Here is a 64,138-nt window from a genome sequence, read left to right on the forward strand (position 1 = left end):
CTATGAAGGTTGTCTTCTTACTTTTGATGCAATCTTTGTCATCTCTAATTCTGTTACCAAGGAAGATTTTTATTATTTTTGAACAACAATGGAAAAATGCCTTGCTTAAATTCTGGAACTGTCATACTTGTTAGGCACCTGATTAACATAAGTAGTTATAGAAACTCTTTGTATATATATAAACCATGCTAAAGTATTGTCCACAAAATGTCCATCCACTCTAAGTCAAATACTATTGGTCACAGAAAGTCTAGTATGAATTGCACGTGAATATACATATGAGCAGTACATGATTCACTGAGTAAATATGGCACTTTTACATATTTTCCTGGATGTTATAGACAATTAGGAAACAATCTTCCCTCAGCTGACTCATTCCTAAGTTACTGTAATATGGGTTTGGAAAATACACCCCAGAACAGACAGTAAGAGGTTTAGAAAAGTCAACAGTGCAGCTACCTGAGTTTGTTTCATTACGAAATTAACAGTAATGTGATATTTTATCATCCACTGTGAGCCTGAGGGCTGTCTACTCACAAAAGCCAAGCTGCCTCACCCTGCTATACATAAAACAGCACAGTTCTCCAAGCACATGACTTGGCAAGATGATGAACTGACCCAGCATCTCCAAAGGGACTTGCCCTGACTACTTCTTGTACAGACCCCAGCTGAGAGTCCTGTCCCCTTGTTACTCCCATCCTAGTGCCCATCCAATCCTTTAGAGAGCTGATCCAGCAGAAAATGAGTCCCTTTTTTAGACTGGCATGGTTTTCTGCTGGCTTAAAAAGCTCATTTATCCTGTGGAGGGATCATACCAGCACCAGACCTGTAAAGGTACATGAGAAGCAGCTGGAAGGTGTTGGCAGGAACAGGGAGCATGGGAGGAGGAGGAAGCTGCCCCTTTTTGGTGACAGTGAGCTGTCAGACTGAGGATGTTGTCTCAGCTGACCAAACCCTTGGAGAAGATACAGTTAGTAGTGTCAAAGTGCTTAGACTGGTATAGTTTATTCCTTGCACAGTGAATAAAGATATGCCAGCACAAGGCACTTTATATTCTGTAACTGTGTCCACATGAGGGGTTGCACTGGTATAAATATAATCAGTTACAAAGAAAACCCCACATCCCCTAAGTGACGTATTTACAAAAATGGCATAGAACATGTCTCCAACCTTCAGTTATGAGATGTGCATAACTTCCATTCAGAAACAAGACCACAAACTACACATGAAACAATATTACACACAAAATAAATTAGGGGTTTAAAATGCTACATCAAGGAGTATAAAGTCTTTAAAAAAAACTTTAAATGTAATCCCGTATTTAAAATCTAACTAAGAGAACTATACAGCTCCACCAATTACCTGGACATTTCAAACAGTTTACATTCATCAGGGACAACAGCACTTTGGTTTACATAATTAGGTTAATATGACCAATGAAATTTTTCTCTTCCTCAAATAACATCATAGTGAAATATATCTAGAATATATATACTGCCAAACTGTTCCAGTAAGTGCATTCCACACACAAGTAAGGATAGCTCTTACAATAGCTACATCAATTACAAGTCTTAAATAGAACTAAATCAAACCCCTTTTAAAAAGCTTGATTTGATTCCTTCATGCCTGACCCATTTTTGATTAATCTGGATCTTCTCCAGAACACAGCCAAGCGCAAAAAATAAGTCTGACCTGGTACTGTGGCAAGCTCACACACCAAACTGCATAGCACACCCTGGATTAATGAGGAAGGTCTCATTGTAGTTTGTCTCCCCACCTTTTTAAGTTATACTCTTATACCAACTGTATGCTTTTGTACCAAGCTCAAGAACTCAGACTAACTGTAGCTCAAGACACACAATGGCAGTTAGAAAACATTTAAGAGCAACCAATCTGACAACTGTCAAATATTTTACATAAATTTGAACAAACTGCAATTTAACCTCTGCAATTTATGAACAGTATTATCTCTTAGTGAAATAAGGACTTCTTCCCAGATATTCTTGCAAAACATTTATTGAATGCCTGCATCTGATTCAAATATGTGTTGTTGGATACGATGCAGAGATCTCCTCCCAGCAAAATATCTTACTACTTTTGATTAGCTTAAATTAGCTTGTGAGCAGCACATCTCTTTAAAACCTGACTAAAAGAAACCAAATGGCTGGATTAAGTAAACAGTTGAACATGGCTTCAGAGGATCAAGTTCCCAACATGATGCACATCAGAGATTACATTATTTTACAAAGCAAACTTCCAACTGTACGATTTCCAATTTAGTTACTCTTAGGGAGATGAAAACATAGCCTTCATCACTGTCCTTGGATATGCTGGGTAGGCTGAGACTTGTGAGAAATTAATGTATTAATTTAATCTCATTTTTGCAAATCTGCAAATGTTCCTGTGCTGAGCTTGGTTTTATGCTACCCAGGCTAAATCAAGGAGCATATTAGAGGCTATTTCCCTGTCAGAAGCTTTACAAACGAAGCATGATTGCACTTTTTCTGGATCCCATTCCTACAAGGTGCCAAGCAATTTGGGGGAAGCGGGCTGAGGGGGCAGAGGGCACTTTCTCTCTTGCAGCACTGGTGTTTAAGGGAGGATGGGGTTTTTCAAGACAGCATTTCTTCTTGCTGAGTTGACACTTCCAAGATAGTGAGTTCATTGCACCCCTTCCACTCAAGTTAGTAGGAAATGGGCAGCCACATCCCTTTGCACTGTTAGGAAAACCATTACATGAGTCACTTTGGTCCCGATTCCACTGTGAACTGTGACCTTACTCTTCCTGCACCAAAGAGGAAATCACAGTGAGTGCCTCCTGCTCAGTGCACTGTGTGAATGGCCAACAGGCCCTGAAGGAGTTCTGCATGCTCCCTCTCACCTGTTAAAGTACATAAAGAACCTTTTCCACTTGCTTTGACCATCTGAGAAAACCCTGTGGTAAGTAAAAAGGGATTGTCAGCCTAGGTTTGATCTTGTTAGATGTTGAACACCTTCTACTGCCACTGAAGAAAAGACGAAACAAAGGCATTCAACACCTGCAGCACCACCTGTTGAAGACCATGTCCTAAGGGATTAACAATAACTAGGAAGACAATATAATAATCTCTTACAAACTATGCAACCCAAAGCATACATCTTAAACACAGTTTCCCTGGTGGGATTAGGAAATGGAAAGAAAAACAGACAAAATCATTTACTTTTACCAGTAAAAATTAAGTTACAGATGCCCTTGTTCTCAGGGCAAACAAACTAAAAATATCTTAAAACAGTGAAAAAATATGAGAAAATTTTATTTAAAAATATACGTACTCCTTACTCCAAATTTGTTTGTACAGAAAGGATTTGAAAAAGAAAAAAATAACGACAAATTAAATGCATAATCAGAGTATGCATTCTTTAGAGCGTTTTTGGTAGAAGTGTTATTTCTGTAAAACTGAGCAAGAAGTTATTCAGCTTTCATTTGCTCCCTGACATCAGAAGGCAAAGTTTCAAACAAGTTGTCCTCTACAGTGAAACCAGTCCTCTTCAGAGCTCTACACTCACCGAGCTCAGGCGGGAGGATTTCAAAGTGATTGCCTTTAATATCCAAGTAGGAGAGCAATGTCAAATTACCAATTTTAGGTGAAAGGACCGACAAGTTATTTTTCCCAATTTTCAGAGTCTTAAGTTTTTTGCAAAAGTACAGTTCGTCTGGCACACTCTCCACTTTGTTGCAAGTAATGGAAAAGTACTGTAAACTCTGAAGAACTCCTATTTCAGGTGGGATAAAGCGAATGTCATTGTAAGACAAATCCAAGTATCTGATTTTGTTGCATAGGAACAGGTGGGACGGAAGAACCTCTATTTTGTTATGGCTGAAGGAAAGCCGCTCTAGACTGGTGAGTTTCTTTATATGCTCTGGGATGTAGGTTATACTGTTGTACCACAGCTTTAGAATGGTCAGCTTTCGCAGATGTTGAAAACTTACTATTTCTTCAATGGATTTGAGGTTGTTTTCCTTTAGATCCAATTCCTGAAGACTGAGAAGGCTGAAGACTGCATGAGGTATGCGCTCTAAATCACAATGAACCAATTCCAGCTGTGTCAGGTTGACCATTTTCTTCAGGTTGTTGAGCATCACTAACTTAGTGCCATCATTATGGATACACAATTTCTGCAGGTGACTTGAAACATCAACTGCAGATTGTGGGATTTTGGACAAATTACTTTTTATGTGTAGAACTTTTAGGCTTTTAAGTTCCCGAAAAGACTCCAGTGTAATGTTTTTAGAAATATCATGACTTAGGGAGCCAATTAAATAGAGTTCTTCCAAATTTCTGAGGCCATACATCCAATGTGGAAGTTCTCTGATGTCATCAAACTTGACGCTCAAGATCTTGAGATTCTCCTTCAGAAAAGCCAAGGCAGCACTGTGGATCTTCACAGAGCACTGGTGCAATGAGAGCTCCTGGAGATTGTCCAACTGCGCAATGGTTGCTGGTATCATTACATTATTAATTATTTCAAGTTTTAAAGACTGCAGTTCAGTAATTTCAAACACTGTGTCTGGTAGTCCAGAAAGCATGAAAAGCTGTAGCTCCAAATGGCTGTGGGAGTTCGTCTGCAGCCTCTGTCGCAGTTTATCTGCAGTCCACTCATTGTTTAGGTTCAGCTGCTTCAGCTTATTTTCACTGACTTCAGACAGGAAGACAGCAAAGCGCTTGGAGTAGAGAGGATCGTACTGATCGATCATATGAAGCATGAAGGCAAAGTCGTTCTTGACATCTGGGATGTCATCGATTCCCGTCTCCTGCCGGACGTACTCAAAAGAATATTCCTTCAGGGAACGGTAGAACAACCAGTACAGCGTATAAAGGCATGTCAGGCCATAGATGCTTACAAAGCACAGGTAGCAGTAAGAAAGTTTAGAGAACAGATGTGCCATCGTGTGATTACAGCAAAAGTTCTTGTATCCTGTCATGTCTTCAATATCAACATTACAGACAACTGTAAAATTAACTTCTGAGACAAGTGCTGTGTTGTAAGCAATAATAATAAGGAATTTAATCACCTTAAGTACAGTCTGGCGAACGTACATGACATAGAGTATATCACCCTCCTCAACATGCAGTCGAAATTTCTTCACCTTTTCAAACAGTGCTTTGGCCTGTTCACCTTCTTTTTTATCTAATGCCCCAGGTGTTCCCTTATCCACAACTAACTTCTCAGGGATTGATTTTAAAGACTGTGTCTTGACCAAAGTGCCTTCAGTGCTTGGCTGAGTAGTATTAGACTTGTTAATGTTGTTTTTCCTGTTGTCCTTCTCTTCAGAGTCTTCCCCTGACACTTCAGATAAAGCTCTCGTTGTCCAGGGGGAATCAAAACATTTCCCAAGTATTGAAATGAAGTGTTCAATTTTGGAGCTTGATCCAGGGAATTTGAACCAAAAGTTACTACACAGCATGAAGACCAGTGTGTGTATAAGGACAAGGTAAGGGAAGTACTTGGCATACCAGTGCAGAGCCCGTTCATAGCACACCTGATTTATAAAGCTGTATTGCTGAAGGTCCAAGTCAGTCTTGAGTCCTTTCATTTCAACTGTAGCTGGAGGGGTGGATGGCCTCGGTGGGGGAAGGGGGGTGGTGTCTGGCATTGTGCTAAGCACATTTGAACTGTTAGATTGGTTCTGGCAAGGCTGGACGCGCTTTGGAAGGCATATTATCTTGTCTTGCATGACCTGGAACACACAAAAAGATATCTTTTGAACTGACGTACAAACAATGGTGGCAGCACCAATGGGTAGCTGTCCTTGGAGTACCTCCAGCTGCCAGGCATTCCTCCACACAGCCTGCTACTTGTCCCCACAGGCTGCACTATTATTATTCTCAACAAGACTCTTGTTCTGTATGCCAAGAACTAGGCCACCCCTTTCCATCTACAGCTAGCTTTCCATAATTTGAATAAGAGGGCATTGACACAATCCAGAAAAAGGAGAAATGTGGGGAATGCTTCCAGAAAAGACCAGGGATCTCCTGCTCTGCTCTCCCCAGAGACAGACTGTTACTGCCAGGTGTATTCATCCTGGCTACATGATGTTCAGAGATAGCTTAGGCTTGACAGCAGCACAACTGCATTCATGTGGCTTCACTCTCACACTGTTATGTCTTACCACACCAAAAACTGCTGACAAAGGGCTAATGTGACTTTATCTATGCAGGGACATTATGAATCTTCAGTCTTAATAAAGACAGATAAGGACAGTTCTTTGATGGCATTTGTGTGTACAAGGACATAAATTTTATTTAGTTTCTCACACATACACATAGAGTCCTCACAGAATCATAAAATGATCTGGGTTGGAAGGGACCTTAAAGATCATCTACTATTCCAGGGATAGGGCATCCACAATTTCTCTGGGAACTTCAACCTGTTTCACTGCCTCAGCATCCTCACAGTGAAGAATTTCTTCCCAATAGCTAATCTAAACCTACTGTCTTTCAGCTAAAAGCCCTTACTCCCCGTCCTATCACTACATGCCCTTGTCCAAAGATCCTGTCTATGAGGGCCCTCTGTAGGATGGACTACACACCTGGGGGAAATGATCTAGCTCTGTTCTTGAGTCTGTCTATAAAAAAAACCAAACAAGAAGTTTTCTTAATCTGGGACGGTCATCCATGCTGACAAACTGAGGTCAAAGTGCCTCTAGGGACCAATCACCTTTGGTTTAATTTGGGATAACAGTTCTAAGTTCAATGCAAGGCTCCCTACAGGTCTGAACTAAAATGCCAATCCACGTGATAAACCAAGGAGCTCTCTTACTTGCCCTGAATGACTACCTGTGATTAGCCCAAACTAAGAACATATGTGCAGTGCAGATGTACTCTTTGACATCATGGCTGTTGAAAGCGCTAAACATAAGGTATCCAACGAGAGCTACCAAAATCAGATGATCCTTGATGATCCACCCTGGTGTAGGGAGATGCTGAGGTAAGACCACACATGTTTTGAACAGTATCAGTGCCACAACAAAAACTTCCAACACATCAAAAACTTCTGTAGTTCATCTATGTCTGTAAAGTGTCTGCTGCTGTGATATACACCCGCAGTTACACCCTGGATTTATGTATCTCACAATAAGTTGGAATAAAAAACCATTTGTCTATTATTTCAGTCTTTCCAAACACTATTTTCCAGTGTGCCTTCTCCAATCAAGCAGGTAAACTTAAAACAGGTAACTGATATAACAGATTATTTACTTTGTGTGGTTAAGCAAACATCTACTAATGCAAAATTTAGCTATATAAAGAGATTTTTAAACATGAATGTTGTATCAACTAAAAATAGTTGAGAATGGAGGATACAGGCAAAACTACAGTGGATTTCATGTGAAATTTGGGACATGGTATATCTAAATCCTAGGCCATGTAAGTGAGCAAATTCCTCTGAAATAAGAGCTCTGTCAATGTGTCCCTTTAGCTCCATTTCAAAGTCATGCCAAGAAATGTGAGATCCATGCTTGAACCAGTACTGTAACTTTATATTTTTGTAGAGTCATCCCAAACAGTATTTTTCATTTCTTTTCTGCTTTTGGCTCCTCAGAAAAATGTAACTAATAGTGACTGACAGTAATGTCAATTGTTTATGTGTAAGCAGCCTCAGAGACATTTTGGAATGGAAGAGACATAATATTAGCCGTGGGTGTCGTTAATAAAATCAGCACATTAATTTCAAATCTCTTAAAAGCATAATGACAGAAACAATGGTTAACATCTGCCAAATAAAGAGAAACAGGAATTACAGAATTCTATTTTTTAAACTTTCAAACAGCAAAAATGGTAACAAAAAGGAACTGAAGTTGATAATCTGTTTTGTTATGCCAAACTGAGGTGAAAACAGTGATGCAGACACCAGCCAAAAGAACAGCTCTTATCTTAGTTGGCACAGTTCCATTGACTCTATGCAAGTCTGCTGATTCACAGCTGCTAAAAGTCTGGTCTGTGTTATTTGATGTTGCTACTTAAACAGCTTTAATCCTGGGACCAGCACATTTTTGCTTTGTTCACTGTGAGCCCAAGAGATAAAACAAGATGGGACAGCATCCTTCCAAGGCCCTTCCTCGTTTGTGCTGTTCTTTCAGCAGCCCAGGAGCAGGCAGGAGTCTGTGCCTGTGCTCACCTGCAAGGTGCAGCCGAAGACGCCGATCATCAGCATGGCCACCGAGAGGTAGTCGGTGAACACATCCCACCAGGGCTTCAGCACGCGGAACGCCGGCTGCTGCTCCGAGAACTGCCGGAACTCGGTCACGGGAATCATCCTCCTGCAAAACAGCACGGCCAGCTCAGCCTCTGCACATCACAGCCCTCACCCTGTGAGAGCAAGTGAAAGAGCCTCCTCTGAAAATGGAACCCCCAGACTGGCACAGAAGCTCCCAGCTACTGACACCCCACCTCAGAAGAGGGATGCTCGTGCTGCCACTACACAGCTCCTGGAAGGGAGAGCCTGCAATGCCATCCATGCAGGTAGGCAAATCCCTCTCCCTGTTGACTCCAGCCATCTCTGATGGGTCAGTGAGCCCTTCTGCATCCTTGAAAATCAGCCCATTCGGCAGATAGAGATGTTGAGCATCACACACATTAGCTGTGATCTCAAAGGTCTGGCTGAAATGCTTGTCCTGCTTTCAAACTTCACACACCTTTTTAGCTGTCAAGTTTCACTCACTTCCATAGTGGTTTCAGGAATGCTTTGAAATATTTTTGTGCATACTCACTGCAATTTTAAATCTACTATGTTTTGAATGCAAGTTCCTAAAGTGGTTTAGGTAACCAAAACTACAGCCAGATCAAGGGCTTTATCTTCACCTCAGATGTGTAGGCTTACATCATCATGTCCTCTGAAAAATCAGCTAACACATGAGCATGTACAGGCAAAGCAACTGATACTAAAGCCTACAGCATACTGTGTAACTGAATCCCTGAGATCAAACCAGTACTGAAACTCCTTAGTAAGTTACAGTGGAAAGATAAATTCAGATGGGAATGTAACAAAAATACTCCCAAGGGCAATTAACAAAATTTGTCCATTAACTAACATCATAAATGCTCATCACAATCAGTTCATATCACAGTAACACTGGAAGTCTATAATCCTGATTCAGCTGCACACTGGGACCCATTAATGTGGGTTTGGTGACGTCCATTTCTGCGCAGGCTTAGTGATAAGCACACACTTGCTGAGAGGCTGCTCAAGAACTTATTGGATTCAGTTCATTCAGAGCCAGGGAACAGGAAGGGAATGCTTCAAGCCCTAATGGCTGCAATTCATTGCAAGTGTACAGCCATCCTAAGGATTTAGAACTGACCCCCACTAACTGGCCATACACATGTGGAAGGATGTTCCCTTTGGCACCTTCTCAGGGACTGCTCTGTCTCTGCCTGCCCATCTGGTCCTCAGGAGGTACTGCAGTCCCCAAAGGCCTAAAGTGAAGTCTGTAAAGGAACTTGTGGTCGTAGCTAGGCTGGGGCTTTGCAGCTGAGTAGCATAAAACATTTTGTTTCTTGCACCCCTCTCCTCTTGCAACCCTTCCATGTTGCTTTAAGCACTACTTGGCCAGACAGGAGAATCCCCTCTCAGCTCCCCGTCCTTCTAAAGTCTGTCCCCAGGACGCAGGCTGCAATGCCAGATGACACCCACACACACCTCTTGCACAACTGGCAATCCCCAAGATGAAGGCAGGCTGTCCTCCATACCACTTTCAAATTAACAGACCATCAGTGAAAATGATGGCCATGCAAGCCTGACACCACAGAGCCAGGTCAGAGGCTTGGCAGCGCCCTTGCCAACAGGCCTGAATTGCCGCAGTGCTGGAAGAGGAATGCAGCATTTGTTATCAAATGGCAGACAGCCAGGGACCACAACTCTGCTTTTTGTGTGCTTGTCTTGCAAATGTTAGCAGGCATTTAAGGGAAGATATACTTCTCCAGCAGAGAAAAGCTGGCACGGCTGCTGGGACCTTTGTTCCCTTTCACTCTTGTTTATAAATACTGGTGGCAAAAGTGGATCTCATTAATTAGAAATGCCCCATGTAGCTTTAAGTACATGCCCAGCACTCCTTCAGCTGCTGGCAGCTCCCAGTGGCACCTGAGCTGAAGAACATCATACACAATCTGTCTTCCATTCCATATGCATTTCACTGCCATTGGTAAGGAATTACCCCTCTCTTTTTCATTTCCACATAAAATGCAGGTGACTGAGTAGCTGCTGGTAAGCTTGCCTTTTTTTTTTTTTTTTCAATCAAGCACTGAAAAACTTCGAAAATTCTCAAAGGAATCCACTAATACAAATGTTAGCTAAGCAGTTGCCATGCAACAGCCCTGCTCAAAGTTTTGTAACACATATACTACTGTTGGCTCAGTTTTGAGGCCAGCTGGCTGACTGAGTGGAATGCCATCAATACACCCAAGAATACCTATCAACAGATTGCTTTAAAACCACCACATTTTCTTCCCAGCCCTGCAATAATGGCTCAGGAGTGCTTTTTCATATTCTGATGGCACAGCCCCTAGAAATCCTATCTGTAAGGTGTTTTTTTCAAAAGGATAAACAATTTGAATGTCAGGTAAAGACAGAATTATGTTTCCTGCAGTGGAGATTCTTGACAAAACACAAGTGCTCACATGCACAGAAATGTGGGGAGACCCAGGAGTCACTAGTTAGACACCCAAGCAACTGTGGGTCTGAGCCATGGTGTTATGAAAGGTGAACTGAATCAGCACTGAATCAGGGCAGTGCCTGACAGCAGATGGGACTGGAAACTGTCTTGCAAATTACTGTGCAGGGACAGCTTTCAGACCAAAAAATCCTTTGGCTGTTGTTTTTTATAGGTTTCACTGTGTCTCTTTAGGGCTCCTTGTTGTAGCATATATTTGCTTCATTTCTCCTAAGTGATGTGTGGGGAATTTAGATGAAGGCAGACAGGTTCTGATAGCACAAGCACACGCTGCCCTGATCCCCTGTTCCCTTCAGAGACTGTTGTTTGCATAGCATGACTCCTCATTAGCAGAGTGCACATCCTGTTGCCCCCATTAATGGGCCAAGCAGAGGAAGAGCTGCACACACAAAGGCCCTCTAGAAAACCATCTCTGAGGATGGAAGGTGATGTCCAGCACCAGCATCAAACTCTGTCTGCCACTAATGTTTTCCTTTACTGCTAAAAAAAGAAAACAAACATCACTGAATGAATGATAGTAGTACTGCACATAAAATAGCAGTAAAAAAACCAACAACATCTACTGACAGATGATTTTTTAGCTTTGGGGAAAAAAGATATTTGCAGAAACTTTAAATGGCACTTGAACACGACGAAGTAGGAAAACCATTTTCCAACACTCACTGGAGGAACCCTATTGCTTCTCCCCTTGCTGTATTAAGAACCAAGGAAAATGCTGGAAAGAATTGCAGAGCAGCCTAGGCTAACCAGCACTGCTGACATCTGCACGCAGAACAAAATGACACCAAGTCACTTTTCATTTGTCTCCCACTTCCCTCTAGCTTTTTTTTTTCATTCTGGCTTCTCCAGGGATGGAAAGGACAACTATCAGCAACAACTCAGACCTCAGAAAAGACACAGCAGGTCCCCCTGGCCCAGAGCAATCCTGAAAATCCCTCCTGGCCATGTCCAAAGCCCCGCTCTTTCCCACTGCTACACCCAAAGGTGCACCACTGCCAGATTCCTTTATAATCACATACAAACCAGGTCTGCACAAAATAAAAGGATTTAGTCAACCATCAATTTGAACAAATCAAGGGATGCTAACATGTCACACTGCAGCCCAAGTCACAGCACACCATTTACTCTGGGACAGCCCACCATGCACTGAAGTTTCTTATCTCTCCTTGTAACAAGGAGATAAAAGACAAGGAGTTCAACATTTCAGCTGGTTGAACATTTCAGACTAAGACTGCATTACTAATTTGTGTCCACTCACATTCAACATATTATTTAATTGCACCGTACATTGTAGCTGAAATGTGGCATCTGACTTATGAAAAAGTATTATTCTAACCTACTTTAGTAAATACTAGAGCTCTAAATATTGGAAATTCTTTTCAATTAAAACCAGAATATGTTATTTTTTTTCTCTTGCATTTTAAATAATCCTCAGACCCTAGAGAAAATAAAATGGTACATGAGATAAATCATCTGCTATTCAGCTACCAGAAGGAAATAAAAAAGGAACTTGGATTAAAAAACAGTTAAGCAGTGCTGTAGAGCAGAGCTGTGGGTTCGCCAGATTAAATAAAAATAATAATAATAAAAACCAAACAGGAAGAAAAAAGTAACAAAAATCCCCAAACAAACAAAAGAAAAAAACCCAGAAGAACACTGGGAGATAAATCAGTAGTGACTCTTATTTTAAAATTTTTAAGAAATGTAGAAAACTTGGTGAGTGAAAATGAATATGTCATAAAAAGATTAAATACCTGAATCCAGGTACAAGTGCAATACCTACTCCATCAGAAAACCCACCTACAGGAATCAGCTAATGCATAGGAGATTGGGGGCGAGACACAACAAACTGATGTGACCTAAAAGAGCCAAGGAGAATAAATAGATCCAAGTCACAGACAAAAGTATTGGAACCAAATTAGACTTAATAAATCAACAGACTGAATCAAAGGCTGATTGTGAAGCGCTGCAGCGCGGAGCAAACCAGCCTCTCAGCAGTTGGTTTATATCAGAGGGAATACAGGAAAGCAGTGAGGACAGTTTGGGAGTAAGGATGGCTCTTGCCAAAGAGAAAACTGGGGCACCGGGCAACCCACGTGGTGTCCACTGCAGAGTGAAAGGAAATCAATGCACGAACCTCCTGCCCACAGGGGCTCTGGGGGCCCGACTGCCACCAACCAGTCCCACTGCCACCAACCAGCCCCGCTGCCACCAACCAGCCCCGCTGCCACCAACCAGCCCCACTGCCACCAACCAGTCCCACTGCCACCAACCAGTCCCACTACCACCAACCAGCCCTACTGCCACCAACCAGCCCCGCTGCCACCAGCCCGACTGCCACCAACCAGCCCCACTGCCACCAACCAGCCCCACTGCCACCAACCAGTCCCACTGCCACCAGCCTGACTGCCACCAGCCCCGCTGCCACCAACCAGCCCCGCTGCCACCAGCCTGACTGCCACCAGCCCCGCTGCCACCAACCAGCCCCGCTGCCACCAGCCCCAGCAGCGCAAGGGACCGCAGTGCCCCGGCTGGCACAGCTCACTGTCACAGCACAGGGGACAAGCCCCGGGGACAAGCCCTGGCCCTGCCGTAGTGCTGCAGGTCGGCACTGTGAGCTGTGAGCTGCCCAGCACGGCTCAGCACGGTTCGTGCCCACCGAGTGCTGTGCCCTGCCCTGCCCTGGCACGCAAGGGACCTGGTCAGAGGCAGGACACACCGTGCTGGATGGACAAACACAGGGGACACGGAAATGACACGCCCCCTCATTAGGCTGCATTCAGCTTGTGTCTTGAGAGACTCTTCCAAAGCAAAAACATTAATGCACAGGAAACAGCCCCTCTGGGACAAGCCTGAACAAAGCTGCCTTTGGCTTGCAGCACCTTCCAGGCCCCAGGCCCCAGCTCTAGCTAGGTGACTGGGGCTATTTTTAAGCAGATTCTCACAGAGTCGCTTCATTCACTTCAGGGAGCGGTTTGGAGCAGCCCTCAGGAGAATTCAAGGGTCACGCTGCTGGGAGAGCTGCGCCACCAGGGACACCAGTGACACCAGTCTGCGCCACTCCCACTGCCCCACCCAGGCTCTCAAGGCACAGCCTGTAGAGACACGGCAATTGGGAGCAGCACAGTGAGCAAAACAAAGCGAGTAACTGGGAGGCTGTGCCTTAGTCCCAGCCAGGCAGGTCTGACAGCAGAGTTCCTCACTGAGGCACAGCCCCAGCAGCTCCCCACCATGACGATGCTTGGCCTGTCTGCACCGTGCTGCCAGAGCTGCTCCTCAGCCCTCCCTAGGCACTGCTCCGTGTCACCCCATGGGTGACAGACAGCAGCCGGCCCATGCCCTGGCCATGGCCTCCCTGCCCAGCAAAGCCCAAGAGCCTGTCTGTGTGCCCTGCTGACCCTCATGTGACAGACAAGTGCAGTCACTGCTGCTTCGTGTGCTCAGGCAGGAGACCAGGATTGCCAGGGCTGTGTTTGCCATGCTACAGGCGTTACTCACCACAAGTCAAGCCCTTGGCCATTCTGTCCTTCCACCAGTGGTTACTCAATCACATCACATGCGTTGAAGTAATCAGTGTCATCCATTGCTTGTTTTGGGGGAACAGCCAAAGCTGTGCACCAGAACTGGGGCCCCTGGATGTCAGACAGGCAACTATCATCCAGAAAGTGCTGGTATGGCAAGGGCAGGGTATGAATTATACACCAGAGGGAAAAAGGAAAAGGAACATAGCTGGAGGAGAAAGAAATAGTGATATTGGCAGCTGGGAAGCACAAAAAGTTGGTGGGAATTCTTAAGCTGACTAGAAAAGATGTTTAAATGATTAGCCTGCTGACATTTAACCTCATTTCCCTGACATCCCACCAATCCTCCTCAGATGCAGGATCAGCATCATCACCTCCCTCGAGTGGCACAGAGTTCAATCAAGCCCCAGGTAGCAGGGGAACAGCCCTGATCCCCACTAGGGAAGGAGCTTTCTTCTTGGCATGAGGAGCCTTGGGCTGGAGGCTGCAGCCCAGCTGAGTATAACAGAAGGGCCAAAGCTCAGATGTCCTCAAGAGCCACTTCAGACTGGCACTGCTTGGTCTTTCACATCAGAGATCTACTGAAAGGAGAAAATGCTAGGCCAGTGCTGCTCTCCTGGTTGTTTTAAACATACTTCATGTTAGGGTGAATTATGAAATGCCTTTTGGGAATAGTGCTGCAAGGTCTCTGAGTTGGTTCCCATACATGATTTAGTGCACATCCATCTTCATTAAAGGAACAGAGCACAGCTCATATTTAACACAAAACAAACTTGTGACCTGGCAGCAGGGACTCAGCAGAGCCCAAGGGCTGTGGGCCATGTGTGCAGGGGCCAGAGGGTTTTTACACAGGACAAGGCATTGCACACTCCAAACCCCTCATCCTTCATTGTAAACATTTGTTACTCTGCACAAATACCATAAAGTCACTTTTCTAGTGTTTTGTGCTGTTTGGCCTCAGCTGCCATGGGCCAGGAGGTGAAGTTAAGCTGGAGCGCTTCTCAGCACAGGGCCTGAGGCTGCACTGAGAAGCAGAATTTTGCATTCCTATTTTACCTGCTTTGGAACTGCACACCGAGATAGTTAAACAAGCATGAGTAAGGGAGTTTTGCAGTCAGGTTGATGGTGATGTATTCCCAAAGAGGATATTTAAACAAAATCACTGGTCTGTGCAGAGCCCCAGGGCTTAGGGCAACAATCTCCTCTAGACAGCTGATAGACAGCCTGGCATGAAAATGGCTTGGTGCTATCATCAGTCATATATTCTGCTGAATATAACTTTGCTAAATTTGTATTTTTCTGTGGGACTGGGTGCCCAAAACAACCATAAGGAAAAACATGTGTAATTTAACACAAAATTTGAACAAAGATCTAGCCAGCAATTGTTCAAACCATTCTAGAAACAAGTTTAGGAAAACAAATTGGATGTGAACCCTACAAAAATTGTGGTCTTTATATTTAAAACTTTTCAGATCATCCATGCCCCAAAATTTGGCCAATTGTGTACTGGGAACACAGTGTGAACAGCTGCCTACAGCTGGCTAGTTTATATACCTTTGGAAACTGTGGGTTTGTGTCCTTTGATGTTAGCACATGAACACTTCATTTTCAGCATGTGCCCAGAAACCCCTCACAGCTCCTGGCACTGCCTGTGCTGGCACCACAGATGACAGATTATGGACCTGCTTCATTTCATCACCTAACCAGGACTAAAAGTAGATGCAGGGACAAGACACCAAGCCAGGGAAACTAAGATTAGACAAAGGGGCGAATATGATGATAAGGACTGGAATTAGTAACTCCTAATTCCCAAGAGGTTTATGTTCCATTCTTATCTGCGTATTCTCACACACATCATACACACAGTGAAATAATGTCTGAACTACCCTGACATTCAGTTTTAGCAATTATTTTGCTACATGTTTGCACTGACCAAAATATCCAGCATTTTGGTAAGTGTAGGTGCTCGGTCAGTTCCCATCTAACATACAATAAAACCTCTGCTACTGACTTCTTGTATTTGCAGCATTTCAGGAGACCAGTTTCCCTGCTAGGTTTTATTGCCATTGGTGTTTCCTGTAATATAAAATTCAATTTTAATAATAATTTTTTAAAAAGGCATAAACTTTTTGGCTGGAAAAACTACTTTAAACACTGGCTTGTGTTGCCACTGTTTGAAACATGATGGCTCCGTTTTATTCCGTTGACTGCAATGGAGATTTTCATAGGAAGAAATAGCATCACTCTGAAGTAAGCAGTACAAACAAATGATGCCGTTTCTTAAACATAAATCCCATGTAAAGGAACTGGAAAGACATTAAAAACAAACCATTTGCATCCAAACAGTTCTTTTTAACAGCCCATGAGTTTACAGTATTTTCAAACAAATCCATGTCCTTGTGGCTGAAGCTGGCGAGGGAATGTGACCTGGAGGAACAACAAAGAGTCAGGAGCCCCCAGTGGGACATGGACATGGACAGCCTGCGCATGCCACATCAACCCACCATGCCACCACCTCTAGCTGCAAAACAGAAAGGTATCCACCTTCTTTAGTACCCTTGGTGGGCAATATGAATAAATAGTACTACAAAATCATAACATAGCTTTTTTCCAGTTTTCTGCAATGCCTGAACCCAAACTGATAGCATTGTCAGAAGTCTCCTACAAAGGCACTGAAGTGAATTTGATTTCATACTACACATTACCAAAATTAAAGGTCACAGTTGGTATTAGTTTACCAATCTGGAGAACAGACAAAATACAATTAGCTCACAGAAGACATTACTCAAATACCCATAGTTTGGTGGTTCTACAAAACACGTGTCCCCTGTGTGACAGCTGTTCAGAGTAGGGAAGGGGTTTCATTTTCAGGTGCACTGACTGGGGACAGGTAGACTGTGCCACCTGAACTCCAGCAAGGTCCCATCCAACAGCTGGAAAGCTGTGTTCCTTTATGTCAGCTGCCAGAACCGAGCTCCCCCAGAGCTGCAACTCTGCAGGACCACAACCGTGGGCAAGATGCCAACGGGGAATTTAGTGCTGGAGAGAACTGGAAAGGGTGTAACTTCCAGAAACATGCTGAATACCTAGTCCACTCCTTTCCCTCCAAGCTCCTGAGGCCCACACTGCGAACATCCAGTCAGGTTTCAGCTGCTCTCCTGCCTAACAGCCAGGGGAGAGCGTGGGGGCATTCAGAGGCAGCAGCAAATGCCCCTGCTCTGCTCTTGGTACCATCTGCTGTGCCAGTGGAAGCTCAGAGACCCGAACCCAGAGGAGACATAAAGGTTATAAAAAGAAGATATAAAGGACATAAAGAGGAAGTGACTTTAATAAACTGCATTTCAAAATATATGTTGCAATTTCCACCTACATATACAGTAAGTGCTGCTTTGGCAATGAATCCCAGACAATAACCTTGTTGTTAGTTCCAACTGAGTCATAGCACTTTTTCATGTATTACACATCAAAAAGACTTCCTATTGTCAGCAGCTCTTTGACTTCAGCTTGGTTGGACTAAATACAAAAAAATGTTCAGTGCAAGATTCTGCCAGATAAAGTCAGTGAAATCAACAGGAGTTCTTTCCATACCAAGCACATGGGCCTGTGTGGAGCCTTGGCTTTGCTGAGCTATTTCTCCAAATCTAAAGAGAAGTACACTCCACACATTTCCACGTCAAAGACTACTTCAAAGGCAATACTTACCATTTTTCAGCTCTGAGAGTAACATTCTTTGTTTATCAGGGCTATCACTCGAGATGCCTGCTCTCTTTCCAGAGCTGCAAAATGGTTTTCATGTGAGTAAAAGCTTTTAACAGCAAACCAAAGCAGCAAGTAACAATCCAGTAAGTGATATTTTTGTATTCCTGAAATAAATCTAAGCAATTGAGACAAATATAAACAATAAAATCACATCAAGTTTTAACCAAAGTTATACCAGGTTTTCCACAAACACTATCTAACATACTCAGATAATGAAGACAGAAACAATGCTGTTAAAATGTCTCAGAACAGACAATAGTACACAAATCAGTGCCATTCCTCATCCAAAAAATAGGCACCTGAGGCTAATACAAGTGCTCATATTTAAAAATGTTCAGCTGATATAATTAAAAATTAATTCCTAATTGGGACAGGAAGCACAAAAGGTCCATTCTGAGTCTTAAGCAGCTCAATCATCTGACAAGTTAGTTAAAAACATGTTATGCAGTGAGTGAGCCAAAAACATTAAAGAATTCGTGTTTTCATGATTTGGGAGACTTTTTCATATAAAGAATCTTTTTTGCTCCTACTTGCCTTCAACACAAAAGAACTTTATAAAACTTAATGATAGTCTCATAAAACATGGATCCCAAAACATCTTGATAAACATAAAGCTATTCTCAGCCTGAAGCAGTTGGTGGATTTTCTTCCTCCAAATCATCCTTTGTTACAAAAATCCCTGACAATAAAAATAAACTTATGGTCTCATCCATATCCCTGAAAGAATAAGACTAAAATAGATAAATTAAAACACGTAAATTGCACATGATCTACACCCACTCAAAGAGATACACTAGTAACTGCAGAATCAGAATTGGTATTCACATAGGATGATTTTAAAGATCATGAACTGGAAAACCATGACTACCTTCTCTACCAGACCTTTCCAGGACAGTGTCCATCCATAGACCACCAAAGGGGGATTAGCTGCAACCTCATTCCACCAAAAAGTCTGTTGGTGCACAAAACAGAAAAAAATGCAGTTTCCACCAAGCCTAAACTGTGAGATAAAAGCAGTTGCTAGAGGGGATTCTGAGAACACTACAGCAGGTGTGCAAGTCTTTGAAATTATGTCATCATGGTTAAATGACTGCAAAGAGCAAATACTCTTTTTAGTCACATTACACTTAAAAAGGGGCTTTTCAGAGAATACTGTCTGTGAACACTGGTGAAAACTACCTACCCCTGAGACAGCTCATCAAACATTCACATCAGCTGGAAAATGTGATCTATAATGGTCCTTGCTCAGAGCACCAAACCCTCTGGCAGCAACCTGCACTTCTGAGCTGTTGCATTCTGCTGTAAATGGCACAAGTATCAGGATCTTACACTGCTGCACGCTGCAGCAGTGTAAGACACTCTGCTTCTCCATACGCTCCAGAGCAAGCAATTAGTCCAAACTCCCACCTTCCTTTCAGTGATAAGTAAATAAAATTGGAAATGTTCTCAGCATGCTGGCAGTCTTACTGTAGGGTTGTTGAATTTAGGTTATTTCATCAATAGAAAGTCACTATGTACTATTGCCACCAAAGGGAGATGTGAGCTAGCATCTCCATTTTCAGCACATGGTAGGTCAACCCAGGATGAGAAGTTGGTATAAAAGGCTGTATTCTGCTCATCTGGAAGTCAATGGAAAAGTTAAAAGTTTACTTTGACAGAGAGAAATGGATTTTTAATACTGTGGTACAGAACCAAATATTTTTACATGTTCTGGTTCAAATTCAGTGGAACTTTATACACTCATCATAACAGCGCATTAGCAACTTGCCCTGGAGAACGGTGCCATCCTGTGCTGCAGGGGAGGCCTTTGTTTCACTTTAAAACCAAGAAAAAACATACATCCTTATGGCATCCTTGTTTGGGAGAATCCTACCATCCTTATGGCAGAATTCTCCCGAACAAGTGGGAAATGTGCAAAGCACATGCATGGCATTATCCTACCTTTTAAGAATCTGACCAGATCAAACACCAGATTGTAAATCAATCCTTCAAGGGAGAAAGAGACTGTACAAAAACTCTGTACTGGAAAAATTCTGAACAAACCCTCACTCTGGTCCAAACCTACGACTCTCTGAACGACAGTTGTAAAGTTTATGCTGTGTCTGATTAGCTGCATGTGCCAGGCACTAAAATGCAGAATGAATACAGCGACAGAAAGCTTACCTAGGGTTTGACAGGTCGAAAGACAGCTCTAACACACTTTGCCTGCCTGGGGATGGGAAGGCAGAAGGGCCTGCCCTGTGTTATGAATGAAAGCAGTGGAACAAATGACACAGTCACACGTGGCCAAGAGGCTGAATCAAACCTAGTATCTTCCTAACCAGAACGAGGTCCTAGAAACACAAACCCAACAAAGTCACTGCACTATGGCTTGAATCTGCAACAGAGTTTTGTTGCACAAAATCCATGGGTGAACAGCTCAAGGATGAAGAAGAGAGTAAAGTTTCCATTATGTTGAGCATGTGAAATCCAACACTTGTTAACAGTTCTTTGACAAATTATTTTGGAAGGAGAATGGCTTCTTTGACTTAAAGAAAGGCTTTAAAGTATTTAGAAGGTTTCTTTTCCCTGAAGTCAATTGTTTCATTTTCAGTGTTTCTTTTACTATACAGCCAGCCCTCCCCTGCCCTTCACAACTCTGACAATGCAGACAGCATCTTTCTACCAGGTTTCCTTAAAGAGGAAAAAACTATAAAATTGAACTCTAGCTCCTCTTATTGTGAATTGTTTGGACGGCAACAGAGTTGTGTTTTTTTTTTTTTACTTCCCACAGCTCTCAGAAAGCCTTGGGATGGGAAGTGCCTTTGTGGCCGTGAATATGGCCCACTTCAAGCAGTCGCAGCTGAGGTCAGTGGACAATCAGGGGAACTGCTCCTCCCAGCACCGTGACCCAGTCCATTATTCTGGGTGTCCCTGTGCTGTCCCTCGGGCCCTGAGGCCACCTGAGCATTGTTCAAGGCTCCGGCCTGCCCAGCCCGGATGCTGCCCCCCCTCCCGGTCACAGCTCCTCGCTGTGGGCCCCAAAAGCCAGATACCGAGGTGGGATGAGGCTGCCTCAGGAAATCAACTGCAACTGCGACAGGAACTGATTGCAGGATGGCACAAAGCACTGAGTGAGCGCTTGGAAGGAGAATTTAGCAGTCTCTGATTTCATTTTTCACTGAAATCCACCACTATCCTTTTCCAATACTGGGCATACAAAGCAAATAGATTTTATCCTTTCCATCAGAAAGCTTATTTCTAAAACTGCTTACAAGAGTAAATTATAACAAATAAAACACACAGAATGTTATACTATGGCAAAACCTCTAGCAGGGCCTGTCAGTATTCAGACTGGAAGAAAACAGCAGCACGGATGTCACAAATTTAGCAAACTCAGAAAGTAGCTGGAAAAGGAAATGATTCACAAACCACAGGTGCTCAGCACCGGGCTGCTGTGCCCTGCTGGCAGCCCTGGGACACAGGCACTTGTGAGACAGCAGGAATACAAGGCCAGGTTAAAATTAGGGATCATCTCAGAACTGTGCTTGGCCCAGCTCTCCACGCTGATCTGCACCACAGGAGCAAACAGGTTTTTCTAGAAGAAAAGTGAGCCCAGGGGAGTGCTACCCTCTTGACTGCTTTCATCATACCAAAAAGAAAAGTAAAAGCAGTTCTAATACACCCGGAGGCAGGAAGGGGGCGATGGGTGGAGAAGGTAAGATGCATAATTGGTTGAATTGGGAAGGGAGATTTTAAAATTATTATTTATTTTCAATGTTGTCATGTTTTTCTCCACTATCTTGCAAAGCACTTTTCTGCCCGTACAATCTTTTCCAGCATCATTCAAACCTACAGTGCTTTGTGGGAGCAAACATTACGTGGTTGTCTTCAAACAGTGGTGCTAATAATACTGAATCCCTCATCACAGGAAGTACTAACTCCAAAAGTAAAAAAAAAAAAGAAATAATTAAAAAGATTAACCATAAGTGACATACTTACCTTAGCAATAGAAGTCCTTACTTATAAAGACTTTAACTCTCATAAAATTCAGGCAGGATACATTCAGTGGTCTTTCATAAGCGTCTCATTTTGCTTGGTCAACTCTTTCTAATGAACTGGACAAACTGCACTTGGTGAATAATCGGCAAAACTGCCCATCACTCTGCGACAAGGCAGAGCTGGTTTTAAGCCGATATTTAAGCCGATATAAAATCGAGATTTTTTTTTTTTTTTTTAATCCCTTCAAAAACGGAGATATCGACGCCGGAGCAGCCCCCGGGGAAAGGACCGGCGGGCGCGGCTGGACCGCCGCCTCCCCGTCCTGCTCGCATCCTCCCCGAAATGCGGGCTGCTCTGGGGCTTGTTATCGCGGAAAATGAGGCCGCGAGCTTTCCCCAAGCCCTTCCGCCCAAAGGCTTTCCCAAGCCGCCCGTCTCCACGGCGACCGTTTCCCACCAGAGCCCCTCGGCGGCCCCGCTCCCGGGAAAACCCGCGTGGCTCCGGGCCGCCGCCGTGCCGGGAACCCCCGGGGCTGCCCCGCCCGGCAGGGGATGCAGTGGGATGGATGGGGCGTGGGGGCCTCCGCGGCCGCTCCTCCGCGGGAGAGGAGCCCACGGCGATCCCAGATAAAGTTTGGCTCCTCGGGCACTGCCCCGGTTCGGAAGCGGCACCGCCGGTGCCGCCGGCGGGCAAAGGCGGGCCCCGGCTGCCGCGGGCCGGGCCCGGCCCCGTCTCTTCTCCCCGCGGGGGCGCAGCGCCCAGCCCGGCGGGGCGCCTCCGTTCCCGCGCGGCCCCCCGGGGCCCCCTCCCCGTGGCGATGCCCCGTCCCCGGCGCGGGCAGCGGAGCGCCCCGGGAGAGGCAGCCGGGCGCGGCAGCGTTTACCTGGTGCTCGGCCGGGCGTGCGGCTCGGGGTCACGGGCGGCAGCGGCCGGGCGGCACCGCGAACATCCCGCGGCGCGGTGCGGGGCTCAGTGCGGCGGGCAGGGCCGGGCAAGGCCGGGAGACCGCCCGCAGCCGCGCTCCGCCCGCCGCCGCTCCGCCCCCGCGGCCGCGGGGCCACGTCTCCGGTCTGACGCACGCGGCGGGTGCCGGGGGGCGCCGGTCGGGCCGTGCCCGGCAGCCCCGCGGGCCCGGCGGCGGCGCTGGGAGGGACGGCCGCGCTCCGCCCGCTGCCCCGGAGCCGCCGGTAACGGGAGCCGGGAGCCGCGGGTACCTCCGGACGCGCCCGCCGGAGAAGCGGCGAGGCGGGGGCTGGGGGAGCCGCACGGACGGGCCGGGCCGGGGCTGCTCCATGGCCCGCACGGAGCGCGGTCAGTGCCGTGAGAAGCAGCGGCGGGCGGGGGAGCCGCGAGGCGCCGTCCCCGCGCGGGCGGGCGGGCGGCTTCGCGCCGCGTCGGGAGAATGACAGCACAAATTGTGATGGAAGGATCTGGACCTCAGCACGCAGTGCCGTGGAACGACTATAAAGAGACCAGGCTGTAAAGCGCCTGGGACTGCATTAACAATGGAATAGTGTCTCAGAGAGTGACAATTGGAAACACAAACTTCTGGCCCAGCAATTCAAAAAGCGCAGTCTGAAAACTGCTGCTGAAAGAAACCACATGTTTAAAGGGACTTCGGTCTAATATTTTCAGAAAGATTTACATCTCTGGCAGAGCAAAGAGACAGGACAAATTCTGCATCAGAGGAAAGTACTTGCCCTCCAATAACTTGCCCCTAACCTTAGGGGTAGTGTGTGTATCCCCCTCGGGACACTACAAATATGTAAACAAGGAAATACAAATATATAAGCCCACTGGGGAGGAGTTAATGAAAACAAACACAACATGATGCCTCACAGCTGTTTTGCTGCAAAAATATTAACTACATCAGGATGTGAACCAAAGGTCTGCCAGGGATAGCTGTGGGGAATTCTGACTTGGTGTACTTTGTGACCGTCTGCTACAGGGACTGCTGAGGGCAGACTCAGGTTCCTCATTTGGGAATCATCAATGTGATTTATAGCTGTGGGAGTTTGGTTCCTCATTTGCCTGAAGTGTTTGCTTAAGTGCTTTGTTGTGCAGAGCTGCTTTTCTCAGCTGAAACCTCAAGGCTTTCTGAGGCACCTCAAGAAATGAGGGTCTGAGTGAGACAGGAGCTGGAAGAGGATGCCAGCACAGCTCCCTCACAGTCCTTCAGAGCTGCCAGCCTAAAATGTTTCAGCAATATCGCACCATTACATAATTTTAAATGTTCCCCCCAATGCTTTTTGGGATATGGCTAAGAAATAAAACAGGACAAACGAGCAAGGTTTCCATACTGACAAAAGCACTGGGTTTCTTTTTCTGAGCTGAAGAAATAGTTATGGTGACTGCTGTGTTCATTTTATTGGTTTCTTTCCATTACTCTTAACTCCTGGCAGCAGCTTAGAGAATCCCTCCCTGTCCTGGATGGTTTCTTCTTTCAAACATTTGGAGGCAGTTGTTCCATTCACCCTTTCATCATTGCTTAGCTCATTTAATCTTTCCTCATAAGTCAGTCCCTCCTGTTACTTAAGTGCAGTGCTGCTTTTCCCTGAACTCCCTCTCAGTTGCTCGTTTATTTTACGGTGACATGGTGGCCAGTAATCCTGCCATTGTTAACGTTTCCTGTTGTGAACTTTAGGGTTATTTTTGTTCAGAGTTACTGCAGTACTTGGAGGACTGAGCTAAGCTTCCCCTGTGAAGAATAATTACAGGCAAGGTCACTGATACTGCAGCAGAAAACATGGTCCATGGATAAATATAGCTGCTGAGTTTGGAGATGGAGGCTTACTGCAGTTCTGGTAGAAGAAGGCCCAAAAATACACATTTGATAGTAAACACACAACTAGGGCTCCAAATACCTTTGCTCTAGTGGAAAAATTCTGCTGTCTGCAGAAAACTAATTTATTTGTGAATTCCTGCATTATTTTAAGACCATCTAGGCCAATGAAATCTGAAGTAACTTTGCAGTATTTCTTTTATTAAAATGGTAGGCAACAGTAACTGGATTCAACCATGTGTATGACTGCAAGTTCTTGACATGCTTTGATTTCACTGTTGCCTCTTTTTCATTGACTCCAGAGGAATGCAGGACAGATCACATATGAAATGTCATTACTCATAACTTAGTACATTTGCCTTTCACTGTCAATTGGCTTATTATGTCATTCATAACTTAGAGGTTCTCAAAGTGTCATTGTTGCTACTGAGTGCTACCTTGCAGCACTTACACTGTGACAGAACCAGGGGCAGAGTTTGATTTGCACCCGAGTTAAAACTATCACAGACCAGCCTCCAAACTCAGTTAACACAGGGACAGATTGCACTGCCAGTGCTTACATTGCAGTTATCCTCTGTTCATGGAGCCATGGGCTGATTCTCACATGTGATCCAGGTTCAGGATGCCTAATCCTGAAGTCCTGGCACCAACTGCCCCAATACAGCCCCCATCTTCTGCTGATTCCTGCTCAGAGTTCTGTGGGGTTTTTTTACCCTTTCCAATCCCTTCATGATTTGAGCATGTACCCTGAAAAACCACAAAGCCATCCCATACACTCAAGTCTGGGGTCCCAAGAGCCACACTGAAGCTGGGTCTGAGGGAATAGTGCTGCACAGAGCTTGACAGACCCTTTACCCACAGCCTCAGGAGAGATCAGGGTAAGAAACCGGGATTTGAGTGCCACAGCTCTGTCTGTACTTGGAAGCACACCCACAATGAAAATGCTTTTCATCAGTCATCTCTCCAACAACTGTTGAAAACAGCATAATCTGCTAACATAGAAAAGCTAAATTGCTTTCAGACGAAGCACTGAAAAAGCGCTTCTGTGATTTGATTCAGCTCAGATCCAAAATGCATGATTTGACAGCTCCAGTACTTCTTAGCTGCTTGAAGTTTCTGTCAGAATTTCTTTTCCCTAGTTTGTTCTTCTCTAGTTTCACATTTTAACCCTTCTCTCCCCGGATTAGTGTTTTTAAAATATTATTTTTAAGGGCACCAGATGTTTAAAGAATAGCAGTGCACTGGGAATACAGTGCTTCTAAAATAAATTGCATGGATGCTATGGGCTGAGTCTGGGACAGTGAAGCAAAACTTCAGAGCAGGATGAAGAATACAGCCATTTTTTAAGCCCACAGCATTTTCTAAGTACTAAAACTTGCTTTAATCAGAAGGAAAGCACTGAAAGAATGTTTAATCTCATGAGCTCTTTTGTTGTTCCTAAGTGAAGAAGAGCCACATTCATCACTGGTATGATTACAATGAAAGCAGCGCAACTACCTCAGGGAAGAATTTGGCCTAAATAGATGTTTCTAGACCTCTAGAGCTCTTGACAGCTGTGCTGTCCCCACAAATTGTTGAGAAAATACAGAGCTAAAGACATACCAAAAGAAATAGAACTAGCTCCCATTTTTCTTTGGCTGAACTGGAGCTCCTGGATGTGAAGGCTGCTTTACCTCTGTAACACTTCTGATCATCATAAAGTGATCTCTCTGATCAGTGATCTGTCTGAAAACATTTCCTGAGGAGCTGTGCAGCTCTGCCTGGTCCAGCTCTTGCAGCTCTGAGCTACTGAGCCCTGCAATTCACAGGATACAGCATCTTACCTAATTTTAGATGTGATGCAACGAGTGGGGGTAGCTCACATGAGGCAGGAGGGATGCTCTGAGCAGCTCGAGCTCAGAGCAAGCACTTTATAATTATCAACTGCTACTTTCAAAATAACAGAGGTGTTTATTACTACCAATGCACATTTATGGGTGTGATTCAATAAACAAGCTGTGGCAAGGACAAACACTTCTGGTGGAGGATATTAGGACAAGAATCAAGCGGTAGGCTTGCTGTCCTCAGGTGGCAGCTGAGGATGCCCCAGTGCTGCCTCCCAGCCTTCTGCCTCTGATGTTCTCTACTGAAATGCTGTAGCAGGATCAGTCATACACACAGGCTTTCTTCTCCATGGGAACCATCTCTTCCCCTCACTCAAGTGTTTGGTTTTCTCAACAGCTTTTTGCCTCTCACTGAATTAGTCTGCTCATAACCAAAACCACGCAGAGAATCTCTACATTAGTACAAAGAAGCTCTACTTTTAGGGAAGTCTCTACTTGCCAGAGCAATGACCTCTCCTGAGCTACCCTGGCTCTGTGCTGTACTGGATGGAGTCACTGGTTACATGACCTGCCCCCCTGGCTGACATCCTGCAGAGATAACAGTGGTGGTGGTGCTCCAACTTGCATCAGGCTTTGGGCTTGAATGTTTTGAAGAGGATTCAAGTCTTTCACTGGCATTAAACTAGCTTAGAATGTCTATGCTTAGTTCCCCTCCTCTGAAATTCTACCATGGAATCACCTACCCTTTTGCCCACTGTCTTTAAACAGTTAATTGTATATTTTTTACTGGTAGCAAACCAGTGTCAATAAATCATATTCTAAAAAGCACAAACAGCACATTCTTAACAAAAGTATCTTTTACACATCTAAACGATAAAGTAAATGTTTGAGAAAGAAGTCTCTAAATTTTTTTCATGGTATTTTAAAACAGTCATCTCAAAATAAACAAGAAGAAATGTTTGTTAATCATCTGGAATTTTTAATTTCCTACTTTGCATGGGAACCTGAGTAATCAGACATATGGTATGCTTGTTAGCTGGGAAAGGGTCAGGATTAGAATAGATTCTCAAAATTAGAAAGCACTAAAATATAGCAGCAGTCTTGGCTGCCTAAACTTAAACAATGTTTTGTGCTAATTGCTGGAACAGAACAACATTGAAAAAACACCCCACATCTAAATGACTCCCTGAAATTCCTCTTGATTAGCAGGAGAGGAAGTCTCAGGGGATTGGGGATGAGCTAGTCCACAACTTACCTGCACAGGGGGTTATCTGATAGAGACATAGCTGATAAGGAACAAAATGTGTTGGTGGCTTCTGTACAAGCTCAGTAGCTGTAAGAGTTGTGAGATTCCTAAGACAGTAGAGGCTGTTTAGATCAAACTAATAGTATTTTTGGATTTACAGTGCTAAGCATCATTGAGCCAGTCAGCAGTGAGAGCATGTCCTGGTGTCAGTGAAGGCACAATCCGCAGGCCACGCTGTGCCATCAGGGCAGGTGTGGGGAACGAGGCACACCAGCCTCCCTTGGGCCTGGAGTTGTTCTCTCACTCAGGAGGGCAATGGATGGCAGCAGCAGCTCCCAGCAGTGCCTGCATCACAGGACAGGGCCCACGCAGGGATGAACGGCTTCGTGTGCTGCTGCTTGTCCGTGACACAGATCCACATCAGCTCCGCTCCCGCCCACGGAAGGCAGTGAGGATCCTGCACTGTGCTTCCTGCATTTCTGTGAGGATCCTGCACTGTGAGGATCCTGCACTGGCTTCCTGCATTGCTGTGAGGATCCTGCATTGAGCTTCCTGCATGTCCCTGAGGATCCTGCATTGAGCTTCCTGCATTTCCGTGAGGATCCTGCACTGAGCTTCCTGCATTGCTGTGAGGATCCTGCACTGAGCTTCCTGCATTTCCGTGAGGATCCTGCACTGTGCTTCCTGCATTTCCGTGAGGATCCTGCACTGAGCTTCCTGCATTTCCGTGAGGATCCTGCACTGAGCTTCCTGCATTGCTGTGAGGATCCTGCACTGAGCTTCCTGCATTTCCGTGAGGATCCTGCACTGTGCTTCCTGCATTTCCGTGAGGATCCTGCACTGAGCTTCCTGCATTTCCATGAGGATCCTGCACTGTGCTTCCTGCATTTCTGAGAGGATCCTGCATTGAGCTTCCTGCATTGCTGAGAGGATCCTGCACTGTGCTTCCTGCATTTCCGTCAGCCACTCACCATGCAACGCTTCTGACCCGCTGCAATTCTGTCTGCTCTGTTTAGACTTGCCTCCAATTCAGTGCTCACGGGCTTTCTTCCACTGTTGTTTTTCAGTCATGTATTTGCTCCTTGCAGTTCACTAGGAATCAATTTGAATCCAACTATTGGAAAAACATCCCACCAAAAAAGCTTTGGGATAGTTTACAATTTCAGCTCTGGCTACTTTGCTCTACTGCAGTGGGGGAACAGCCAAAAAGACCATGTATTTCATTGCAATGTTTGGGAACACTGTCTGGAATAAGCTTTTGTGATGAGGGGACATAAACAATAGCAATCTGTGGCCTGCACTAATTGTCAGTCCAATGTCATGCTTATTCAGGCCTCATACACAGAGCATGCACCTGATATTTTCATTTTTATTCTCACCCTTCCTCGATTGTCAGTGATTTGGTCTCTCCTGGGACTACACCAAATTCAGCCAAGTCAGTGACTTCACATTTAAAAGTCTCTATCATTTCTTTAATCATTATTTCTCTATCATTATTTCTTTTCTTCTCTTTAAGTGCTTTTGTATCCTCCATGTTCTGGCTGTAAGCCCTTCACACAAGTAAAATATGATAGTCTAAGGGCTCCAGTCTTCCCTTGTCAGAACTGGAAATGTTTCTGGTGGATGTGATTTGCAGACTTGTACAAGCAGTCCAGGCTGCATTGCCAAAACTTTCTATCAATATGAACAACTACCACACTATTCAGAATTAAGGCTGCAGATATTTTCATATACATATATCAAACAAGCCCTCGTGCAGCTGAGATAAGAGATAAGGTTGTTTACTATAGCACAAATACAAGGGGATGAAATATCCATGCAAGCTGTTTTGGTCTAGTTGTTGGTTGAAATGGATGTGGTACGTTGACTCTTTTTTCAGCAAGAGGCTGATAATGTACCTACACTTAAGACATTTAAAACTCAATGTTTCATACAACTTCCCCTATAGGCTGGTCAATAATAATTTAAGAGAAAGAATTGTGCATTTTTCTTTGCCTGCCTTCATCTGCTGTACTGTGGTTTTAGAGCACTGTATATGACAAACCTTCCAGGAATCTCAAACACAAATTGAAGTCCCACTGAATCACTTAAAGCAGCTGAAAAACACCATCAGAGAGGCCACACAACTGCATGGAATGTGATGAATTTCCAGGAATAGGATTGTTTCCTGGAGATTATTGTGTAAAATACAAGTATAAAGAAGGAACAAAGGTAATGCTGACAGGGTCTACACCACCAGGCTATTTTAGTTTGTGAAAAGAAGAATGAAGAAAAAAGACATGCTGTAAGACCTTTGCTAGGGTAACAGGAAGCCTAGATGTCAAGAGCAGACTCTGAAACAAAGCAGTACAAAATTATCTCAGCATAAAATATAACTTCTCTGTGATTTTATCTTATAAACCAGATCCATTTTTAGCTTGAATGGAGTCTGAATAGAGAGGTTAGGAGCTTTATGTCCATGCTTCCATCCAGCAACAATAAAAGAACGACTAGGTAAAAGGCAATGATTATATACAAAGAGATGAAGCCTGCAGTTCTGAGGAGAAAGGGGCACAATTGATTTGGGGCACACAAGCAAGAGGAAATCTGACCATTCATTTTCATTAAGAAATCAGTTCTGCTGACTAGGACTTACTCTGAAGCAGAGGTTATGCAGAGAACTTTCAGAATAAAATATCACATAACATGTGCAAAAATTTGGCCTCTGTATATAACAAAAGCAATCCTTCCAGGAGAGCTTTTTGCTCTTTTTCTTCAGAGAGACTCTGCTCCAACATACTGGAGGAAGCCTGATTTAAAAATAAGTGGACTCTTACAAGTGGAAAATCTGGTATGGTTTCAACCCTGGAAGTGCTTGTTTCTCAGCTTTATCACGAAGATCTCAGGTCCTGACACTGGTTTTTAGTGAGTAAAGTTTGCAGCTTCTACTTAGACATCAGGTGTCAAACTCAGGTGACATTGGGGTTACTGTTCAGTGTTTGTGTTCCTCCTGTTTCAAGTGGTACTTGAATGTACAAAGATGTTTGGATGGAACACAAAACAAGGAATAGCACTTCATGAAACAGGTTTTCAAATGCTCTCATATTTCTGTTACTTATTTACTTTTTGGTGCAGCAAAGAGGAGATGCAGGAATTAAAAAATCCACTTCTGTGCATCCAAGGATGAGCAACTAGCCACAGGCAGCTTATCAAAATTTAAAAAACAAGGATATGATACTGGAGTTACTTTTCATATTCATATATTGCAAAGAACAGCCTGTATCCATGCAGCTAAACTCCCTCATTGCCATCAACAGAGCTCCACCCAAAGTGCCAGCAGGACACAGTCAGTGGCCTCTGTGCCCCAGTGTGACAGGGAGGGGTGCAGCCCAGCCCAGAGCTGTGCCATGGATGCACCAGGACGTGCAGGATGAATGGGGAGCGTGCGAGCGCCTGGGCCCCCGCCCAGAGCTGCTTCAGCCTCCCCGAGCCTTTCTGCACAGCTGCAGGAATATCTGCAGGGAGGGGAGCAGGGACGAGAGGCCAGCAGAGCCACCTCCCTCAGCAGAGCATCAGCTTGTGCCAGCTCATGCTATTCATGGAACTTCAGCTCAGCCCTGACAACAGCACTGTATGCCAGAGATACAACTCCTCCAGGCTGACACTGGGGAAACATGCAGCAGTGCCAGCCTACCAAAAGTGATACACCAGCTTGGAACAGAGAACAGAAAGGGAATTTTTTTTGCTCTGCACCTGTATTTTGCCATTACCTCCACAGCATCTCAGTGGTGTGGCCTTCAGTCCATGCATCACAGTGCAATGCCCCCACACAAGGCACCACTGTGCAGAGGTACTGAGCCAGTCCTGAGGAGCTGGGAGAGCTGCCTGGCACAGCCCACAGGCCTTTGCGTATAGCCCAGAAACAGTCAAGCTGCATTAGCTGAAAAGGAAGACAGCAATGCAGGCAGACCAGCCAGAATAGAGAGCAGTCTGCATTCCCTCTTCTGGCATGTTTGTTAACAACTGAGAACTCCTACAGGATTAGAAAAAAAAAAAAAAAAAAGTAAAAAAAAAAGTTGTCAGTTACTGTTTAAGTTCCTTTTCCTTCCAGTCTAACAAATAAAACCACACTACTGGCTCAAATTCCATGAATTTGACAAGAACATTAAGTCATTACGAAAAACGAGAAAGACAGGAAATGATGAGCAACTTTCCAGCAGAGGCAACAGCAACAACAAAAACCCTGATTAGTTAAAGCTTTGATAATTACACCCAGGATCACCCAGGCAATCTTGTTTTGTGCCTTTGGATAGGTCCATCTTCCTTTTGTCTTCTCCCATCTGTTTATGTTAGACTTTGCTGATAAAGTTAAAAGCTGAAAGGAGATTTGATATGTATAGATGGACACTTGAAACTCTGATCCATCTTCTCATTTAAAGTATTGCTTTCTTCACCTTTTTCAAAGTTCATTAAATATGGAATGGATTAACTGAGCCAGAGGTTACTGCACTTGTAGTAAAAAATACAGTTTCTGCAGATTTCTTAGAAGGAAGACTATTTACATCATATTCCCAGAGGTAATTAGGTAAAGCATAAACATTAATGATGCAATATCTGTCATTCCTCTAGTAAATATTGAATGTGCTGGTTGACTTCAAACAAATATACCAAAAGAAGTCTCAGTTGTACAGGAGTTCCTTCAAGTTGCATGAAGAGAGATAAGTGGCTACCTAGGGGAGGAAGATAGTATTTCCAAAGTGTTCCAGCCAAGAAAAAGCCTCAAAGATTAAGTTAAAACACCAGAAAACCTGTAAAAGGGAGGTCACTTTTAAATAACTCAAGTATGAGAAAATCTTCAGAGACACTGATGTGTAGACCAGGCTTCATTCCTGCAGCTGTTTATGAAATGATGCAGTATTAGATTTTTCCTCCTGGGTTCCAGTCTTCTCAGCTTCCATCCAGTTATGAAATAGTCAGACTTCAGGCTGATTGCATGCATCTCCAAGCTAGAAATGGTAAAAATCATGTTCAGGTAGGAATGTAAAGACAATACCTATGTGTCTTGAAAATCCCAGGGATCCCCAGGAGTCCTGACTCTGATGAAGTGCATGTTGTACTGACAGGAGTCCCTGGCTACACACATTAGCTGGAAGACTACAGCTCTGACACGCAGCTATGGCTCCAGACCAGTTCTATTGCTCTGCCCTCTTGGCTTTGCCACTGTTCCCCAAGGCACTCACCAAAAGCTGCCTCAGGCACAGAAAGGCAAAGGCCTTCAGATTTTTTTTTTCCTTTTTGTTTCCTGGTACCTTTAAAAAGCTCCCACTGAGAAATTACTAACTCCTGTCTTCCATCTTCTGTCCTCCTAACCTTGGAGAGTGGCAGGATCAGGAATATGCCTTCATAAACATCCAAAGCATTTTGGAGTATGTTCTCCTACAAACAAGCAACCGTCCTATAGTGATGTGGTAGTTGGTGCTCCAGCTGGAGAAGGTGACTATTCTGGGGATGCCTGGAGGCATGATCACAGTGAAGCATTTCTGGGAGCAGCTAGGCAACAATTTCACTGAAGCTGACACATGAAAACAGTCACCCTCTTCATGGTGACTGTCATCCAGTCCACATCCCTTCCATGGAACAGGAACACCCAGCTGAAACAAAGATCCCCAAAAGGCTGCCTTATAGCCTCAAATATGCACACAGAGATTTAACTAGAGAACAACTGCACAGTGGCTGCAAAGTCAAAAGAGAAAATGCACATGGTGTGAAAGGACTGAGCAGAGCAGTCCATGGAGACAGACATCATGGTATAATCCAGGAGAAAATCAGAAGGTGAGGAGTCAGTTAAGAAAGCACCTTAGCTGGCAGCAATGTATTATTTAGATTTCTCAAATCACAGAAATGAAGCAAAAAGTGACAATTGGGATTCACTGTAAATAAGCAAAACAGCAGAGGAACACCCCAACTAACCTGTTGTCTATTTGTTTGTTGACATAATCCAATAGACAAAACATTTTGCCAGATTGTAATGAAAAATATTATTAGACACTAAGAATTCGTCACCAGCAAGCTATGCATTTGATTTTTAAATCTCATTCATTCTACATAATGAAACAATTTTTTCAATTACATTTGAACCTCGTGTAGTTTATGCTATATTGGACATTCATAGAATAAAACCAGAATACAATACAGGATGCCTTAGGAAGTTACTCAGAACTCATTTACAGATTCAAAATAACAAGTGTTTTATTTTCCCACTTATTCAAAAGAAATTAAGAAAAACTGCTTTCCAGCAGTGCCACTCAAGATACCTGAAGAAAATAAGATATTTAAGAAAGGTTAAACAACACAAACGATTTGAGGACTGAGAAGGAGAGTAGATTTCAACCTAGTGACACAGCCTAAAAGATGTAGTGACTTTAGTGCCCTATGCAGAAAGAGATACCAGCAAAAGGGAAATTAGGTGAGCAGAGCATGCCTCCAGGTAACTGTTCTGACATGGATTAGAAGTGGGAAGAAGATTAACAGAATTTATATTCCCTCCAGAATTAAGCTGCTTATCAATGGAAAAGGATTTCTCATTTCCCAAGATGTTTTTCATTTAATACAACTTTTCTAGTAGTAACATCCATCTTAATAACCCAGCTTATTTCTCAGCTTGGACAGGTTAGTATCAGAACTGGGCAGACACCCTGACAACAAAAAGTAAACTAAAAATGCACATTCTTCATTCAAATCCATACATCAAAATAAGGAATTCCTTAGTGTTTTGCTATTTGGGTAGTGCATTTGCTTTGCACAGTGAGGACAAACTGGTATTGCTGCCCCCACATAAGCTTTCCATTCTGCTTTCTAGTGTATTGCTCCATACTGCAGAGACTGGAACTCAAGGGTGTGTTTACAGTCAAACCTCAAGGAGCTTACCTTATAATTTGTATTTAATTCATTTAAATGCTTTTTTCAAACGGCCTTTGCAAGCAGATGCCGGCACCTGAAGCCTGCCAGGGCTGCCAGGAGGCAATAGCGCCGTCAGGGGGAGACCCACGGTACAATTGCCTGAGGCAGTGGAAAGTACGAGAACGCAGTAGAAACGCCTTATGCAAGTTCTTGGAGCACTTCAAAGCTGAAATAAATTGGCATCTCAATAGGAGATTAAAAAAAAAAAAAAAAAAAACAACAGAAAAACAAAACACTGCAGAGCTTTGCAAATGCTCGCTTTAGCTTCCTGGGCAATACCTGATAATTTCTGACCACTTAACTAGCAGCTTAATTTTTAAATCTTTAATTACCATACACACATACCTTCTACATTTGTGTAACTGTTCATACATGACTGCAGCGTTTTGTTAGCGTTCCTCAGCACATAGTCTCTCAGCTGGAGATGTTCTCAGGATACATGCTTATTTTGAGAGGGAAAGGCAGAGATCTGATTTGACAAATATGTCAAGTCCCCAGTTGCACAGGATGAATTTTCCATGCTTCACCAGCAATCTGATTCAGTATCAGTTTATTCAACTTACACTAAAAAGCTGTCTGATTTTCTAGCATATTACTTTGGCTGAGAAAAAGTTCAGGTAAATGCTACTCCCTCCCTACTGACCTCTGGACTTAAATAACTGCCAAGGAGCCATTGACTTAACTCTATGAAGATGGCAAAAAGTACAGCTGTTAGCTAAACACTGCTAAGGATGAGAGAAGAAATGCTGGTAAGGGGAGACTCAGACCTACAACCAAAGCTTTCCCTTCCTAATAGTATTTTTCCAGTACCCTTTGCCAGCTCAATTCTTTCAACATATAGCAGGGACAGCCTCTATAATGACTGAGTTTGCCTCCCAATCTGTGTGTTTCCTACTCCATGCTTTATAGTTGGATACAGCCACTATGTAGGTCACTATGTATGGCCACTATGTAGGTCACTATGTATTTCTATCTCTGGATGATCACAAGTGGCACAGCCACTGAAATAATCAGCCCTACTGTGCCCTTCCCAGCTCCTTCTCTCATGCCAGCACACGCCTGAATTCTCTTACACACCAGGTTGTGATTTTGTCATCAGCTGGACCCTAAGGGAGAGACAGCAACCACAGTGATTTAGTATCTCCTTGGCCTCAATACAGAAGCCAAAGGAATGTTTACCTAGACACACAAGAGATAATTTTCTCTGTCATCTAGAAGCTTTAGGGGACTCCTTTGTCCTATGGAATTATTATTATGATTAAAACTCATGTAGGGGTGGGCTGTTAATGAGAAAAGGCAGTTGAAATCAAATGGCACACAGTTAAAGACAGAAACCTCTGAAAAATGCAAGAGGGATTTTGCAACTTAATGGATCTCAAAGCCTTATTAACCATAGCAGACTTCTACAGCACAGCTTTGTTATTTTCTGTTAAAAACCTCAAACCAACCCAAAACAGCAGCTTTTTTCAGGGGAAAGAAATAATTCCCAAACCTCAACTTGTACTCTGCTCCACTTCTGTTTTGAGTCTGCAGTGTCCTGGAGCAATACCCCAAGGATGCAAATGACTGAGATCTGAACTGATTACCCCTGAAGTCTTAAAAGAAAAGTTGTCATGCACTATTTGCTACTCCACTGCTGACTCAAGAGCATTCAGCTCATGTGCATATTCCACTTCCCCATCTGCTCACTGCTTCAGCTTCTCTCTGACAGTTGTGCATTTCCAGAACAAACCTCTTTGATACATTAAGAACTAAGTGCAGGGCAGCGTAAAATGTGCACCACTTTTCATCAAGGTATCAGAAGCGCTACTCTATCGACTATTAATCTTTATTTGTGAGCTTAACTTATTAAATGCCTCCATTTTAACATAATAAATAATGTAACTATGTATGGTAGCTTACTGCAACCTGAAACGTTATGTAGAATTTCAGTCTCCTCTGCTATGGAATATGAGGCTCTGTTTATATCATAGTGGATCTGTGTAAATCTATGGCAATGAAAATCAACCTGTCTTTAAAACATGCTAGCATTATTAAATACAGAAAAACAGGCAGCTATAGCTGAAAGCAAGACTGAGTAAATTGAAAATTTTGTTCCTAAGTTTATCAGTTTTCTCTGAAGCAATGCAGGAAACAACATGTTATCAGTTCAGACTGTTTAGTGGATTTATTTCTCAAGCCAGCAAAACCACACCCACTTGGCATAAAACCAGATTAAAATCAAATAAGATTTATATGTACTTGCCTTGGACATTGTTGCTCATTTCATACCAGAAAACTTATTTCCTTTTCATGCATATGTTATAATTTATAACCACAGAACAGAAAGAAAACAAATCTTTGTTTTACAAGATCCTTTTACCAAGACATCTTGAAGAGCGAGTTGAATAACTTGAAAGAGTTATTTGGAATGGTATGAATAGTCTGAACTTCTGCTAGCTTTGGGTGGGAGTCAAGTACACTCACTAAGCAGTTACTGAAAAACTCAGCACCTCACAGAATCAATCCCCTGAACAGCCCTCAAGTTACTTCAGCAGTTTAATGAGACGGACTGCTTTGAAGGAAAAACTAGCAATAGCTCTCATCAGCCAGATTCAGCAGTGAAAAGGACTTGCTCTACAACAGCTGGAATAGCTCCTGCTCTAGCTTTTCTCCCCTCTTCAGTTTTCTACCCCCACTATACTACACTCTGTTGCTTTGACACAGCCACTTCGTCCGCCTCATAAAAAGCAATGCCAACTTTGGGTTGCCTTAACACACACTGAAAAACAATTCAGCTGCTGCTACTGGAGAACCAGAATCATCCCTAAGTAGCAGAAAATTTTCTACAGAGCACAGAAATTGCTATCACTGCTCCATAATAGAGCACTAATCAAGATAAAACACAAGCACCCTGAGGAAAACAGTGTTAGGGATTAATGAGTGCACACATTCAGCAGTAATCATGGGTTGCACAGCATGGAAGTGTGATTATTTTCCCTTCTGTTCCTAAATTTTCAGGCAGCCAATGCAGCCACAGCAACTGAGCATATCTGTTATCTGATAACAGTTCAAGACATGCTATTTAGAAACTCTTGAAGAGTTTTTTTAAATCTATCCTTATACTTTCTTCTTCTTGATATTTTACATTAGATAAACATATTTAGTATATTTGTGTGTCCTAGGCCTGTTTAATTGTCATTCAATATCTATGTATGTGGCTATATGTAGCTATATATATGTAATATAATCCATGAGAAGTTGTAATGTTGTACTATAATTAAAAAAAATCAAACAAAACCAAAGAGGCAGCCAAGGATAATTACTCTGCAAGCAAATACAAAGGTGCACCCTAAGCAGTTATCTTAAGGGAAGGTACTGATCTTTGTCCTGCTCTGCTGCTTTTGGTACTTGCCAGACTGTATCAGACTAATTTAGCTTGTTAAACCAGCAGAAAACAAGTACACTAAAGTGTTTTGCCAGGCTTTTGCATAGAATCAGCTCAGCATAAGGTCCAGCAAAAGCAAAAACAATGGTTAGACCAGAGAGCCAAAGCACAGAGGTCAGAGTGATGAACACCTTTAGGTATAATGAACAGCTTCACTAAAAAATCCTACCCAACTGTCTCATCACAATTTTATGCATTTTTGCTACTGAGCAAGGTGAAATTCAAATGATCAATCAATTCACTATTTACTTGCAGATTAGCTATGTTTGCAGTGAAGATAATGAGCTACACTCCTTCTTCCCCTTGCCATCCATTTGCTAGAAGCCTGAACCCTGACTTGAGAGGTTTTCAGGTTGCATTGCCAGGGAGATTGCACTGACTGGCTTTTTTCCCCTCCACACTTTTCAAATACTTGCTTTACAACATCTTTTGACAAGAGTATTGGTTCTGCAATAGACAGATATGCAAGTATGAGGTAGGAGAAAAGACAAGAAAGAACTTTTATTCAGGGTGTTATAAATAACACTTATCAACAGTAGCAGTAAATATTAGAAATAGCATTTTTATAAGAAGAAGAAAGCAATAGCAAGTAATAAATGTACCTGTTTAACAGCAGGCCCACGAGCTCTACAGACTGATACCTCCCTGTGTTAAGCACCATGCTGCCAGAACTGCCTACCAGCAAGTTCTATTTCCCAGGAAACCCTTCCCAAGAGCCTGCTGGGCTAAGCAGTAATAACCATCTCTCCAATCTCTCCTGTTACTTGCAGGAATTATTCCTCTCCCCTCTCTCTGAAGGTAGACTCATTTCCATCCTCTCTTCTCCACATGTTCTCCAAGTGTTAAATGCATATGACTTGCACATCCATATGACTTGAAAGTCTTTTAGCTGGCTCCTATGAAGCAGAGTGCACATTTGTACAAAATAACAACAGATTATAGGTTATTAGAAGTTGAACTAAGAGGGAATGGATATTCACATAAATGGAGCAACATAAAGAAGGAAAAGACAAAGATGTCCTTTGGTCCTTTAAATGGTCCTTTGGTAAACACACTGGACTGAGATAATGCCTGAACCCTTCAGATGCCAGTCCAGCCCCAGAGTGGGTTGCTACTGCCCCCTGCATCACCTACATGTCCTAGCAATGGAGCACTGGGAGAAACTCTTCATGTCATGCCAGGATGGAGACTTCTTCAGACACGGGAATTCCTGAAACATTGCTGTATCCTGTTAGCATAAAGGACCACAATACACAAATTTGTAGGAGTATGAAAAAAATCAGTTTTTAAAAGCACAATCTGCTTTATTTTACTAACACTACTTCCTTGAAACAGGTAAGTTGCATCATTTTTTATTAGTTATTTCATTTCATGCCCCAGAAAGAAGGGCCACAGTTCCATAAAAATTACTAGGAGGGTTCTCATTTTGCAAAATAAAAATACTTTATTTTTACTTGAATATGTAACACTACTTGCAAGTCTGAGCTTTTTCCCATATTTTAAGAACATGGTATCAAACCCAAGCCTGCAGAAAAAGCCATCAGGTATCATCTTGCATTACAAGGGAAATGAGATGTTTGAGCTAACATCACGTGCAATACTTGAAATACATTCATGATTTACAATGAGCAGCATGATTTCTGACAGTTTAGCCACATGACAGCTGTATGTGCCAAGCTGGGGAGAGAATCATTGCCCACCTGCTTCTCCCAGTACAATTCCAGTCTTCATTTCATACTTACCCTGCTCACAAAAATTAAAGTGGAAGACTTGGAAAAGGTTGTGTAGCAACAATTAAGAAGGAAGCTTTGTTCTAAATCAACATAAGAACTTCTCTCCTAATCCAGAATATGAAAACTGTTTTGACATGGACCATAGTTTTAATTTCCCATTGCTGTTCACTACCTTCATGTTATCCTGTAGAAGACAGGCCTGCTGCCACATAGATACAGAACAGCTGGAAGCAAACTTCTGAGTTTTGCATTAAATGCAGCATCTCTGATGAAAAAGAAAGAACAGTTCATAGAATTGTAATGCAAACAAAAATTTAATCTTTAAAGAAAACGTTCATGATACGGAAGGTCACAATACAAAGTTCTTAAACACAATATAACACAAACAAGTTGAAAAGCCTTTTTTGATTGGAAATGATTATTTATACAAAGACTACATGCCAACAATATTATTGTACAAAGTTTGACAGTGGATTCATGAACTGATTCCCTGAAAATTCCCTTGTTTTGAAGAAATAGTGAATATTAAGGTAATGGCTGAAGTGAATTCAAGGAATTCAGAGTTACATTTGTTTCCATCCTCAATTCTAAGCACTTGGATTAGGTTTCATGGTACAAAAGGGATAGTAAAGGCACTGTGGTTTGAAAACAAGGCTAGACATCATAGCCTTTACATGTTCTGGCTTTTGTCTGGGTGTTTTTTAAACACCCAAACATGCAGCTAAAATAATCCAACCCTCCTGAGGGAGTGCAGAGTGAACAAATTAAAGTCTGCAAAAAATGTAACCCATTTAGCCTATAATACAATATTATTATTAATTATACATGTGGGTCTCAAATCCTCTACCATTTTAGAAATTAAGTACCTTTCTCCAAGTTACTTCTGTTAATTCACTCCTGACAAAATTAGTGTAGAATGCACATTTAAGATAATTTTTCACCTTCATCAGTTTGGTTGATTATGGAAAAGGACTGATGCATTCCAAAAAAGTTGAAGCTATAGGCAAGTCAATTACTTGCTGATTTAACTTTTTCAACACAGCTTTCTAATTTAGAAATAAAGCTTCAAAGAAAATTCACATTTAATCTGATAAAAATTATTAGACTGCAAGTCTTAAGTGTCAAATTCTGGCATAGTGTGTTCTTTATTGTTAAGTTATGAAGTCCAGACAGGCCTGTTGCAATTATTAACACAAGTCTTGCCACAGGGGTGTAAGTCAATGCATTGTGGTTTAATCGCATGTACCACAACTAGCTCTGTTGATGAACCATGTCAATTCCTATGGGACTGTTATACAACTCAAAATGAGTTAACAGAGTTTGGAGGAGTTACATATGGACATTATGAAACACTGTTCAAGCAGCACTGGTCTGCACATAAACACAACTAACCAGTTTAAACTAAACATTTCTAGAACTACATAGAAAGCAATTTGTTTTACCACACTTTGGTTCCCTGAGAAGAAAAGTGCTCCAACTACAAAGGTCTTTGGAATGCCATCAGCACAGTGGATAAACATGCACCTCTTGCACTGCTCCTGCAAAGACATCTACTTTCATGTTGATAAGAGTTGTTTGGGCATTTTCATTCAAAATAACATTACACTCCAAAAAACTGGCAGTGGAATGGGAGCAAGAGATGACTAAAAGTAGTCTAGTACTAAAACTAGCTTTATCTGTGATAATTTGCTATTACAAATTGGAATGCAGTTTGTTAGCACACTTCTTGAACACAAAGTCATTAGGGGCAGTTTACTTCATCTGCTTAACCCATAATTGAGATTAGTTTTTGAAAACTGTATTATGTTAAAGTTTTAAAATGTGCTTTTGGAAAGAATGCTAACCTCTTCTTTCCCCAGGGCCATACCTTATGTTTCTGGTGAACATGATAAACATAATGTGAATTAAGACTTCAAATATAATAAAACAGCGCACAGCAGAAGAATGAAGTCAGGAAACATTTTATTTCCATCCAGTTTTGCAAGTATTAAGGATGGCATAAGAGTTTTTCCCACCACTCTGATTTATGAAATTATTACATCCCTAGAAGAGGCAAAGCTTATAATGCTTCCTGTCTTTTCCTCCCAAATGCTTGTAAGTTATGTGATTATTTAGTTTGTTTTATTTGTCTCTTTCTGTCCCTATCTAATACAAACCTCAGACCTCATTCACCCTCTCCCCAACAGCTGGGTGTGGAGAAGCTGCACTGAGGCAGTCAGTAATGAGAAGTTATAAAAATATTAATCAGCAACATACACTACACTAACACCTGGGATGCTCACAACATACAGAAGACAACTTTGCAACTATTCTGTTTGCCATCATTGTTTCTGCAGATCAGTAATGTAAGATTGGTTCTCTAGGACATGCGCACAACAGTTACTTCAGATTCTTCTGATTCCTCCCAATTTCTAGGCAACGTTTAATTTTGTATTTACTATTTTTAAGACAAAATGCTGAAACCAGTTCTAGGTATTTAATAGCAAGATTCAAATGGCATCTCCCGCAATTATAGAATTAATGCTTAGTACTTGTCAAAAGCTTTTAAAAATTAAGTTATGTTGAAAAATTACTTTCCATATACTCCATGCAATTAAACTGCTCAAATAGTTTAAACTCTTAATTTAATACATCCTAAGTTAGAGAAGAGTTCATATTTAGAAACTAATTCAAGACAGTTCTTAGACCTCATATGGCAGGAATAAAACTATTTTAAATCATTGCTATCAACAGAAAAAATTCTCAGAGTAAAAAAGTATATACACTCTCACTATAGCCAGGCAATCATCTCTTCTTTTTCAATACTACCATCAACATTTAGCTGAATTATTTCAATCAGTAGAAACTAACCAACAATTCACGTTCCAAAATTCAAACATGTTTGCTTGTAAAAGGCTGCATCTTTTGTTTGAATCTGAATAAATGTTTCTTTTCCAATCAACAATACAATCAACTTAGTTCAATGCATTTAAGTTTAAGACTGATTTGTAAATTGCTCTCTCTCCTTCACTCCTCTCTATCCATACAGATCTTTAGAGAGATATTAAGCAAGACCTGTAGAATGCAACAATGCAGAGTTTCATTTTAAACTTAGGACTTATCTGGGCATGCCTGCAAACGCTCTCTGACACGAGGTGGAAGTGTTTTTAACAACCTTTCTTCTACAATTAGATTATTTCTCTTTAAGAGCTGACATTCTTCCAGTTCAGCAGGAAGTGATTCAAGATAGTTCCCAATGAGCTCTAAGTGAACAAGATTCAATAGCTGACCCACAAAAGGGGACAAATTCATCAGACTGTTATTTCCCAGAAGAAGAAACTGCAGCTTTTTGCACTGAAATAATCCATCAGGCAGCATTTCAATCTAGAAAAAGAAAAGAACAGAAGTAAAATACATTAGAAGGTGTTAGCCTATGTGCAGCTGCATGTTTTGACATTTCCCCTTTTTATTTTAGGGTGAAATACCCTCTTAGTTTGTGAAAGGAAAAGGAAGACTGTAATTCCTCTATCATTATGTGATCAAGTGCTTGAGAGCATTACAATGGTTTTATTATCCCTGTTTTCTTACAAAGCTGCTTAGCTCCTGGCACAAGCAGGCCTGCAAGGGGGAGCACATCCATGTATGCACGCAGAACTGCACACAGACACGTGCAGGTGGCAGGGCAGAGGAAGAGCCTACTATTCCAAAGAATCACTTAATAAGAACAAGCACAGACTGTGGAGAGGTATTAGCAGCTCTTGTGTTGTGAAACCTGTACAAGCAGTTATCTGTGCAGTGAAGTTGTCCTGGCCCACTCTACTGACACTTAACATCCAAAACCAGCCTCAACAATGCAAACAATTACAAACCTCAGAAGAATTCCCAAGCCTGAGCTCCACACTAACAAGCCAGGCAGTTTAGCACTGATTGTGAGGTCACCACAATTATTTCTCTCTTCCCAGTCATACACCTGAGATGCTCATCAACCAGCTGCTCATTCACTTTAGCTTTCAGCTTGATGTTTTAAGGTAAACATTAAACACTGTTCACTTCCACTAAAATACTACATAGGATTGACAACTGCAGGGCAAGGGAAGATCTGTTTCTGCAGCCATGCTAACATATACCATCTCTGGGTCAAAGCCCTTAAGCAGCTACAAACCAGGACAGTACTTATTGAGTATTATGTGAGCTTTGCTGATACCAAAGCTTTAGTAAATAAACAAGCACCACCCCTTTTTTCTGGATTTACTTTAATCATGAACACCACAAAAGCTAGAGGTTGTTCCAGAAGAAATAGCAGCTTAAGTCTGTTTTTTGTTTTTGAGTAGTAACTCAAAGTTCTACTTACATGGTTTTTTGTCAAAGCCAAGTACTGCAGGTTGGTCAGATAACCGATTTCTTCAGGGATGGAGGTTAGCTTATTATAGCTAAGATCCAAATAGTGTAACTTTCTGCAAAGAAATAGCTGCAATGGAACATTCTTAATGTTATTATAATTTAGATACAATTGTTCCAGGTTTGATAATGCACCAATCTGCACTGGGACATACGAAATACTGTTGTGCCACAATTTTAAGCAAGAAAGATTCTTAAGATGTTGGAAACTAATTATTTCTTCCACTGTTCTGAGATTATTTTCTTTTAAGTCAATTTCATGCAAATTGTTTAGGGTAAAAATGGAATGGGGAATGCGCTCTAAATCACAGCAGATTAGTTCCAGGGTTCTCAGGTTTACCAGCTTCTTCAGGTTATTTAGCACTATCAGTTTATTTCCCTCATTGTTGATAGACAAATGTTGTAAAGAAGGCAGAAGATCTGTGATCACTTGAGGTAAACGGGAAAGGTTGTTTTTTAAGTGAATTGATCTCAGATTTTTTAGCCCCTGAAAGCCATCATTGTATATGGAGTTGTGATGATCTAGCATGAAATATCCTGTTAAACACAATTCTTGTAGATTTTTTAGATGAAAGACCCAAAATGGAATTCTTCCCATCTCACTAGACTTCAAACGCAAGGTTTTCAGATTTTCTTCTAAGAAGTTGACTGCTGGATAATCCATTGTTAGTGATGAATGATAAACATTGAGTTCTTTGAGATTGACAAGCTGGGTCACAGCTGAAGAAAGTTTGGCTTCAGGAATAAGTTCCAGGCTTAGAACTTCTATTTCTGTCAGTTCAAAGACACTGTCTGGAAGACCATTTAACATGAAAAGGTGAAGTTCAGTCTTGTCTTGGGAGTTTCTTACTAGTTTATTTTTCAGTTTTTCCACTGACCATTCATTGTTAAGATTTATCTGTTTGAGCTCATTTTCACTCAAATCAGACAGGAATATTGAGAATCGTTGGGAATAAAGAGGATCATACTGATCTGCCAAGTGAAGAATAAATGCAAAGTCATTCTTTACATCAGGTATATCAGTGTAATTACTTTTCTCTCTCAACTTCTCAAAAGAGTATTGCTTAAGTGAACTTCTTAACATCCACCACAAACTGTAAGTACAAGTTAATCCATAGAAGATCACCAAAACAACATAAAATGAAGCCAAAACTTTAAAAATTTCTGCTAGCGAATAAACACACTGGTACCTTTTGTAGCCTGTAAAGGCTTGAACATTAACTACACAATCAATTTCAAGTGTAATAAATGATAAATAGTAGGGGACATAAGTTACTATTATGACAACTACAAAGACTTTCACTATAATCTGTTTCATATACACTGTGTATACGACATCCTTTTCTTCGGCGTGTACTCTGAATTTCTTCACTTTTTCAAATATAGCTTTAGCTTGTTCCCCTTCTTTTTTGTCAAGAACACTGGAATTTTCTCTTCCAGTTGTTTCTAAGCCATGTTGTGAATATGGCAGGGACTGTCTGCTGGCCCCTATGTCTCCTGAACACTGAGGTGATGAAATTGCTGGTTTTGATTTGGCTGTTGGCAACTTCCTGGCAGACTGCTCAGCAACTGTTTCTGAGAGGGCACGTGTTGTCCAGGGAGAGTCGAAACACTTCTGAAGAACGGCTACAAAGTGCTCAAGCCTGGAACTTGTACTGGGATAGTAAAGCCAGAAATTACTGCAAGCTGCAAAAATGAAGGTATGCAAAAGCACTAGGTATGGAAAAAATTTGGCAAACCAGTGAAGCTGTCGCTCATAACACACTGCATCGATGTAGGAATACTGCTGCCGATGGAGATAATTCTGGATTTTAAGCGGGATGATTATCGGTGCTGTCGAGCTAGCTGACATGTTAAGGTTGGCTTTGACTAAATCCCAAGGCACAGCACAATGATTGTCAAATTCTAGCTTGCAAGGAAGACAACACAATACTCTGGTTTGAGTAAGCTGGAGAGCCCCAGCAAGCACAGCAACTAGCAGCATTATCATGGTGAGGTAATACCAGAAGACATCCCACCATGGTTTTAGTATGTGGTAGGATGACTGGGCATCTGCTAAGCATTTGAGTTCTGTTAGCGTGATCATGACTTTCACCTGTGAGAGAACAGCAGCTGGTAGAAGAAAAAAGAGAAGAAAAGACATTCTTAGAGAATTGTTAAAAAAAAAATCTCACCATTAAATACTTGAGATCTATTATTGTTATCACAGTTCTAAATATGTGTAACATGTGACCTGGACTCCAGAGCATAGCAAAAAGATCCAAGAACTTCTGGGACCCGACCCCATCCATCATCCCATGGATTTATATTAAGGAAAGGTATGTGGAAGTGCAAAAACGTAAAGAGTGAAACTAGCCTGAGAGAAGGTATATTAAAACCAAACATTTGGGTACTGCTGCAGTAGAAGCCACAAATAGGTATAAGTCAAAGAAGTGGCTGATGTACTATTAGCAGTCCTTCACTACCATTATAAACTTACATAAGTGATTTTTTATTTATGAAGAATTCCAAAATCAGAGTGGTACATGAACATGATGGCTCTTGTAATGTAGAATCTTCTACCAGATTAAATAATTCTACCCAATTAAAAAGACACAAATTCCCAAAAAGCCCTTGTGTATTACATATTCTTATACATAATTCCTCATCTTCTCCCATCAAGAGAACTAAGCGTATTGGCAGAATTAAAATTAAGGTGGCACAATGTATTATTGTTCAATATTGTTATATATATATAAAAATGACACATTTAACTCCCAGAAGCATAGGTTTGATTCATACTTACTTTACTAATTAATTAAAGAGAATAAAAAACACAGCACTGCTCAGTCAGGAGGTCTACACCTTTTAAAATTCCTTGGACATGCCATCTTTACATTTGTCTTCATTCTGGATGAAGAAAACATTGAATATACTTATTTAATGACAATGTAAATAAAGAGCAAACATTTCAGCTTGCATTACAACTGCTGCCTCATTATGCCTCCATTAAGCTCTGCATTGCTACAGCTACATGAAATGGAAAAGGATGTATATATGTGATCATGCAGCATGTAAAGTCAAAGTTTTGCAGTCACATCAACAGAAAAATCCCCAAACACCCAGGAAAACTGCCTACAGCTAAGCCCTATTTCAACAAGGAAGTTATTTTTTTTCCCCCCAAATAACTATGAACCTGTTACTTGGGAAACTGACCCCCACCTGGCTACACTCTCCTTTCAGGCAGCTGCAGAGACTGATAAGTTCCCCTTGACTGATAAGTTCCTCCTTTTCTCCTGGATGAGCTCCCCCAGCTCCTCACAGAACCTGTGCTCCAGACCCTTCCCCAGCTCCACTGACCTTCTCTGGGCTCACTCCAGCCCCTGAATCCCCTTCTTGTAGTCAGGGCCCCAGAACTGGACACAGCACTCGAGGCAGAACCTCCCCAGTGCTGAGCACAGGGAAGAGCCCTGGTCTCCCTGGCTGCACTGTTTTTGATACAGACCAGGATGCCATTGGCCTTCTTGGCCACCTAGCACACATGGGCTCTTGTTTATAATATATTGGTAGTGTACATTTCAATTTTAAACAGAGCTGGCAAACTGTTATAAAAGTCAAACAATAGGTGAACCTGATTCTTACTCCACATTCAAGTGGAAAAAATGACCGAAAATAAATTAACCCTTCTTGCAATAAATTAACCCTTCTTGCAATTATAAATATTCTATTTATAATAGAATACAAAAACTTACCAGGCCCACCCAAGGGAAAGCAGCTGAAGAAGGACTGGATAGTTACAATACACTCCTGTAAGGAAAATAAATTGTCATAAGACTGTGAAATGTTTGGACTCCAAAAACTGTGAGTATTAGAACAGCAGCTCATTACTGCTTCCACAGCAGCATTTCAAAGAGCCAACATCTATGAGTAAAAGATCTAAGGATCTACAAGATGCCACCCCCTTCAAATTATCTATATGTTCACTACCTGAAAGTTGCTTTTCCTGAAGTAGAAATAAAGTAATGGCTTTGTCCTTCTCCCCTTTCTAAGCACTAAAAGCCATTTAAGCTCAACAATTTTTACATTTACGTAAAGTTACAAGTTCTGCAGCTGAGATGCTACACAGCGGAAAAATAGCAATTTCTTTAATCACTCCAACTTCCAAAAGCACATCTCAAATGCCTTTAAAATGAGTTCTTTTGACATAATTCTTGTGGTTTGAATATAAATGTGTCAGCATAAAAGCATAAAGGGATACTAAACCCATTCAAATTAAGGCTTTCATTCTGCAAAGAATACCTGGATCACATCTTGACTCAAGCCAAACATGCTTGATTTGAATGTAAACAGAAGAAAATCAAAAACATTTTTTCTCTTCCAGCCTAAAATTTAAACCAGTCAATTCTTCTTGCTTGAAGTTTGTTATAAAAATGTTAATAAAAATGTTATAAAAATGGAAGACTTGGGACCTCTGTTAAAGTTGTAAAGAACACACTAAGAGATTAATATATTGAATGATGCAACAAAGTAAGATCAAAAGGTAAAAATAGCAAACTTTTAAAAAAGAAAATCACTTGAAAAGTTAAAATTTTCACTAAATTGGCTGACAGTTTAACATAGTGTGAAAGGTCCAGTGGGCATGAGGATGGGAGCAATTCTTTTCCTAACAAACATGTAAACCTCATCAGGGACTTGGGGAGATACTAACATTTTAAGATGATTCATATAACTAAATGCTTACTGGAGTATTCTTGAGGAATAAGGCATACCTGCTCAAAACAAAGGACAAAATTCAGAGTACAATAAAACAGTTAACACTCTTTGATAAAGCATTTTCCCTAAAATTTACAAAATTGAGAACAATTCTGTGAAAATCATATTGGTATACTTAAGAGTATGCATCACTCAATACACCTTTTTCAACCAATGACATAATGCTAAAAAATAAAAAAGTGCTTTGTTTTTGTACAGACTGAGAACTCAATCTGCGGCTGACCCAGGTAACTTTGTGAGGTCTGTTTCTATAAACTGCTTTGTCACCTCTCTGCCTTGCAGAGAGTATGCAGTATATACAATTGTAACATAAACATGTGAATTATTGATGATAATTTTGCTGAAGACATTTTTCTTTCAAATCCTATCTGTATGCCAAGAGTGGCTAACCAAATGGAATAATGCTGAACTGTAATGGATTTGATAAACTTCATCTCCAGCAGCTTTCAACCCATATCAAAGCCATAAAAGCTTTTCAAATGTGACCTAACTCAATTGGCAATCTTTCTTACAAGAAGAGAGAATGAAGCTTAGCCCCAGGCAAGATGATGACTTCAGGAGAGTTACTCCAGACCAATACAGAGACACAGGCCAGAAAAATAAAGTAATAAAGACCACTAATATTGAGGTAATTTTTAGTTACTTCAAGACTTATTAAATCAGAACAACAGAAACATATCCAGAATATGAATAAAAGGCTCTCGTTTTGAAAAATATTATCTGTAAGCATCAGACACCCACCACCACCCCAGCTGCCAAAAGGGTACTTAGTATTGCATTACTCCCTCATTTGGTCATTGCTCACAGAATTTTAGGCACATTTAGTCAGGGATGTCTTTGCAGCAAGGCAATTACCTTGCCTGTCCTCCCTAAAGGGTATTCAACTGGTGTTTCTGACATACTAATTTAATCAAAATAGATTTATACAACTAAAGCTTTATACAATTACTTGACAGGTACTCCCATGGCCCCCCTGTCTTGCTTTTTTTCCCGCCCTCTCAAAGAAACACAGCCACCAAGTTTTCAGGCAGTCTCTTTAGACTCTTGCAGCTACTTCTCAGCCTAGATAGGGAGATGCTGACATACTAAGTAATGTATCTTGTTTAATCAATTTTCTATCAAAAATCATTCCTGAACTACAGAACCAACTTAGCTTCTAGCTAGTTTAAATAGATCACTTTTTCTTCTCAAGTTTTGGATGGAAAATTAAGTTTGCCAATGAACTAAAAATATCAGTTTTGCTTCATAGGCAGTTTTGAGACTCCCCTATGAGATTCCCAGCACCTGTTTATGGTTTCATATGCACAGCCTGAGCCTTGCAAATAAACCCTCATGAAAATTCCCAAAAGAACAAAAATAAACAAACTTTACACATACACACGCTCATCACCCACACCAGATCTTTCCTGGCAAAACCTTCTCCTTTTATTGGCATGTTACTGCTCCCTTTCTCAAGTATTCTGTAAACAGCAAACAGCGAGGTACTGCAAGAGTTCTGGTGCAAGTGACTCCATAAAGAATGATACTGCCATATTTACTCTTAGCAGAAGCATTTACATGACTGCCTCTCCCCTTTTTAAGCTGTGATTCTTCCAGAATCTGTACGTTGGTCACCTTGTGCATACACAGGTTCAGTTGCAGGACCTTTTTGATAGGGATTGTGGTTTTGAATCTGTATTCCATTGAATGCTGAATAACACAAACAAGATTAGAGAAAGCTTCTTTCCAGCTCCTTCTGAAGATCACAGGTGACAATTAAACATGTGTAAGTGATTATCCTTTTGTATTTAAAACAAATCCAAAGACATTCCCACACTCTACAATAAACAGTATGTTCCTCAAGCACTGGACCTTCACCACTACATTAACATTATTCCAAGTTTGCCATATCAACCTCTTAAATAATCAAAGACCTAAAGTCCTTCCAAATACTCAGAAATTAAGCTACAGACAATCTCAACCATGTGTACCTGGACTGGCTAGAGGCCCTTGACTTTCTTAAACACTCCTGCTCTCAAGACAGCTGAACATAAGGTGCAAAACAGTAACAGCAAAATTTAACACTGCTTAAAAATCAGTCTTTGCTCTTGGGGGAAGGCTTACATGAACCCTTATAGCCAAGTAATTTCTCTGGAAAAGAATTGTAAACATAGTTTAAAATTTAGTGAGTTAGGCTACCCTTTACATTACGAGATTTACCCTTCACTGCTACAGCTTCAAAGTTCATTGCACAGCCCATAAGTTGATAAAAAAATCTTAAGATCAAGCAACTACTACCTCACTGTACCTCTATCCTATCTTCATGAAGCTGAAAAAACCAAGAGTAGAACATGTCAAGTATATCTCAGCTTCCTGAACTACCTAAAAGCCTGAACATTCCCAGGTTCAACACAAAAGGACTTAGGTGGAAAAAAAAAAGCAACCTAAAGGCAGTTTCACTCTTCTTTCTTTCTCTGGTACACTGGAGGTAAGAAAAATACTTTGTATAGTCTAAAGTTATTATAAAGTTGCAGTCTAATCTAAATTGAAAATATGCTTTACTCCAATTTGATTAGCTTTACAAGCACAAGACTTTGCTGAAATCTGACAGTGCAGGACTAGATACATTACATTGTGCATTTCCTTCCTATGTCTGCAGCCTCCAAAAAAGAACAGTCTTCCTTGAGCCATATTAACTTCTCATTAAATATCACTGATATCCACCTATTGAGCCTTTTCTCTATTCCAGGAAGGCCAGTCAAGAGATAAACTTTGGTTGTAAAATCTGTCACTGTTCAAACACTCACTAGGGAGAAGGACCACATTCAAACATTCTGGTTGCCTAAAATGACAAACCTGTGGGCCCTCACAGATCAGGACCACATCACTTAGCTCTGCCCAAGGGCATGAAGGTACTGGAGCTGAACTCTCACAAGAAGATGGGAGGGTAAAAACAAGTTCACTATTTTGAAGATTAAACTCTGTAATGAAGCTGCATTATAAGATTTGCATTTAAAAGTTGTTTAAAGTGTGCTTTTTATTTCATTCAAGTCTAGCCCATAGAGGAATTTCAAATAAAAAATTCACATTCAGATATAAATATTTTTACTAGTAAAAGCACTTTCTCCAGCCCTTTCCTCAAATTAAGGATTGTGTTCTATCTGAAATAGGTCACAACCTATGCTCCTAGAAAGTGAGAAAAAGATTCAGTTTAAACCCAAGTTTAGAACCAGAGATAGGTGAGACAATCAGTTTACAGAAAAACCCTACAAAATAAAATGTAGAAAAATTAGTAAGTAGGTACAAACCTAAGATTTGGAAAAAGTATGTTACAGAGTTAGATAGATAAGACTTCTAATGGTAAAAAAATACAGTAAAATGAAAGGTGGACCAGCTTTGCTTTCATGTAATTGCATCAACATTACCAATCTCTTTAAGAACAAGCTGTCTGCTTGTCCAGAGCCTATAACTCCATTTGTAGCCATGGTGCTTTCCGAGATCCCTAATGAACCAAGCAGGATCTGGACTCAGAATCAAATCTGAGCATTTCTAGTAAGCAATGTTTTTTACAGCTTTACTGTCTCAGTACTATTTTTAAACTCAGAGATGCATTGTTAAAATATACAAATTAAGGTTATAACTTAAAACTTGAGACATATCAGCCTCTAAAATACTGACTACGAGAAATATCAATGCAAGCATCTGTTCAGAAGAGTGCTTTATATTGATCATACAATAGATACTTACCTAGTTACATCCCAATATTTAATTAATAACTTATATCATTTGTGTTCATTGGAAATTCTAGCATTCTTGTTTGCTTCGTTAATTTCCCTTTCTCCAAGCAGCTGTATATTGCGCATACTCCACTTTGAAAAGGAAATTATTGGATGAATGTGGCAGCAATGATGTAGCTCTCAGAGCAGCAAAGGCTGTCCTTCACTAATACCCAAGAAAATACTTGCAGCAACAAAGGGCACCATCCCTGTACAAAGCTAATCTGGATGTCTAAAGAGCTTTATCATCTCAGAAAAAGGCAACAAAATCAGAATCAGAACTGCAAGACTAAGAATGCTCAAAGGAATGGTGACTTAAGAAATCAGACTAAAGGAAGGGGCTTTCTAGCATAAGGGAAAGAAGGAGAATATAGTGGGGATGGAAAGAAGGGGAGAGAATTGTATTGGAAATGTATCTGCCTTCTCAGGCCAGAAGCACATAGTCCATAAGGGCTCAGCTAATGCTAATTTAAACCACAGGAGACAGCTCTCTCCAGGCATGCCATGCTGTCAAGCATTCCAGCCCAAATGTGTCAAGGAAGATACCAGGAAATTGGCACAGATCACACTCTCAAGTGATATCTAGAAGAACAGGCCTCCTTTGTCCTTCCCCCATCTCCCAGTTAGCTTTTAAAGTCAGTAACTCAGTTGTAAAGATACTACAGTCTTTACTTCTGAGTTCCAAAGAAATCCTGGAGCAAGTTTGGAACATTAAATATTAAAAGTCTCCTTGGTGCTTCACCTGTTCTTTCCTAAACAAGCATGATGACACCAAAAGCAACCTCATTAGTCCCAGCCTAGGTCTTTTAACTGCACCTTTGGTAGCTCTCCCAGAAACCATCTTACACAACGGTACATAAAGTCCTTCATCCCAGTACTAACACAGCTAACACAGAATCAGACACCTTCCAACTGCATGAAATAAGACTTTTCAAGCTTGCTTACTGTACCTTTTTATTCTTGTAACCATGTTTTTGGGTCTTTCTCATGCTGGGAAATATGACTACATAACCATAAGACAATGGTATCAGCAGTATCCCTCCAGCATTCTGAATGAGCATCAATGGTATCTATTTGATTTTGCATACCAAGATAAGTGTTACAATAGAAAATTAATTTTTATCCCTTCAGTTTCCGTAAGTCAGAGATATGATGTCAATTCATTGTGCTGCCATGCTCAGGACATCAGAAAGCAAAGCAGAGAGAACACTAGAGAATATTCACAACTTAAATACTATTAGCTTTTTCTACAAGCAGATTCTTTACTTATAGTACAGCTTATTATCTTCAGTCTTCAAGAGCAGTAACAGTACAAAGGACCCAGCAGCATAATACAGTTAGAATTATATAACAAGAGACCCTCTTTCCTTGGGAAAAGGCAAGGAATTGCACATACACCCTCTTTCCATTTTCAGTGTCCTTCTCAATAAAATCATAAATGGCCAAAGACATTTGAAACAGCCAAGACAACTTCATTAGCCTTACTGGAAACCAGTCTGAAATAAGAGAATAGTCTCAGAAGGAAGAACTTAGGAATATGTCCACAAACCTGAACCAACTCTGAATTAATTTCTCAAGCACCATCAAGAGTGCTGCTGTCACAGCAGAATAAAGTACACTGACTACAAATCCTGCTTAACAAGTCAGGTAAGCATTTGGGTCAATTTTGTCATCCACAAGATAACATGTTGCTATAACTAGGCTATCAACATCATTTGTTACACGGCAATGTAATATCATATGTACTCAGGTATTAACTAAAGCAGGTTCATATTCTGATATGCTTCTTCTAAATAAAGGAATAAGGAATTCAACCACACTGCATTTAGACAACAATGGAAGGTGCCAACATTTATCACACCACTTCTGCAGAGAGCAGAATAATGAAATCCAGTGGTTATTGTTATTCAGAACCTCCATTCTATATGAATTTCCTAGCTCAAACATTGCTGTCCAAAACAATACCCATACCTAACCTAGTTAATAATTTACTTCTGACAGTTGAATCGCTTCATGCAAGTAATTTCATTTCTTTCCAACTTAAACGTCTCAAATGCAAAATTATGGTAACACTTCTGCTATTCTCAAAAAATAATTTAAATGAGGAATATTATACACGAATAATTTCTTACTAGCTATTTAGCTGTTTTGGATTGTGCTAAGCTTCTGTTTGGTTCTGAGAGCCGGAAATACATGCTATTCCTTTTCGTAATAGTGGTCAAACAGTTATCACCTTTGTCTGATCTCAGAAATATTAATTTGTATTTGCAGTCCTCATTCTACCTAGAATAATTCTGATGTTTCTAAAATATGAACAGTTATCTAGTACAATAACTTAAAATTTGAACATCTGGATGAAAAAAGGATACCAAAGTTTTTTCAACATTTATAGACTGCTAAGACCAAGCAGCATTCTCTCAGGATAACAGATGTGAGAATGGAAACAGCAACTGAGGTCACAAAAAATAGATACCAAATGTATTCTGTCTCTGCAAGATAATTATTACCATGTACAAATATAGCCACAAGATTGGTCAAAAAATGGTCTTTTAGTTTTAATTTTTCCTGATGCTGCGTAAGATTAATGGAGAACTTTCTAGAAGGGAATATTATTACTTCCACAGACAAGAACTTAATTGCATCTAGGAAAATATAATTATCAGGGCAGCAATACAGAAACACATTTCACTCTATTAGTTCTGACATCAGAAAGCTGATTTGGATTTTCAGTAGTGGCTCATATCTCCTTTTAGAAGCAGTAGGTTTTCATCTTGTTTCACTGGAAAGACAGTTACTCATGAATGCCAGCCTGACAAACTGAAACACTCGATTCTAGATGTTTGGTCTAAACAGCTAACTAGAATAATGAGAACAGATAAATTTCCAATTAATATCTGATGCAAACTCACTCTTTTTGTATGCCAGCTCTTCTGAAACCCATCTTATTATCTTTTTAAAGAATATCCCCACCCCAAAGTAAGAAAAAGAAAAACTTGGGACTAGAGTCAAATACAAGCCTGCTTGAAATGGAAATTGAACAGGCTTTACCAATCCTCCAGCAGTGTGCAATGTGGCTGCACAACCCCCTCAGCCTCTTAAGTATCTTCCTATTCATATTACTCTGCATTATGAATTTACTAATTGGACAAAGCAACCAGCTACATCATCTCTTCTTTTAATAAAATGAATGGACTGAAAGACAAATTTCACACTGCACACCGTGTGTGGTAGTGTCTGTACAAATGGCATGCCTGAACATAACTGTACAGTTCAGAGCTGCACATATGCACGGGATCAGGAGAGCTGAAAGCCACGTTGTACCTATCAGAAACATCTCCTAGAACAATGCTAAGTTTCAGAACCACAAACAAGTGATCAGACTTGAATTCTACAGTAAATCCACAGTAATCCTGCTTTGTTTCCTGAGCAAACACAAAGCTAGTTCAGGACCTGTGTTCACACGTTGTACTTCCATCAAACCCAAGTGTGCTGTGCGAGTCTCCAACTGTGCAAAATTCCCTTTTTTGAGCAGGCTGTCTGAAGAGACCCAACAGCTGGTAAGGTTTTTCAGATAGCAATATTAATCAGAAACACACTTTGGTAGGTAGCCAAGTTTAAGAACTACAAAAACAACAGTCAAGGTTTTATCATCACCTGAATCAATTAAGAACTTTAAAGTAAAGTATTTGTATGAAATTAAATAATAATTTGAAGTAAAGCAGACACTGCTTTTAACTGCTCTTTGGTAAAGCACTTGAGTATTGACATATCCCATCTCACTTCAATTAAGCAATAATTTTCCCAACTTTGTAGTCAGTGTCACTGCAAAGTTAGTATTTAAACAACGTTAATGTTTAAAAAAAAGTATTTACTTGGAAAAGGCACTGGAAAAGCAACAATCTGTTTCACACTTGCATTGGCATAGGTTGGAAATTAAAGTTTATCTTATGAATAATTTAAACACAGGCTAGAAACAAACAGTTTTTAGTTAAAAATTTTCAAATTCCCTCTCTTCTTCAAATATTTTGGGTTACATAACAAATACACACTAAGATTTTGCTTTCATTCAGAAAGAAAAATTAGTTCAAAGGACTAATAATTCAGCATTAAAATCACAATATGCTACCATTAAATTTCTGCGCAGCAGTTCCTCATATTTGGATGCAAATGATTTTTTTAGCTACCAGAAAGTAGCTAAATAAATATTTCACAACCTGAACTTGTCACAGAATACTGGTCTTTTCCCCAGAAAACCAAGGCAATAATGTCTGGGAAATAAGGGGTTACATTTTCTGCAACTGAAATAAGAGCTCTAAAAATCAATGTCACTTTAATTAAGCCTGAGCAAACTACATGACCGTGGTTTTGTAGCTGTTGCGTCACAAAACTGAAACTTTGCTAACTAAAATCACAACTCAAACTACTATCTCACAAAGAAACAAAGTGTTTGTAACAATGTCTAAATTCTACTCACAATTAGTAGCAACCAGATTATGTTACTACCATATTCTTATTGGTATCACTGGACCCCTTACCAGCATTTCAATCCTTTTAGTTTCTCAGAGTCAACTAAATTCTCAATTTCAGAATAAGAAGTTGCATTCCAGTTTACAGCATCCAAACGTACTTGGAGGCTGAGCCCTTACAATGGAAATGCGGTCATATCATTTATTTCAGTGTGTGCAAATATATTATTTTGAAACAGAGCAACACCAGTGAGAATTAAATTGAAAAAGTCAATTGCAAGCTCTCCACAGTTCCCTCCTGATTGTTGAAAGACCCTAGAATCCTTGTGGGTGTACATCAGAAGAGTGTGCCAGCACTGTCCCTTGAACTCTGCATTTATAACAGCTTTACTGAGAGCTGCATCATCTGCCTTCCTCCCAAAGTACTACACCACTACAAAGCACAGCCTTTTCATATGGGTAAATTTAAATCAAATAGCTGGGGAAACTATTCATAAGTATTATGACCCTTTAGTTCAATAGTGAATTACAATTTGATTTCAACAAGCTAAAAATTAAATCCAGAACTCATTTGTAGCAGACTAACAACTCTTGGGGCAAATAATCCCCAAACCCAAGCAGAAGTACAATAAACTGAAGCCCACTCACCAAGTCTAGTAAAACTCTAACTGGAATTATACAACCTATACCACTTAAACATTAAAGACATCATATGTAAACTTTAGAATATTAATTCCACTTTACATTTCTCAACCTTCTACATGGCGACCCATGATATCTGAACCAAATAGCTTCATGACCACAGCACAGACTGCTAACTTATCTTTAAAAAGAATAACTGCAAAAGCAACTGGCAGAATCACACTATTTACAAGACAACAGCTGAACAGCTGTTATAAGGATGCCTAAGGATAAATACAGCCCACAGGTTAGTGCTAAGAATACAGAGAGCAGCATGAAACATTTAGATAGGCAGCACAGAGACCCATAAAAACCACACCTTATCCCCTTAGTCACATGAAACATCCATTTCTAATCCTAGCTGAGTAAAGCTTTATGGCTTTAGCAGGAGGTATTGTTAGCTGAAGTAGTGTTATCAGTGCCACAGTCTCTTTGGCTACCTGTAGCACATCAGGCAGAGCAGGTACAGCAGCAGCTAAAGCCAGACAAGATTTCCCCCTCCATCCGCCTTAGAAAAATACTTCTTTGACAGTAACATACTGCTCTACAAGGTTCATTTTGCAACGCTAGAATACAGATGGATGTTTCTTTAGCACTATTGGTCCCTTTCCAAAAATTATTCTACATTGTTTCATTAACTTCAAACAACAGCTGTACTGGTAACTGGCAATAAACAAAAGGCAATCTTCTCCCCGTAAAAACCATGTTTTCCTGAAAGAGGAAACAAATACAAGCCAGACCAGTAACTCCCTTCTCTCAAAAGTGTAAGGGAACTAGCAAGTTAATATTGCACAATTTCTAAAAGTTACATGAATCCTACTGATGTTATAAGTCAATTGCATTATGTGAATGCAAAAATATATATTAGTGTAAAACTCTCCAAAAAACATTTGTTATCTGGCTACAACAGAATGCTTCAAATACTCAAGAAAACTCTTAAAAATCCCCCTGTATCATATACTAACTACTGGTTCTCTGCCATAATCATTCTCATTTCCACTCTCTTTTCATTTCATGCCCTTTGCACTGCTCAGGGCCACAGATACTGAAGGAAAGTTACCTCTTCTATTCCTCACGCTGTCATCTGAGCTACATGGATTTGGAAGAAAACATGTACAATACAGATGGACGATATTTAATAAATTCTACAAGTACTGTAAGATATCACTGAAACCTCATGGGCTTTCCTTCATCACTCTCTTGAAGTTAAACAAGACAGATCAGTAAGGCCTAATCTGCTGCCCTCCCTGCTAGGAAGGTACTTAAGAAAAAAATTCCAAGACACCTGAAACAATTGATGTCTTACCTTACCCTTTCAGCAAACAAAGCAAGCTGAGAGTCAGCAGAAGATACAGCATGAATACTTGAAACCATAATAAACCTAGCTTGTTCAATGACTACCTCACAGGTATAGTTTTAAATGACCACACTAGGGGCCAATTCAAACACGGCTTACCTTATCAGCATAATTAATTACATACTTAATATAAAATTAAGCTTTAGAGAAGTCTACTTTAATCAGTCCTACATAACTGGTCAACTGTAGCATTCACTACGGCCAGATTCTGACCCAAAGCCAGGAAGCTGCCCCAGTTTCCCTGAGAAGACGGGCACAAAGTCAGCCTGGCGCCACTTGCACAACTCAGCCAGGGCGCAAAGCGAGGCTGCCACGCAAGGGGCTGCGACAAGATCCCTGACTAGCTGGGACGAGAAACGCACTGGCCAGGCAGGAGAAAGGTAGACAACGACAAATAGGACGGTTCTTGTTCGACACGCATAACTGTCAGGCCTCAACACTGAGTTAACTCTTTTCTCGCTTGCGGGGAGGCTGGGACTTGGCTCCCGCCTGGCCCTTGCCCGAGGGCAGGTGCCGCCCGCACTCCCAGGGCCGAAGGGTGGCAGCTGCCGCCCGGCCGGGCGAGCCCGGGGGGGAGGAGAGCGGCCCCAGGCGACCTGTAGCGCCCGGGTCACCCGAGGACACGCAGATATCGGTTACGCAAACCACAGAGCGGTTTTCGCCCAGCTCCGCCCGCGGGGCCCGGGGCTGCCACAGACCCGCTCGGCGCCCTGAGCCCGGTCCCTCTCTGCCTCGGCGGGCCCACGGGGCCACGGCAGGTGAGCGGCCCCGCTGCCGGGCGCCGCTGAGGGACGGGGCGGCCGCCGCGCAGGCTCACCGGGCCATCCGACGAGCGGCGCCGGGCACCCCGCGGGATGGCAGCGCCCTCCCGGTCAGCTGGCGGAGGGGCAACCCCGGGAAAAGCGGGGACTGCGAGAGCTGCCCTCGGAAAGCCCCGCTCCGCGCCGCTCCCCTCCTTCCGCCCGTGCCTCCCTCACAGGCCGGGCCCGCGGCGCACCTGTCAGCGGCAGCCGCCCCTCCCTTACCTGGCCCTGCCGCCCCCGGCCCGCCCGCGCAGCGGCGCTGGGTCCGCGCGCTGGGTCGGCGCGCTCCGTCCGCGCGGCAGCCGGCGGCGCAGCGCGAGGCACCGGCTCCAACCGGCGCGTCTGGGGCGGGCCCCGCCGCTGTCACGTTACCGCCCGCGCAGCCAATGGGGCGCGGCCGGCGGCGCCGCTGACGGGCCGGGGCGGGGGAGCTGCGGCGGACAAAAGCGCCGCGCTCGACCCCGGCCCGGCCCCGCCGCTCACCTGCGGAGCTGCCTGACCGCCCCTGCCGGCGGAGCGGGGAGCTCCCGGCCGCCTCGGAACCCCTCGGTGCGGCACTGCGACCGTGCCGGCCCGCAGGCAGCAAACCCCCCTCTGCGTGCCGGCGTTTAAATAACCCGAGCCGTTGGAAGAGGTGGAGGAAGTGAGAAAGCCATTGTCGCCGGCCGTTAGCAAATAAAAATAGACACGGTGACACTCGCGAAATGCAATTTAATCCCACCGGAGGCTTCGGCTGGGCCGGGGTGCGGATCCCGGAGCGGCCCCGACCCCCGCTGGGGACGGGCGGAAGGAGCGGTGCCGGGGATGCTGGGGAGCGGTGCCGGGGATGCTGGGGAGCGGTACCGGGGATGCTGGGGAGCGGTGCCGGGGATGCTGGGGAGCGGTGCCGCGCGGGTCCGTTCGGGATGAGCTCCCGGCCCAGCCGCGGCCCCGCCGCTGCGAATGTCCTGCTGCGCCGGGGGTCTCCTTCCGGGGCCAGGGACACCCAACGCCGGCCACCGTTTCTGACAGGAACAGTCAAAAGTCTGTGCGACTGGACTCTTTTGTGGCACTTAGTTCCACTAAAAACCTGATACCGAAATTATAAAGTTCACAAATAAACACAACGTTTTTTAAAAGTCATAATTGATTTGACTTTCCTACTGCACCTCCTCCAGTAGGCAGTGAAGCTCCCTTCTCCAGATGTCTGAAGAGGCCAGTTCTGCTGGGCAAAGGCATGAAAGCCTGAAGGAAAAAATTTGATTCCTACCTAGATTTCTACAAAAACTGGGACAAACGGGCTCTGTTTCCCTCCTCCTAATCGTGCAAACAGCTCACTCTATTCAAGTAATTGTCCTGACATATTTTCATTATTAGTAACACCTTTGCAAGGACCTAGTCTAAACTCTGTTTACAGTATAATTACACTCCTTACACTGGCTCTGTTGTGGTAATGTTTATTATCTGTCCAGTCATCAATTTCGTGGGAAAAGGAACTATTTTCAAAATATTGCTTTTCCTCCGTGAAACACAAAAATCCTTTTCCCTGCAGCTGTACAAAACCGCCCTCATTTTAAATAGCAAAGACACTAAATTTTACAAAAGCCAACAATTTTCAAATTGTATTCACAGTTTTCAAATATGTATTCAGTACACATTTAGCTAGTAGTGTTAGTTTCAATTTAAAAGAGATGTCATACTTTTGAGGAAGCGCAAGCATTGCACTGGAGCCAAAAGTGAAACTAATTAAAACAAAAGGGAGCCTCGCTTTTTAATCCAAACTTGTAGAAATACCAATGAAGAGGTGTGTTGAAAAAAAAGGACTGTTTGTTTTTCTAGTTTGCAGTCCCGGTGGTAGCCTAGCAGGGAATGTATTTGTTTTAGGCTGACAGTTTCTACTTAGGCTATGTATGCTGATAGTAATCTAACCTCAGAGAAACAGCTACTGTCACCACAAAGATGTCAACATCGTGGCATTGTCTGCAATTACCGCTCCAAGAGTCCTTGGTGAGGTTTGGTAAACAGCAGAGAGCAGGCCAGTCTCTTCCCAGGAGACCAGTTCCCTGTTGTCTCATGATCTGCCGCCTCCTTAGCTGGCTGTATCAGTGAGACAAATTTTCTGCTCTATTAGGGTTTCCCTGAGGAATTATTTAATCCATTTTACAGGGACTATTTCCCCATCCGTGAGCAAAATAAATAAAAGTACATCTTGTTTTATAATCTTGTTTCCTACTAACACAACAATTAAAAGTCTTTCTCTGGGATCTGCCATATTTTCTTTTTGTCAGCAATATATTGGGAAGACAAATTCACATTTGCCTAAATTATAAAACCAATAACTATTTGCACTAAGAATCAAAGTATTGAATTAAGTCAGAACAAGGAAGTTAATGTTCATAAGGTTCATCATTGCTTGAGCAGAAGATTGCAGCACAATTATCTAGGTTTAGTTCTTTACTCTGATACTGAGTAGTTCATAGGAAAGCACAAGGGGAGGACTCAGCCCGTCAGTCACACCACACCAGTCTCTGAGCAAAGGAAATGTTTTGTTAACATCTTACTCAAAACCAGCCCTGTTTTATCCATGCAGCTACTCACTGTATACCCAGCCAGTCAAGCTCATCTTTAGAGTTAGCTTAGTGACAATTATTTCAGGATTAATTTCTTCCAGTCTTTTTCAAGCAACATTATCTGGAAAATGTTCTTCAAGCTCCAACACCCATTCTATTTGTTTGTGACAGCCATCTAAAAGATACTGAAAAACAACAGCTTGACAATACTGTGAAAGTTGAGCTTCCTTTCACACATTCTGCCATCCCCTGATCTTTTTTAACTTGCTATTTAGATGTCACAAACACAATTTTGAATATATATATATGAAAAAAATTATTTCAAATATTATGCTCAGTGTGACTATTGGGTATCCAGAGCATCTGCTTCAACCCCTTCTCTTGTACAATTTTGGGAAATTCCATGTAGTAAGAAAGGGAAAGCTATATAGGAAAGTGCTGTATATTTTAAAGGTTAATACAGTAAAAATTTCACTTTAAAGTATTTTCTATTGAAAATTCTTTTTAATATTACAGAGATGATATTTCTCTTGTCTTTTAACCCTCCAGCAGTGCTTGGGGTTGCAGGAGCAGCAGCATCTTGATCAGTGATCATGCTGGCAGCAGTATCTGAAGCTGAGCCTGCTCTGTAAATAAAGCACCCTATGACAACTTGCCTTGTGATCACCAAGTGAGTTTCTGTCTATCTGATTCTCAGGATCTTGTCTTTCCATATGAAAGGCTACAGCTGCATGTTTAGCTGAAGCATGAATTATCGAACCACAACTCTTTAACCCCTAAAATTCCATACTATCATTTATTCTCCTTAAGAGAATAAAAACCATTTTATTTCTCTTAAATTATATTAATAACAAGTTATTAATATGATTTCATTTAATTTCCTGGCACATCCTGATCATTGCTCCTTGCTCCTTCTGGCATTTGCTAAAGTTTCTTTGTCTTCTACTGACAATTTATAAATCCCATGTTCCAGATCATTGATTGCTGGTGCAGTAACGTGGCTCGCAGTGACCAACAAAGGCTCCCCTGCAGGGAGGTATTTCAGAACAACACTTCCCTCTGCCGGACCCGTGGGCAGTCACACTCTGCCTGCCCGCAGGGACCTGCCCGCCTTCCTCTGCCTCTCGCTCTGACAAGACCCCTGCTCCTCCCGGGCTGCGCGGGTCGGTGCCAAACTAGCAAAGCTCAAAATAATTCATCAGATGAATAGGATAATCATAAAAATTTCATCGAGTATCAACTGGACAGAAATATCCATGTACTTTCTTCTCAAGACAGCAGTATCTCAAAGCCATACATAATGTGAAAACTGGGAGTCTCAGGGTCTGCCATTTCATACTCCCTCCAAAACCCTGACAGCTTTATGCCAGATGAAATCAGAACAATATTTAAAAATACCTTTTACCCAAATCATCAGGTATTTATTTCTTTATAGGGCCATGCAGAGAAAAAAACTTTTAAAAGGACAGTTAAGAATTG

General features: G+C 42.0%; 2 protein-coding genes and 1 long non-coding RNA gene across 4 annotated transcripts; all 3 read right to left on the reverse strand.

The window, feature by feature from the left end:
* Window positions 1-2,496: 2,496 nt before the first annotated feature.
* LRRC8C (leucine rich repeat containing 8 VRAC subunit C) lies at window positions 2,497-22,931 on the reverse strand. Of its 2 annotated transcripts, none has more exons than XM_054286307.1 (3): window positions 22,853-22,931; window positions 8,158-8,299; window positions 2,497-5,719 (listed from the first exon to the last, which is right to left on the reverse strand). In XM_054286307.1, the coding sequence occupies exons 2-3, from the start codon at window positions 8,293-8,295 to the stop codon at window positions 3,449-3,451; spliced, it is 2,409 nt and encodes an 802-aa protein (XP_054142282.1). In that variant the 5' UTR covers window positions 8,296-8,299; window positions 22,853-22,931; the 3' UTR covers window positions 2,497-3,448. The 2 variants fall into 2 exon arrangements, with proteins under 2 accessions (XP_054142282.1, XP_054142283.1); XM_054286308.1 differs by lacking the exon at window positions 22,853-22,931 and adding an exon at window positions 21,970-22,081.
* An 18,933-nt stretch (window positions 22,932-41,864) lies between these two features.
* Window positions 41,865-47,092, reverse strand: LRRC8B (leucine rich repeat containing 8 VRAC subunit B). The gene is made up of 3 exons (XM_054286309.1): window positions 47,082-47,092; window positions 44,250-46,408; window positions 41,865-43,282 (listed from the first exon to the last, which is right to left on the reverse strand). The coding sequence occupies exons 2-3, from the start codon at window positions 46,380-46,382 to the stop codon at window positions 43,010-43,012; spliced, it is 2,406 nt and encodes an 801-aa protein (XP_054142284.1). The 5' UTR covers window positions 46,383-46,408; window positions 47,082-47,092; the 3' UTR covers window positions 41,865-43,009.
* A 4-nt stretch (window positions 47,093-47,096) lies between these two features.
* Window positions 47,097-60,395, reverse strand: LOC128943379 (uncharacterized). The gene is made up of 3 exons (XR_008483696.1): window positions 60,333-60,395; window positions 48,028-48,082; window positions 47,097-47,185 (listed from the first exon to the last, which is right to left on the reverse strand). It is a non-coding gene; the product is annotated as an uncharacterized LOC128943379 (long non-coding RNA).
* Between the last annotated feature and the right edge of the window lie 3,743 nt (window positions 60,396-64,138).

The sequence above is a fragment of the Melozone crissalis genome, unplaced genomic scaffold (assembly GCF_028551555.1).
Source record: "Melozone crissalis strain CALT ecotype California unplaced genomic scaffold, PUWL_Pcris_2 ptg000045l_1, whole genome shotgun sequence".
NCBI classification, from domain to species: domain Eukaryota; kingdom Metazoa; phylum Chordata; class Aves; order Passeriformes; family Passerellidae; genus Melozone; species Melozone crissalis.

Excerpts from the sequence above, each read along its gene's own strand:
- LRRC8C (XM_054286307.1), bottom strand. The coding sequence starts at position 8,295 with ATGATTCCCGTGACCGAGTTCCGGCAGTTCTCGGAGCAGCAGCCGGCG. Across the intron at positions 5,720-8,157 it reads TCTTCGGCTGCACCTTGCAG|GTCATGCAAGACAAGATAAT; the intron begins GTGAGCACAGGC and ends TGTGTGTTCCAG.
- LRRC8B (XM_054286309.1), bottom strand. The coding sequence starts at position 46,382 with ATGATCACGCTAACAGAACTCAAATGCTTAGCAGATGCCCAGTCATCC. Across the intron at positions 43,283-44,249 it reads TGGCTTTGACAAAAAACCAT|ATTGAAATGCTGCCTGATGG; the intron begins GTAAGTAGAACT and ends TTCTTTTTCTAG.